The sequence below is a fragment of the Dermacentor silvarum genome, chromosome 3 (assembly GCF_013339745.2).
Source record: "Dermacentor silvarum isolate Dsil-2018 chromosome 3, BIME_Dsil_1.4, whole genome shotgun sequence".
Classification (NCBI taxonomy): domain Eukaryota; kingdom Metazoa; phylum Arthropoda; class Arachnida; order Ixodida; family Ixodidae; genus Dermacentor; species Dermacentor silvarum.
In genome coordinates this window covers 174,579,728-174,651,816 of record NC_051156.1, presented here as the reverse complement: position 1 = coordinate 174,651,816, position 72,089 = coordinate 174,579,728, and the positions used below count along the sequence as shown (strand labels likewise).

General features: G+C 47.3%; 1 protein-coding gene, 1 long non-coding RNA gene and 2 other non-coding genes across 4 annotated transcripts; 3 read left to right on the top strand and 1 right to left on the bottom strand.

The window, feature by feature from the left end:
- Positions 1 to 16,672: 16,672 nt before the first annotated feature.
- Trnae-uuc (transfer RNA glutamic acid (anticodon UUC)) lies at positions 16,673 to 16,744 on the top strand. Its single transcript has one exon. It is a non-coding gene; the product is annotated as a tRNA-Glu (tRNA).
- A 10-nt stretch (positions 16,745 to 16,754) lies between these two features.
- Positions 16,755 to 16,826, top strand: Trnaq-cug (transfer RNA glutamine (anticodon CUG)). The gene has a single exon. It is a non-coding gene; the product is annotated as a tRNA-Gln (tRNA).
- A 33,674-nt stretch (positions 16,827 to 50,500) lies between these two features.
- LOC125944569 (uncharacterized) lies at positions 50,501 to 55,043 on the top strand. The gene is made up of 2 exons (XM_049665065.1): positions 50,501 to 50,745; positions 54,530 to 55,043. The coding sequence occupies exons 1-2, from the start codon at positions 50,587 to 50,589 to the stop codon at positions 54,686 to 54,688; spliced, it is 318 nt and encodes a 105-aa protein (XP_049521022.1). The 5' UTR covers positions 50,501 to 50,586; the 3' UTR covers positions 54,689 to 55,043.
- Positions 55,044 to 56,852: 1,809 nt separating this feature from the next.
- On the bottom strand, positions 56,853 to 62,033 carry LOC119444128 (uncharacterized). Its single transcript, XR_007466112.1, has 3 exons — positions 61,224 to 62,033; positions 59,956 to 60,162; positions 56,853 to 59,574 (listed from the first exon to the last, which is right to left on the bottom strand). It is a non-coding gene; the product is annotated as an uncharacterized LOC119444128 (long non-coding RNA).
- Positions 62,034 to 72,089: the final 10,056 nt, after the last annotated feature.

Sequence of the window (72,089 nt, the reverse complement as noted above, 5' to 3'; positions counted from 1 at the left end):
ATGCGCCGAAGTCGAATGAAAGACATCGAACTTTGCAGTTCAACGCCATAGCCAATGCGCCAACACATTGGGTTGTTACATAGAAGCTACATTAAACATATAACGTTTGTTGTCCTCCTAATGCTGCAATTTATAAATATAACGCTACCAAAAAATACAGATGGTGATAAGACAGCGCCGTGCTAAGCGAACACGCAGTCAGAGCACGAGCAAACACATGAAAATGAAGCCATTTTAGCCGTAGCGTAGCAGACGACAAAGGAGGGTCCCCCTCGTCTGACGTCACCGGAGCGCCACTCACAGCGCCGCATCGGTCGCGCACGAGGCTAATATTGGAAAGTTGTCTATGCCTGTAGCAACCCCGGCTACCTATATCCTATATTATTTTTTCCCACCAATACTCTGTGCGTTCATGGGCACTTGTGAGCGTGGTTTGCCAACCGCACCGTGCACGTTTTCTCCTCATATGCACGTGCAACTTCAGTCGTTTATTAATGCGAAACCATTATATGTCTCATGAGCCAGAAAAGCCGGCGTTGTGCGCAAGGAGTGGTCACAAAATTATCATCATCATATTGACGTCATCGGCGTCTTGTAGGACGTCAGTAGTAAGACAGAAGTAAGGTGGAGTAAAGTGAATTAAGGTGAAGTAGTCAGCCGTACTACACAGTGCGTGCAGACAAAATAGGCCACTAAAGTTGCCGCAACAAGTATACAATACAGTCGGATATACCATACAGTCCCTGCAGAAAGAAAGCAGGCCATGAAGGTGGATTGAGGTTGGTACAAGCTAGAGAAAGATGGATTAAAGTGTATTGAGGTTGGTACAAACTAAAGCAAGATGGATTAAATTAGATTGAGACTGGTACAAATTAGAGCCAAATGAATTAAAGTGGATTAAGTTTGGTAAAGATTAGAGCATGGTGGATTAAATTAGATTAAGGTGGTATAAAGTAGAACAATGTTGAGGTGTATTAAGGTTCGTACAAATTAGAGCAAGGCGGATTAAGAGTGGTATAAAGGGGTTTAAGATGGATGAAGGTTGGTGCAAATTAGGGCAATGTCAATTAAAGTGGATTGAGGTTGGTACAAATCAGAGCAAGACGAATTGGGTAGATTAAGGTTGATACTGATAAGAGCATGGTGGATTAAGGTTGTATAAAGTCGACCGAAGTTGAAAAATGTGTATTAAAGTTGGTACAAATTAGAGCAAGGTGGATTAAGACTGGAATAAAGGGGATTAAGATGAATTAAGGATGGTATAAATTAGAGCAATGCGGATTAAAGTTGGTAAAAATTAGAGGTATGTGGATTAAGCTAGATAAAGGTTGGCACAAATAATAGCAAGGTCGAATAAAGTGGATTGAGGTTGGTACAAATTAGAGCAAGCTTAAAGGTTTAAGATAGCGTGGTGAAGTCATACTGCTTTCCCATTCAAATCACGTAAGGTTACTTAAGTGAATGAATTTTTTGCAACGTATCTACATTTCTCATCTCCGTAGCAACTGCTCTATGTGGCAACCGCACGTTGCCGTCACAACCGTTGTCGTTTAAGAAGAGCGTGCGCTGGGCACGGTCGAATTTTTCTGGCTTCAGTAAAACGCGTTACGCGAACCGCCTTCCTCCCTATTTCCGCCCCCGAGCTTCTGGAATGCGGAAGTCACCTATGGTCGTCTAACAGCGACATTGTGAAGTGCCCTGTTCAAGAGAAACCCATGCATTTCCGCACACCCGTTGATAGGAAAGGCAGCGAAAGAATGTAAAGCCGAAATCATCAGTTTGGCATTTCAACTTTGCTTTCTTCTCTCGCCCCGCCCTTTAGGAGGTCCTCTCCGCCTGCCTGACACTGTGTGGAACTTCTATACAGACAAGAATTGAAAGGTCCGGGCGTTAGCTAGCTACTTGGCCGCCTGTTTGGTGCTGCCAGGCGAGCATTGCAAACCAAGTAATTGTTGACCGGCTTCACCATTCCCTTTCACACTTGTTGACGAGTACTTTGTGTTTTTCCACGATCTGGCATGCTAACTTGAAAGGACAACAATAGGCGAAGTAATTCATGGACCGATAACATCCGTCAGTATTCTTCATTTCCCGAAGGGCGCGTGGCGAGACGCACCCACAGATGGGCAATACTGGGTACGTTCACCCCAGGCGTTAACCCGCCTATGTCAAGGCGCATTTCTGGAAACAGAGGTTAGGTCCTGCGAAGTTTCAACGGAATCCTTTTTCAATTTTATAAGCTACTTGGCCGCCTGTTTGGTGCTGCCAGACTAGCATTGCAAACCAAGTAAGTGTTGACCGGCTTCACCATTCCCTTTCACACTTGTTGACGAGTACTTTGTGTTTTTCCACGACCTGTCATGCTAACTTGACAGGACAACAATAGGCGAAGTAACTCATGGACCGATAACATACGTCAGTATTCTTCATTTCCCGAAGGGCGCGTGGCGAGACGCACCCACAGATGGGCAATCCTGGGTACGTTCGCCCCAGGCGTTAACCCTGGAAACAGAGGTTAGGTCCTGCGAAGTTTCAACGGAATCCTTTTTAATTTTATAAGCTACTTGGCCGCCTGTTTGGTGCTGCCAGACTAGCATTGCAAACCAAGTAAGTGTTGACCGGCTTCACCATTCCCTTTCACACTTGTTGACGAGTACTTTGTGTTTTTCCACGACCTGTCATGCTAACTTGACAGGACAACAATAGGCGAAGTAACTCATGGACCGATAACATACGTCAGTATTCTTCATTTCCCGAAGGGCGCGTGGCGAGACGCACCCACAGATGGGCAATCCTGGGTACGTTCACCCCAGGCGTTAACCCTTTCTGGAAACAGAGGTTAGGTCCTGCGAAGTTTCAAAGGAATCCTTTTTAATTTTATAAGCTACTTGGCCGCCTGTTTGGTGCTGCCAGACTAGCATTGCAAACCAAGTAAGTGTTGACCGGCTTCACCATTCCCTTTCACACTTGTTGACGAGTACTTTGTGTTTTTCCACGACCTGTCATGCTAACTTGACAGGACAACAATAGGCGAAGTAACTCATGGACCGATAACATACGTCAGTATTCTTCATTTCCCGAAGGGCGCGTGGCGAGACGCACCCACAGATGGGCAATCCTGGGTACGTTCACCCCAGGCGTTAACCCGCCTATGTCAAGGCGCATTTCTGGAAACAGGGGTTAGGTCCTGCGAAGTTTCAACGGAATCCTTTTTAATTTTATAAGCAACTGTAAGAAGTATTGCCAGGAATTACAGCGAAAATGCGACGCTTGAACTATTCCCAACCTTCTTTAACCCCTTTATCAGGCTTTATTAAGCGAATCAATGTGATTGACAGTTTTTGAACATGTTGTTAAGCATTTCCGGCGGAATTCGTTTACTAGCAATGTAATGTACCGTCTGAAAGCATGACTCATCCTCAACTATTCAGAACTTATGGAACATTAGGGAGTCTTGAAAAATGAAACTTCGACTGAAGCTACTGTCCAAAGTAACCTCCAGTGCTGCTAGCGCTGCCTCAATAAAACGACGCAAAACTTTCACTTTGGTTGAGTGCGAAACGTTATTTTTAAATGACGGCAGCAGTACAACTATAAAAATTGGGCCCCTCGGTTCCGTTTCTTCTCGTTTACAAATATTACATATAACACATATTACAGTACATTCTACCAAAGACATAAAAAAGATCACCAACCCTTCCCCTGTCGAGAAGAGGGGGGTAAGCGAAGCTTGTCGTGTGTGTATCTGACTTTCGTGGTGATTTTCTCTGTTTCTTTCTCTCTCTTTCTTTCTCTCTTGCTTTTTTGGCCCTGGTATGTGTCATTGGTCTTGCACCCTTTCTGCACTATCGCCAGGATCGGCCCACTTTTCAGCGTGCCACTATCGCCCCCACCATGGCCGCCGACACTTGTGAGCCTATAAAGCTTGGCTTAAAGATTATGCGAGTTCACACGGGATTGCGGAAAGTAGGATCAGAAAACATCCACGATACATGGCTTTTCAAAGAGAAATCATAATGCCAGTGCCTCATGACCTCCTACGCGCCGCGGTAGTTCAGTGGCTATGGCGTTCATGCTGATGGGATCGAGGTCACGTGTTCGATTCCCGACCGTACTTCAATCGAGGTGAAATGCCCCCATAGAAATTTCAGATTGCGTCCTTAAGTTTAGGGATTTTTTTTTTCATTTCTAAAGAAACATGAGATGTAAAGTCTACGCGTAAAAAACGGAAACGCGAAAAAATGAGGCTTATTGAGAACGATATTTCTACATGCAATAAAGTTCACAATAAGAATCCCTGATAGCTGAGTAGCTTGTAAATGATTATGTGGAGCACCCTGACGAAAGAAGGAAAGAGAACGCTACCACACACACATACAGTGTTGCGTTCGCTTCAATAAAGAAGCGTGGGGCTACAACACCGATGATCACTTTAAAGGGAAGCAAACATGCCGAGACTGGCGAAATAATAAATCGGAACAAATTCGTACATAGTTTGCGCACAAGCTAGCCAAGCTCTTGCTGAATGACTGGGAATTATTGCGTTTACGTTATTTTTCTCGTGCGTTCGCTCCTGCAGTAACTGAAACCCGCACGCAACAACCGCGGCTATTTTACATGCTTCACAAATCATGCTCAGAGCAGCTCTCACATCCATGCTTTTTGTTATCGTTAGTTCATTTAGTGTCTCTGTCCCTTATATATTTGAAAGAAAGCAATATTCGACGTTTTCGAACAGCGAATTCATTAATCGAATAGTAGTCAGTATTTAATTCGTATTCGACCCGCCGTGGTTGCTTAGTGACTTCGGCGTTGCGCTGCTAACCACGACTTCGCGGGATCAAATCCCGACAGCGGCGGCAGCATTTCTGTGGAGGCGAAATGCAAGAACGCCCGTGTACGGTGCATTGGGTGCACGTTAAAGAACCCCACGTGGTAAAAATTATTCCGGAATCGCCCCCTATACAACATGCTTCATATTCAGAACGTGGTTTTGGTACGCAGGACCGCAGAATTGAAATGAATGAATTGGTATTCGAAATTTATTATATAGTTGCGCACCGTCGATAATGAAGCGAGAAAAAATGAGCGCGTTGCGGCAATAAGCCGATTTTCGCAATCGTGCGCGTGTGTTTTATTTAGTTTTATATACCACGTGGTCGGACAGGTTATCAGCCCGTAACGAGGCAAAGCCAGAAACATGCTAACCACGCGGCATTTCTTTAGGCTTACTTTACGGAAAAAAAAATTTTTTTAGGTTGAACATGATGAATCCGGTTGACGTGTGCAGTGACATACGAGGACGAGAATGAACGATGGCTGCCAACAGCGAAGTTTAATTTCTGATTCGCTCAGGCATACATTACACGCCAGCGCTTATCTGTGCATCGGCAAGTCATCAATGTCTTCGTTCTTTATGGAACATAAATATTTACACATGCCTGGAAAGATGTATACGCGTTCATCACTTGAAACATATTGCTGGGCAGTCTTTGGTCTTTCCAGGTTTTTAAAAAGTGTTTTATTTTTTATTTGGTGTCATCGCTCAAGAGGTTGTATTGATTCGTGCCTTTTGTTGTTATTATTATTATTATTATTGTCACTTTGATGACTTACTTCGTTAAAGCATAGGTACAATGGATGCAAGAATTGAAGTACCTAAAATATGATATTTTACGTGCCAAAGTGACAATCTGATTATTAGGCACACCTTAGTTGGGGGACTCTGCATTATTTTTGATCATCTGGGCTTCTCTAACGGGCGCCTAAATATAAGTACCCGAGCGGTCTTGCATATCGCCATTATGGGAATGAGGGCGCCGCCACCGGTGAAAACAAAGCCGCAACATTCAACTCAGCAACGCCACGCCAGAGCCAAATGTTAGGCTACCACGGCGGGTGGACGTGAAAATGAAATTTAATCGTAACATGTAAACGCTTTGCGTGTCTCGTCCCTTATTTGTGTTTTCATGACCACGTGGTGCTCTAGACCTATACGCCAATTCGGCATTACTCAGCAAACAAACCAAATATTGCGACCTTTGTTGACCATGTCGTTGCCGACGTAACGATCGCACTCTTTCAGTAGATCAGTAGACAGCGTTTAAGCATATGTTAAGTGGGTTCAGAAATGCTACATTAGAGGCGTCGCCGTTGATGAAAGAGGGTCAGATCTCAATTAACATCTACGAAGCTGAGCGCCGCGAATTGTGTTGGGTACGGTGCCGTCACGTGCTAGGCATATACCGTTTACTATAAGGTACATTTCTCAAAACACGCTGATACACACATCGTTGGCATCCGTTGCCTTCATGATTACCGCTGCCACCAGGCCGGCATTAACGGCGGCGCAAAAATTAAGAGACGTGATCGTGCTCGTTGTACTGACACGCATGCTTCAACCTGAAGAAAAAAAAAACCGTCTCGTACTTCCTCTATGGTTCAAGGCTTTCAACACTTTGGTGGCTTTTCTTTTCTTTTCCTTTTTTTTTTCATCGCCACAGCGCGGCATCATAGCTAGTCGAGAAAAGAAGCCAGTGATTAATTTGCAGGGATCGTTCAAACTACAGTAAGTTTCTGGGGTGCTACAAGCAAAACAAGAATTCAGCGTTGATGGTCTTTTCTAAATGTAGGTAAATCGCAGCGCAATCCAGACGAGGGACGACCGCCGAATCCAAACACACACGGCGCCATCAGCTCTTCTATATTTGCGCTATCATGCCGTTTGATTGATTTGCTTGGATGTAGTTAGAAAACGTGGGCAACTATATTTCATTTCTACAGAAAGATGAGATTTCAAGGCTACGTGGAGCCTGGTTGTTAAAAAGTGAAGGACAGACAAAGAAATCAGACTTAAGGCGAACGATATTGCATACATCCAATACTGCTCAGAATTAAAAGCCCGGAGAACTGGGTAGCTTGATAATGATGAACAACCGTCTTCATTTATCTGGAGCAGCATGGTAACGACAGTAATGGAAGAAGGAAAGAGCATGCTGTGAAGAGTGTTGCGTTCGCTGCAATTAACAAGTGTGATGCTCCAACACCGATCATCCCATGGAAACATGCCGAGAGTGGCCAAATAATATACAGGAACATATTCGTACATAGTTTGCGTACAGGCTATCCATTCATGCTGATTGACTGGTAATTACTGAATGTATGGTGTTTGACCCGTGTGTTGGGTCCTGCAGGAAATGTTGCCTGCACACAGCAACAGCCTTCACATCCATGTTTCTGTTAGATCATGTAGTGCCTTTCTCCCTTATATGTTTCGAAAGAACTGAATATTCGACGTCTTCGAATAGCGAATTCTTGAATCGGAAAGAAGTAAGTATTCGATTCGTATTCGACCCGCCGTTGTTGCTTAGTGGCTATGGTGTTGCGAAGCTAAGCACGCCTTCGGGGGATCAAATCCCGACTGCGGTGGCAGCATTTCTATGCAGGCGAAATGCAAAAACACCTCTGTACGGTGCGTTGGGTGCACGTTATAGAACCCCAGGTGGTAACAATTACTCCGAAGTACCCTACTACGGCGTGCGTCATATTCAGAACGTTGTTTTGGTACGCAGGACCCCGGAATTGAAATTAATGAATTCGTATTCGAAATTTCTAGTATCTGCACACCCTGATAATGACGCGAGAAGGAACTGGCGCGTCCGAATTCAGGCGATTTTTGCAATCGTTCGTGTGTTTGTTTGATTTAGTTTTATATACCACGCGGTCGGACAGGTTAACAGCCCGTAACGAGGCAAAGCCGGAAACATGCTCACCACGTGGCTCCCACTCCTACTCAATTAGTCATGTAACAACGCGGCATTTCTTTAGGCTCATTATACGAAAAACTAAATTTTTTGAGGTTGAAGATGAGGAATCGCGTTGATGTGTGCAGCAACGTAAGGACAGAGTGAGCGATCGATGCCAACAGCAAAGTTTAATTTCTTTTTCCCTCAGGTATAAATCACACGAAAGTGCTGATGGTTGCATCGGCAAGTTGGAACATAAATACGTAAACATGCCTCAAAGCCTCAAAAGCTATACGCGTACATCACGTGAAATATGTTGCTGGGCAGTTATTGGTCTTTCCAGGTTCGTGTTTTTTCTTCTTTTATTCGGTGTCGTCGCTCAGGAGGTTGTATTGATTCCTGCCTTTTGTAATTATTGTAACTTTGACGACACACTTCTTAAAGCCATAGGTGCAATGAATGCAAGAATTTGAAGCAACTAAAATGTGATATTTTACTTGCAAAAACGACAATCTCATTATGAGGCACACCTTAGTTAGAGACTAAGGCGCGCACACACACAAAGGGGCCCATAACTCACTGCGACTCGCCCGCCAGATTGAGGACCTACTCGAGACAACCATAGCAAATCAGGGGTTCATCTTTTGTTGGTTTAGGCATGGGTACAGTGTACTAGAAGAGTTGCTCTATTCTAGTACACTGTAGGCATGGGCATCTGATAATTCCCCCTGCAGGGCGTCACATGTCAATCCTAATGACCGGTATCATACGTCAATCGTAATCCTTTTTGACACGTGGTGTGACATGTGAATCATAACACCCGTCTTTCCATGAGCGTTGCTCTCGGCACCCTTTGTTCAGCTGTCAGTTCTGGGAATGTCACACTGACACACTCGTTCATCGTATACTGTATAACTAGACTCACTATCTGCCCCTCGTCCCGCCTCCCCCGCGCATGTCTCGAGAGCTTAAAAAGGCCCGCGACAGGTTCAAAACTTTCAGATCTGTCGCCACAAGTCGTTGCAGTCGTCACGCGGCGTCCTTGTCCCCTGCTAACTATCACACCAGACTAGCGCGTCGGTGACATAGCTTTTAGTCGTCGTCTCGTCGAGCCGCCATTCCTTATTAGTAGTTCCATTAGGCGTCGTTGATACTCCTCGGGCTCCTTCGCCTGGGCGCAGCAGCATCGGTCAGTGGTCTATATAAGAAGATAGGTGGAAGCAGTCCTGCGTTTAACTCAACGGACACTGACAATCATGTTCATTCACCCAAGAGACCAGGCTCTGTCGGAGCCCATGGCTGGAGAGAATTCCCCGACCAGGAGCGGCTCACCGGCATCGCCTCTGAGATCGCCTTCTCCAACTCAGTGGGAGCTCTGGTAAGTCAACCGACGCACCTCAGTGTTCACCTTTCCTTTAGGTTTAATTTTTTTTTTTGCGCGAGTAAAACGGGCAAAAAGCGCGCCGTGTTGAAAAATAACCCACCGGAAAAACTTGTGCGGCGTAGGAATCTGCCTCTGAGACTCCTTGAGATCGGCGCGAGATTGACGTGTTATGCCATATCGTTATATTACATTGAGAGCTCGGCCACTCAAATGAATTGGTTATACGCCTAATGCGGGACCACTCGGACGTATCGCACCACGCTCAGTACAAGGTAGACTATATAAGTGGAATCATTGTGTTACTTCTAAAAATGTAATCCGCATTTCAGCCCTACCTTTACGATGATATTAACAGAATGCATCCTTCTATCACAAGTCTTACTTTCGCTACTTCGGTGGTGACACGTTGCTGTGTACGGAATAAGTTAACTAACAATGACACCAAGGACAACATGGGGAAAATTGCTTGTACTTACTCACTGAATTCATCGAGCCCCTCGGTTCCCTTTCTTCTCGTTCAATATATTCTAGTCACTTTCAAGCCGGCGTTCCCTAAGGTGTTTCGTTCTCTCGTCTTTTCCTACATAAAAGCGCCTCTCGCGATTGTATGTTATCTCGAGTCAAATCGGACAAGAGAGAGAGACATAGTCACAATTCTTCTCGCGTATGCGTGCGTGGCCGTCGGCTCATAGCGCCATTCTTACTTTTTTTTTTTTTGCCTCGCAGGTACGCCGAAAGCGATCCAAACATGGAATCGACACCGGGCGAGGTAACGTGGGTTCACTCCAGATGTGTGGGAACGCCTCCGTTGGACTTATCGGCTAAAATACCTCCAGGCTCGTGTACGAGGTTGTGGCCCGCCGAAGATTCTACCCCACGACTAATGGAACCTCATCCATGGGCCTATCTCGCGCACGTACGTCGAGCCCTGCTACCGCTCTTCGGAGAGCCGCAGCCACCGACTTGCAGGCCATGGGCAGACTGGCTGGAACCTTCCGTGTGTGTGCCTTTGCCCTGTGCTCATCCGCCATACTATATGCCATCGGGCGATGCGCCTGCTGACATGGCGGTGCACGAAGAGGTTCCACACCAGGAACGTGCATGCATTGGACTTCAAGACTCGATACTTCTTAGTCCGAGGGGGAGCCACGTGGATTCGGAGACCAACACCGCTGACAATGAGAGAAGGGAGCCGGAGTCAGTGGAGCCTCTCGATTTGAGGGTGCTCCCACGTGGAAATCTTTGACGAATAAAAGTCTGTTTGAAAGAAACTTGAGTATTTTTTGTAAGGACTCTTTATGACCATTTCCATAATTCCGGTAGTCGGCTTCCCTGCCGTGCTCTTTCCCTTTTCTCCGTGGTCTAGATCCATGCTAGAATAGTATGACGGAAAAATCCTGAACAGGCGGAATCCACGGACAGAAGTAGGGAGCCTAGACCGAAGGACACACCAGCGCTGCTTGTGTCCTTTCGCAGCGGCCAAGGGAAGGTCCGTCTCGGGCGGAATGTCAAACGCGGCCACTGAGGAACGCGAAAAGCGCCGAATGGTTACAAAATAGAAGCTCTGATTTATATTTGTACACCAAGCGGGTGACCGCGCCACGAGAATAGTGGCAGTGAGAACGCCCTGCAAAAGTTAACCGAAATTCTAGAGCATCATAGTGTTAAGGAGCTGAGTTTTCTTCCAGAGTGAACCAAAATTTGGTCCCCTGTGTGCGACATGTGCCGTTTTTGGAACAACTGGCGTGCATGCTCGAAGTAGGGTGCCTCGATGCCAGCGTCGCAGTTGACGTGGCATTGAGGCACACGAAAACTCGGAGTGCTGAGTCAGCCAGCCTTACTTTCTGAAGGGTTCTTCGGCCTAAACTGCACGTCAATTTTCAACACTGCATAACTCGTCAAAATTGCTTGGATATTGCAATCTTGAAGATTTGAAGGGGTATATTGCTCTTGTAGTGCAAAGGTGCGCCGTCTCTGCCCATAGTATTACGGCAAAAAGGATCCTTGCAAATTTAATCATTGAAAGTGCAATCGTCTAACCATTGAAAGTATCCACATTGAAAAGTTCGGCGATACTTGTGTTAGCAAATCGTCTCTGTCACTATCCAAGAAGGAGTTGGAATTCCTGCGCGTGCGTTAAACATAATAGTTTTCTCTGCCTAGTCTGCAAGTGTCATTATATCAGTTTACCATGTGCTTTGTTGTCTTGCCTTAGTCTGCAAGTATATTAGAATAGTTGCCTATCATGTACCGTTTCGAATGACTCGGACACGTGCTTGTGAAGCGAGTGAAGAAAAAAAAAAACTGAGGGTATAAAAGTGGCGTCCGTCCCGGAAATAAATCGTTGTTGGAAGTTAGCGTCTGTGTGTGTCTCCGTTCTTCTTCTACGTCCGTGTTTTTTCGCGCTACAAGAAGAAATCTGCAAACTTGCAAATTTAACATGCAGAACATTGTAAGATGATTCGCTACAAGCACATTTTTTCATTTATTACAAAGTTATGGCTGACGCTGTATTTTATACAGAAATGCAATCTCGGCATTTTGCTGTGAACAATGCAAATCCGTATAAAAACGGATACTGCCTGCAAAGCCTATATGAAGCTTCTTATTGTTCTTGTGAGTGTTCCAGTCAAATGTAGGCAATATAATAATGCCCAAAACAAAGAGCTAGGTGCGCATTTTGTATGAATGAATTTGTTACCACTTTCACATTTCTTCGGAGCAGGAACTAAGGGAAAGCGCTGCACATGGCTTTTAGCACGGTTGCACGTCATATATAGTAAACACTTCGCAAGTTCCTTGAACAGCAATCGCTGAAACAAAATTTCGTGATTAAGATCAAGACGCAAGTCTTTAAGTGTGACGGAACATTTCATAATGACCTCGCATCAGCCTTCATTCGACGATATGGAAACACCCGTTTCTCAACGGAACCTGGCCGACTCGCTATGGCGAGGCACCAGAGCGCAGCTTATGCTGCTTTAATGAGGAAATCTAAAGTATCTTGTGCAGCACGATGAATCGAACCTGCGTGGATTAAGCGCAGACTCGGAAACATTCGCGTCCATCTGTGCATCAAGCACTGTGTCCTACACCCAACGCATAAGGCCCCATAAGCCTCCCATGGATTCATTTCTTTCTAATCTCCTTCAGTGAATGATGATATATTTAATGTGTCGCAGACTATAGTGATGAATGCTGCTTCGGCCTCTTGCGGGCTGCAGCAATACACGTGGCAAGCAGCTGTGTCAGTTTTTGCAAAACAGACCCCTGATAACTGTTCCGTAAGCAACAAATACATGTAAATCTCAGAACTGTTTTGAGCGTGTATAGGTAGCACGGCAAAAAATTCGTTGGCCCTTCCACTCCGTGAAGATGGTCAACCAGCGAAGCTGAAACGTACGGCCCCGTTGTTTATCATTAGAGTATTTCTTAATTATGAGGTTACACACACGTTCGGCTGCGACGGAGAGAACGACGTCACTGGCGGTGTGCCCACAGTCCGCGGTTGTCGCTTACGTTCGATGTCTCAAGTTTGCTCCGTGGCGTAGTGAGCAGCATTCGCCCGCCATTGCCGCTTGCGATTCTTCGAAATTAAATTTATTCAAAATGAAATCTGTCCATTACGTAAGGCAATGAATGACTCATGCCCCCTTAAGCAATAGCTCATACCCCGTAAACGCGGCCTCCCCATTACGGCGACAGAAGAGAAGTAACGCGGGAGCAGAGGCACGAGCGTGTGCCCTCGGAGCGGGCGTCGGAATGGCGGACGCCGTAGCAGACGACGCGGTTGTCTCCACCCTGATCGGAGCGGGTGGTGACACGTCGGCTTGCGCCGCGATATTGCGCTTCTCGCGCTTGCGTACCAGGTACTCGAAGTCGTCCTCGAATCGTGGAGGTATCCCTTGCCATACCATGAGGCAGCGTGGTTGCGGGGCGGCCACAACGCAGGGACCCTGGTGGGAGTCCACCGAGCGGCCAAAGAAGAAGCGGCGCCGGTTGAACAGGAGGCCGGCCAGCACGGCCTCTGCTGGGAACACCACTTCGTCCCGTATGGGCAGCAACCCGGCCCCCGAACTTGCCTTGCCCGCTTCATGGCTGGGGCGGCCCGCGCTTCTGTTACCTTTCGTGGAGTTGGCCGACTGCAATTTTGCCCGGGCTTTGCGTGCAAGGAAGGAGAGCGCGAGCTCAGGTGAAAGACAATAGGCAGTTTTATATTAGGGGATGCGAGAGGCTTGCATTACACTTTCGCATTTACAGAGGTCAACACGCATCTCTAGAAAGCGCGAACCACGTTCGCAGGACTTCGCTGGCGAATCTGATGACGACATGTGGCACAAAAGCGGCTGTATGTGAGCTTGCGTGACTGAATTCACATTCATGGTTTTAGAAGGGCGCAACAAGGAAGACGACAGACGAAAGAACACACGTACACAAGCGCCGTGTACGTGTGTTCTTTCGTCTGTCGTCTTCCTTGTTGCGCCCTTCTAAAACCATGCATCCGTACCAACTCGCCCAATTGTCAGTGCTACTCAACGTGAATTCACATTCACACTTTCCATTGATTTCTCTCGACCTGGTGGTCAGCTTAAGCTTTCGTGGCTGCTTTGACCCTCGTGAGTGTGTTCTAGACAAGTGTTGACCTCTGCACCTCTCTAATAGACAGTGGAGAGTTATAGCTTGTCCCTAAAGGTATCGCCGTTTACGGAATACTGGATCACCAGAGCCATGGGCGGCAGTAGTAAAACCTTGTGACGCTTTATCCAGCTACAACGCGTATGAACGCTTTTAACGGGAAGCTTTCCTCGTCTAACTTTGTTTTCTTTCTGTGCTTTACAATATAAGTTAGGCGGAATATTGTCGGTGACTGATGTAATAGCACTGTGCTCTCTGAGTGGTTAAAGTGTGCAGCACAAAATGGCGCCACCAACGCAGCGTGGGTGCTTCGGTAACCTGGTTCTGTAGATAGTTACACGTTTACGGAAAACCTGAAACTCTCAAGTGTGAAGAGAACATTCGACACTTTGTGTGCGCTAATTACAAGTACATTGCGAGACGTCGCGGTGCGAGTCTTTTGCAGGCTTTTGGTTTAACATGTACCAACGCAAACAAAAAGCTAGCGCACAGGGCGCTATCTGGCGCCGCGTTTCAAACCGGTCCAAGTGGAGACAATCCATCGCCAAACGATATCAGATATCTGACACCTTAGCTGCTCATATCTTTCAGTTAGGTGGGTTAGAGGGATAAAGCTTACAATTAATTAGTGCGATAAATAATGTGAGAGGGCATCCATAGGAGCGATTAATTATATTGGAATACTAGTTTACTCCAACATTTACAAACATTCCAGGGCCCCTAAGTGGGAGCTAGCTTTAAGGTGAGTGGGCGCAAGTAAAGTCCCTATATAAGAAAAGTACCGCCATCTACTCTTTCCTCCGCCGCCTCCTCTCTAAAGCGCTTGCTTTTTTCTTTACTTTTTGCTTGCGAAAGCCAAGTCGACGGTGGCGCACCTAGAAAGTCCACGTTGAAGCTTTCAGGCCGGGCGCGCGCCGCCGCCGCCGCCGGCGACTGCGGCTGCGCAGAGGACTTTCAACATGGCTCTGAGGGGGAAAAAAAGAAAATATGAAGTAGTGAAAAGCGCGCGCTATCATCGTCCAATCGGAGATACGGGAGAGAGAGAAGCGGCGTTTATCAAATGATGGCGGTACTTTTCTTATATAGGGACTTTAGGCGCAAGTGCCTTAACATGTACGCAAGAAACAGCGCCTGACGCAGTGCGCAAGCGCAGAACGAAGGACCATCAACCAAGTTGATGGTCCTTAAAGGATAAATGAACAAAAATTAGGACTATTTATTTATTTATTCACAGTACCTTACGGGCTCCTCATCGGAGCATAGTGTAAGGTGGTAAGAAGCATAGTTTAGGATTGTGTAGATATAAGAGCCGCCGAGCAAAATTTCGCGTGTGACATTCGAACGACAGGGTCGCAGAAAGCGTGCAAAAATAACCGTTTTGCACGCCGACAAGGTTTGAGACCGGGCTAGTTGGTCTTCCATGTTACTGTGACATCAGCACTTGTCTTCATCGTTTCCTGTCCTTGTCCCGGTGTGCGCTATGAGCCACACTTTTATACCGAAACAAAACAAAACAAAAAAATGCGACCATTACCGCTCGCCAGAAGTGTCATATAACCTAGAATGAGTGCCTTCTCTGTACTCCTCAATATGACCTCAGAGATATGGTGGCACCAGGGGTGCGCTGAAAAATCTCGGAGGCGGCATGGTGTGACTTACGTACGTCATAACGACACAACACACCAGGTGCACGCGTCGTCTGTTAAGTGCTGTTTAAACGCCGCAACAAGAAAACTACAATTATCAGAACTGTGGCTTTGACGAGATGCTTCAGTGTTATATAGCCTACTCATTTACGCCAAATTGAGCCAAAGTCAAATTTCGTTGCAGTTAGCAATAGCTTCTTTCGTTTGCTTAGGTCATCTTGGATTACAGGATTGAGAGACTCCATTATTGCGTATGCTATACTTGGAAATGATATTGAAAGAGCTCGCGCAGCTAATTTAGCTGACGCTACTGGTCCAGAGAAAAAGAAATAGGAAGGAATAGTATGAAAAAAGGTATGTCGCACGATGGTGGCAATACGCATGAAGACACCAAAGAAAATTCGAGTTCGGCACACGCCAAGTGCTGCTAACGCTATTTCCTGATGGATATTCGCCAAGGCCGTTCGCGTCCGCTAATTTCAAACCTATCTCATTTATTATTTTATATTGTGAGAGAACACAAACAAACGAAGAACATACATGGACCTACACTATTCCTAGTGATGTTCTTAAGCCCCAAATACATTCGGCCTCTCTGGAACAGTGCAAGTCCTTCAGGTTCAACGTGGTTCTTGAAACGCGCCAATAGTTCCAACCTCATGACGCCCACGGTTGACGGGACGTCTCACGCGTCGCCACAGAGATGACTAGCACCTTTAGGCACAGCTTTAGGCACCGCCAAGGTATAAATTCATGTCGCTCATTTAGTGACTTGAGAACGCCAGGTAGATGCGCGGGCGAAAGCCCACGAGTATATATTATGCGTGCTTTTCAGGAGAAATTCACAAGGCTGAAAAAAATTATTCAGCAGGGACGTTTTGGTATGCACCCGAACTACGATTTTTTCACAGAAAGCAAGTTTTTGTTTACTTAGAAGCTTAATTCTTCGACCTTCTTTCTTTATTATTTATTGTCAAGCAATGTTGACGTGGATATGCTTCCGCGCCAACTTACCTGTCGTAAACGTACCTGAACATCGAGAATGTCTGCCATGCTCATTTAATGATTTTAAAAATGATGTATTAGAACAAGCCTCGGCAAGTACAGCGAACGAAGCCCCATTCTGCTCAGCGATACGACGAACAATGTAATCGGGCGCAAGCGGCCGCTGCGATTACTGCGTCAGCAGTGACCGCATTGAGGACGCCACGTGGTTGCCGCAGACAGCAACCGGTTGGAAATTTCGTTCGCTGGCCGCTATCTCCGGCGTGGTCTAGTGGCTAGGATATCTGGCTTTCACCCAGAAGGCCCGGGTTCGATTCCCGGCGTCGGAAAATGTTTGATGGTCTCATGGTGTAACGGTTAGCACTCTGGACTCTGAATCCAGCGATCCGAGTTCAAATCTCGGTGAGACCTGCACTTTTTTTTCTTTTGAATGTATCTATTTGTTGCACCGCCGCTGCGCAGAGACGAATATTTTCTCCATGTTCGTAATCGGAAGGCCACTTTCGTTCTCTCCGGTTTTTTTTTTTTTTTTAAACAGAGAACGGCTATCGAAGGATATACTTTTTTTTTAAGTTTGCTGTAGTGCAAGGTATACAATACTAGTCTTCTTGTGCTACATTCTGTTGCAGTTATCTATTCACTCATTTGTTTTTTCTGTGCGGTATTTTGTTGCAGTTATTTTTCGTTCCTTTGTTCTTCCTATGCTTCATTATTTTGTGCTGCATTCTGTTGCGGTTATACTTTGATTCCATTTTCATTTTTCAACGGCATGTTCAAATTGCTTTTTGCTGCTTAAGCCACAAAATTGACCAAAATAATTGTTAATTAAGCCAATACATATAACTTGCGAACAAGGCAGAAGCTGCTATTTCATGGAACATTCTCGAAGGAAATCTTATCAACTCACCTCTATAGTGACAAAGCTCAAACATTCGCGCTAGAACATTGTAGTGTGCACGTAGCAAAAATGGATAATTGTTGCTGCTGGTCGCCTGAGAAAAACGTAAAATTTTACGCTGTTCTAGCAGCTGTGTCCGCAGATAAGTATTTATGTCAGACGCCTTTCCTAGCTTATTAAACTCACCAAAATGGTACGCACGCACGCACGCACACGCACACGCGCACACACACATACACACACGCGCACGCGCACGCGCACGCACGCGCACACACACACACACACACACACACACACACACACACACACACACACACCACACACACACGCACGCACACACACCACACACACACACGCACGCACGCACGCACACACACGCACGCACACACACACACACACGCACACGCACACACGCACACACGCAAACACACACACACACACGCACACACGTGCGACCAGAGCGCCACAGTCAGTGCCGACCCCCCGAGGAGCTGGTTGCGCGCTGGACGGTTTTTAATGACGACTACTTCCGACGACGACTATGCAATGGCTTTCCAGCATCAGCGCGCCTTCACAACCGCCAGGGCTATTTTCAGCAGCGTGGCCGAGTGTAATGAAGATGAAGAGATGCACTTGGGCTCGGGCGCTATAGACACCGGGTTTGTTGCTTAACAAAACTTGCTTGACAAAACGTCGTTTTATGCATTGAAGCACAAAAGTAACCGTAACGCCAATGCATTTCTCCGCAAAGTTCGGGAATTAATATCTCGAAAGTGGTGTCATCATGAGAATTTGTTCCAAGTAGATCCGCCTTGCGAACTCCATGGCTAGAATTTGTAAATTGCAATATGGACCATCAGGTAGTTGGTTCAAAACTTAATTAGTGAATTTTTGTTTTTTAGTCGATTATGCATATCAATTTCTTCTGCAAGTAATGTCCGCCTCTTCGAGTAGACCACCTCATTAACCAGAATTGTGCTATATGCCACAGGCAAGCTTTAAAAAATTTTGAAAGTGTTCGCTGAAACACCCTGTATATGAACGTAGTACATGTAGCACATGGACGTAGCCAATATATTTTCTTCTACCGTGCAAATTTACGTGCAAATAGGGTACCTTCACTTATGCTTTTCGTGGCTCCATTGTCTATTGCCTCGGTTCCCCAAATTCTCGCTCATTTTCTCTTATGAGTATTTTTCTACATCTAAAGACACAAAATTGTTTTCTGTTCTATTCGCCTGTCGAAGCAAGTTTTTCTCGAATACTCGTATATACGAATAGAAAATTTCGGCTGCGGGAAACTCCTAGTACAGATACCAAGAAAAATAGAAAGCTTACACTTTGAAATTATCGTGTCAGCAGTGAGGCAGTTTTACTATATTGACGAGCGCCATAATTAGTCCTTGCGAGCTCTACGTAGCACAGGTCCTTGAAATGCACATAGAAATTATCCCGCCTACTGCACCTTACTGACGACGTTTGGAAACGTCTAGACTCTCGAAAGTTCAAAACCCCTTTAATTTACCGTGTTCGACGCCCAAGCCAACGCGTGCTAACCAGTACAATTTTGCTCCCACTGAGATGGTGCGTTCTTAGGGTGTGGAAGTAGCACAGCATCCACCGGGCATGTTTCGTCAGCCTGTCTGTGTATCTGTCCAGAGGTAAATGAGTACCTCGTTATCATGCCCAAGGTCTTAAGTAGTGTAACTAGGAAGACATTAATCTACAATGGAAGGGTAGTAAGACATGGCTTCAGTAAAGAAAATTACTTCAAGAATAAACGATTTGTTAACAGGAACCACGACTAGTATGGGCCAAAAAGAAACAAGAAGACCATAAGAACGCAAGAAATAACGACCGCTGTGACGCCATTCACTATCCCCTTTCAAATAAGATACTCTTAAAACTCATTCGTGCATCTCGAATATTTGCAATGGAAGTAGCGAGCTCCTACCTCGTTGTTGACGTGCCCTTTCCAGCGAGTACTTCTGGTACTCGATGGCGAACAGCACGATGAGGGCCAGGATGACGGGGGCCGCACACACTCCGGCGCTTACATTGCAGGCCTTGTTCATCCGCCGGTTCCTGCACGAGCAAGAAAGTATGCACGAGCACGAAAGCTTGACACAAAGTGTGCGCGAGCAAAAACGCACGCGCTTGAAACAGACTCGCAATGTCCTTCATGAAAGGTGCGGAATCGATCAGTCAACCGCTCTGCATGATTCATGCATGATTCATGAAGTCTAGGATTTGACGAAAACTAGTCTGGCGAGGAAAGAACATGGCTGAATAAACGTACACTCGCCAACTGAAGAACACAAGACATCAGATTGAGCCCTCCCTGCCCCCTCCCAGAGTTGTACGCAAGCGCATTACGTCTTCCGACGCATATATAATAAAGACAATCATGCATTCATTCATTGTGAACAAGGCACCCGTACTGGGCGCCGAAACTGTAAATCTGTTGTTTCGTGTTCTTCAGTTGCCGATTGTGCGTTTATTAAGCCATGCATGATTCATGCAGGATTCAATCTTTATTATGAGAGGTAGAGCGAGCTCTTCACTGATTATGGAGAGGAACAGGCAAAATGCGCGTCGACGGACGCGCTATCTGGTGGCAGATTTGCGAGGTGCGCTCAGAAAAGGCGGCAGCCATAGTCCGCAGTTTTCTGCATCGATGCTCGTGACTCTTTTATACTACGAAGCTGTGTATGCTAGGCGGAAACACTCGTGGTCCGATCACAGAAACTCTCCGGGGGAAATAAACCTGTCGAAAACTTGCGTCTCGTTCACTTCGTATATACCAAAATTGGTATGGAAGGGTGCGAATGCATGACTAACCTGACTGATAGGTCATGACATCAATAACATCACATGCTCGTCAGTTACGTCAAGATTAACGATACTAAAATCACGTGTGGCGCATACCCGTATTGGATATGCGGGTATGAGCCAGGGACAAGAAAGACAGAAAGGAAGAAAGGAAAGATAAATAAATAAATAAATAAATAAATAAATAAATAAATAAATAAATAAATAAATAAATAAATAAATAAATCACGTGTTGCTCATACCGAGGCCGCACATTTCAGCCTCGCTGGTTCACCATCTGTACGGGATGCATGGGCGGTGAATTTTTATTGCGATAGCAATTATATGGACACGCCAAAGCAGATTTCTGCCGTCGGCGTCGCCGTCATCGTCGCCGTGAGGTTCCGTATGACGTCAATAGAGATGAAATCGTCGCCGCGCGCCACCGAACGCTGTATGTGCGAGTGAAAGGGCGCGAGGGACGCGCGCTTTCACGGCGGAGAACAAATGCGCGTTCTGCGCCGTGCTCCCTTAAGGGCTGCAGAAGTAGGCGTCTCTTTCCTCTTTTAGCAGAAGTAGGCGTCTCTTTCCGAAGCTGCCTGGAAGAGGCAGCCGAAGCTGCACTCTAGTGCCTCGAGTATGTTATAGCCATTCCAATTGGCGCTGTAAAAGACTCTTTCATGGTTTCAATTCGAGTTGCAGTGAACGGAAGGGTTTCGCGAACAATGCGCGCCTTGTCATAACGTCATAATGATTGTCAGTTGCTTCCATAGCGGGAAGTACGTGTCTACCATATTGTCCATAAAGACCACTTTAGGCCACTATGAAACATTGCATGGCATGTAATTGCTTGGCTCTTGATCTTAACCACGAACCTTATCGTTCAGGTGATTGCTATACATACAGGAAGCGCAGTCGTGTTAACAGCCATGTAGATTGCTTTTTCTGGGTGGCTGTTTCGGAGAAAGGTGAAAGTAGTAGCAATTTTTTTTTGTGGAGCATGCGCGCTTAACTTTTTTTTTTAGACATTACTGCAGTACTCAAAGTGGGTACTTTGAGTAGAACAACTCTACAGAGCAACAAGAAGCTTGACGAAAGCTTCGCAGGCAGTATCCTATTCTAACATACTGATTTATATATAATGTTGGCACCAAATACCAATATTGTTGTTCTGTGTAAAACAAAATGGCCGCCGTAACTAAGTACCAAAGAAATGTTAAGTTTGGAGCGAAGTGCGGTACAATTAAAATTTTCTATACTGAATTTACAGACATTGTTTTTACACAATATTTATGAACAGACACGGGCACCTTTCCAAAAGCAGTAACCCCTGCAACTCTATATAGCTTTGATATCCAAGCAGCAAATTTTCACGATTAACGCAGTTTCGAAAAAAGAGACTGCACTTTAGGCGTTACAGCAGAAAGCAGTCAAAGCATGCTTCACGAAGTACAGCTGGCGCACCCCATAAATCGAGCATGCACGAAGCGAACGAGCGCGCGCGGCAGGCGAGCGAGTCGGAGTGAACGGCGTCCTGGCGGTGACGTCACTCGGGAGAGGGCGCCACTCCAACTTCTCGCCACTAATAGGGGCTTTCGGCCTAACTAAACTCCCTACACAAGAATGGTACCGCCATCCTTTGATCAACGCCGCTTCTCTCTCTCTCCTGTATCTCCGATTGGACGATGATCGCGTGCTTTCACTTCTTTATATTTCGTTTTTTTTTTCGCCTCAGAGCCATGTTGAAAGTCACACTTCCGCCCGGCCTGAAAGCTTCAACGTGGAATTTCTAGGAGCGCCACCATCGACTTGCTTGCGCAAGCAAAAAGTAAAGAAAAAAACAAGCGCTTTAGGAGAGGAGACGGCGGAGGAAAGAGTAGATGGCGGTACTTTTACTATATAGGGACTTTAGGCCTAACTAGGGTGCCTCGATGCCAGCGCCGCCGTTCAGGGTGGTGCCATCCTTTTACCGCTCCCGCGCCGCCGATTTCTCGCTGCGACGCCATCTTGAATCACAGCGAGCGGTTGCGACTGCTTGGTGCCGGTGCTTAGTTCGAGACACAGTGCGCGCGGATGCTTCGCTGACGCTTCAATTGCTGGACAGAGTTAAGCCGCATGAATGACAAGCTTGTCAAGTGCATCGAGTCGACATGACGGGCTGTTGTGTTCCCAAGTGCACCGTATCGACGCTTCGTTGTTTAAGCTTCCCCCGGGACCCAGAGCGAAGGAAGAGATGGGAAGCCCAAGTAAAGCGGTATCACTCGAAGGCAACGGATAGCTCCTACACTTGCGAGGCAAGTGTCAAGAAAGTTTAGACTATCGCACCATGCTTTTCATTTAAATAAGAAAGTATTCTCTGATCCTCGCTCACGTACCTACGTTCGCTCACGAACTCACTGCACCGATGCTGTCTGAGTAGCCTATGGTTTGCGAGCGCGCGTCGCATAGGCTTTTGCCGTTTTGATCGGCGCAGTCTATGCGAGTACCCTTATTTTAAGGACTGACGAAAATGCTTCGCCGCGAAATAGTCTTACATTAGCTACAAATCGTCATGTAAACCACCTATTTTACTTTTTCACGGGAAGCACACATCGTGTGTCTGTTGTTTCTCTCTTTTTTTTTTTCCTTAGTTTTTTTTTCGCTACTGGTTATTTGCGACTAAAGAACGCAGTACTTCTTCTGGGGAGAGCGGCTGTTGTGTACGTGGCAAGCGAAGCATTGTAATTTTCTCTGATTTCTCAGCAGATATCTTGCGGATCTCAGGTTGTTACGTTATATAGCTGATTTTTTAGACGAATATATTTGTAGCGTGGTGCTCGTAAGCCGATGGTCATTCGTGCTCATTCCCGATCGTAGTGCTAGTGGGTACTGTGACGGTCTTTAAATGCCTGTACACGGTATGCCCAGATGTAGTAGAGTTAAGGGGGAATTATGGGACCAAAATGTTTCGGCGCTTTCTGGCATGGTGTCTGTTGTAGCCAGTGCATTTCTTCGAAACGTGTGAAGCGAGGTAATACAGCATTACTTCTGCGAAAATTTATTTTTAAGGACTGTAATGGGTTCTCTGTATTTACAAGGCAACTTTTCATATCAATAATCACTTGTTTTACTTGTACTTAGAAACACTTTGAAGAGGACCAGTACGAGGGAAATCGACAGTATGGGCGCCGTCTGTTAAAGTCAACAGCCCTACATCATCATGTGCTATATTTTCGAAGTCAAAAACATTGCTAATCTGTATTTGACTTAGTTTCATTTACAGTTTTTGTACGCGATATGTATGCAGTGTTGTTTATTTCTTCAATGTAGTTATCAGTGTTCTAATGGTTATTTATAAAATGTTATGTACTCGCCATCGATGTGTTTGGCTGATGCGACGTATTCGATGGTAGCTGATGTATTCTGGCTGGATATCTTGATTAATATTACCCGCGGTTGCGTTTTCTTGTTTGTATTCTTGTTTTCGATTTATATTGTGTGTAATAAGGTTGATGTACTCACTTGAAGCCCCCCCCTCCCCATGTAATGAATAAATTTAAAAAAAAAACTCTCCCTATCCCGAATTGTGTGTGTCGAGCCTACCTTGCGAATTTTTTTTATCTCGGCTTTCAACATAACCTTGAGGCGCCACACAGTGCATATAATTTTTCATGTACATATCTCTTTCATGATTGACTGTACTAGACATTACTAAGTAAATCTATTTTGTGCATCGTTTGGTTTCTTGTGTACTACGCAAGATTGACACAGACAAGTTACGTTACATTTTTCTCTGCAGCACTAACTAAACCTTATTTTCACATCGCAGTTATTTTTACACCAGCTTAATCCTGTCAGCACACAGTTTTGTGGGCAAAAAAAGCAAAATTTGGCGTAGATATTGTCAAATAATTGCAACGAACGCGAAGAGCACGCGCAACGCAAGGGAAACTAACCGCCGTGCGCGAGTGGCTGGCTATATACGGTAAAGGAGGCGTGACGTGCAAACCAAAATACAACAGCGAAAAAGAAAAACTTCCACACACAGGGGGTCGCAAACCTTATATACCAAGCATCGAAGCGCAAAAAAATAATAAAAAATAGTGCGTATTTCAAACATACACACGGCATAATAAATGTGATTGAATTAGGCAACTTGGGGCATGTTCCCGGCGCCATACATTTACGTCTTCGACCTTCGACGAGTTAACGGCTATTGGTTATAAAGATGTGCAGATGCGATACCGATAAAACAATCCTCATCAAGGCAAAGCACTTAGAAGTGCGCCGCGAGTAACACTATTTGTGAACGCGAGCGTAGCTGAGTCTGAGCTCATGTGATTCAATATGGTGGCGCCAGCGGGGTTGTCTCCACCCTGAACGGCGGCGCTGTCATCGAGGCATCCTAGGCCTAACTGCATTGACGCGCCATCTTCTGGCATGGCGCTGCGCTCGAGACTAGGACTCGAACGACGGTGCGTATGTGCGCGCAATCATACCTGCTGGCATGCCATGTTGCCTTTATTAACGAGGTACGCTGCTTGTAGACTAAACGTTCAACGGGCCGCCACTAGTGCCGCTTCCGCTGCTCCATCACATCAGCGCCGCTGTTACATTGACTGAGTGCGGCGAAACTGGCTCGCATGTGCGTCGAACATCTCGTTTTATTGGTTATCGTGTGGCCGACTGCCTCTTCTAGCGGCATTTGGCGACTCAAGCTGAATACCTTGCTTCTTACTGCGGCCTTGTGTTTCCGGAAGCGCTTCCAATATTAGCTGCCGCTTATTAAAGCCCGGTTTTCGAATCGCTGTCTTTTGGCGCGCAGAAAGATCGCAACCGTTATCGACACTTTATTCTTCGAAAGGAGCAGTGTACGTTGACATCAAATATTGGAAGCGCTTGCGATAACATAACGTTACAGTCAGAAGCAAGGCATTCAGGGCCGCAATTTTGTAGCGATTCCGTTTTCGCACTTTTCGCGCTTTGTCAGTGGTCAGAGCTGTCAGAGCTAACACCGTGGTCAGAGCGACGTCCCGCCCGCGTTATCAAAGCGATCAGCCGGCCGGGAACGGTGGATGATAAGAGTGGCATATAATCGAGCGGAAGGCATCGCGACCGTGGCCGAATCATCAAAAGGCGCGAGAGAAGGGAGTAGGCCGCACAATAACCGAATAAATTACAATGCACGGCGGAAGCGCGATCTAGCTTTGGCGCACGGGTCAACTCAATGGGCGCGTTAAGTTAAGGCGCTCGAACGCGCTCTAGCAAGCAGAGTGTGCTCTTTTAAACTTAACGGTTAAAAAGCGACATCCGGTGCGTGATTTTAGAGCGCACTCTACGCGCTCCACCCTGAGCCGCTTTTCTGGACATTCCGCCATTTTCTTCGAGGCGTGACGTAGGCTCGACGCTTACAAAATGGCGCTGATGGCCCCGTTTTGCTTTCGTAACGTGATGCAAATTTGACGTTTCGCCTAAGAAACTGTAATCTAGGCATTGAACCTAGCGTTCTTGATAAAGCAAAACAGTTTTCCTCCCCAGCAAAAATAAAGCAGCTGGCTCAAAGCGTACGATTATTCCATCAAAATTGTTTCTCGCTTCCGTCGTCTGCTTCATTAGCTAGGATGCGTGTCCTTGGCAAACGCAATGAGTCATCGTATACTGGCGCCCACGCGCTTGCTTTCTAGCTTGAGACAACATACGCGACCTACCAGTGATGATGAGCGCACGCTCTAGGCCGCGTTATCGCTATCTCGTGAAACGCAAGTGACTCGTCAGGCTGAGTCACTTGCGGCCGAATTTCATCGATAGCGTTGTGCGCGCCACAGGTACCCGCTTGCGCGACGCAAGCGCCGGCACTGCCATCTCTTGTTCACTTCGCTGCTTACTCGCACCGCGAGAGGAAACTTCAAGACGCCGCCTTGCATACATTTATTTTTATAAATTAAAAAGTTGCCGTTGTCATAGCCTTTGATGACACGAAAAGACATTAATATTGATTACAATACAAACGCAGTAGCGAAAAGTGCAAAGGGTCGCGAGAAGTTTGTTAGTATTATTTCAAATAAACGTGTTTTTAATAGAAATGATGGTTCAAAACACAAATGCCAACACCACCCGAGAACGATGCAAACGCTATGAGCACGCGTTGTGAACAAAAGATTTTTATGGCCCCAAATGACAGGGAAAATGCAGCGATACGCATGCCTCTCCAGTGCCATTGCATATGGCCGCTCATTACCATAATTCGCGCGGCTCGTGACACCACAAATTATGTCGGAAAACCTCTGCAATGGCAGCCCAGCGCAACGTCACGCAACGTCAAATTGACGTTTACGAAACGGCCCTTCCTGTGACGCTCTTCACGGGATATTCCTTCAGCCAATCAACAAACTGACATGCCGGCTATCTAGGAACGCCACCACATATTCGCAAAATTTAAGATGCATTGCACGGGTTTCTGCACGCAACCGTCCACTTTTTAAAGCGCTAAAGCCGCAATATAGGTGCCAAGTACCACAAAAAGTATTAGTCGATAAAATTTGCAGCTCTACGTCACGTTTCGTCATTCTGATGAAAACGCAAAATTGCATTTTGCAAAACTTCCGTTTCCCGGCACAAATTTCAAAACACGTGACCTCTCGACAGCCAATGAGAGAGCCAACATGGCGGATAATGGCGGCCGTGCAGCCGCCATGCATGTCGAGAATGCCTCTGGAAACGGTGCGCGAGAGCGCGCGCCTGCTACGGCTTCCGGAAAAATGAGTTAAGCTCCGAAGGCGTCGCACTCGAGCGCACTCGAGCGTGCTCCTTTGGAGTTCGGAGCCCGCTAACTTAACTCACCCAATGGAACGGCAGCGCAGATATGACGGAGCAGAGGAAGCGGGAAAGGCGACTGCCCGTTAAACGTTTAGTCGTCAAGGTACAGTAGTCAAGGAAAGCAACATGACACGCCGTAAGATACGATGGGATGCGCATGCGCATCGGCGCTCGAGTGCCACTCTCGACAGCAAGCGCCGCGCCGGAAGGTGGCGCATCGGTGTAGTTTGGCATAAAATCCCTATATAAGAAAAGTACCGCCATCCTTTGATAAACGCCGCTTCTCTCTCTCTGTATCTCCGATTGGACGATGATAGCGCACGCTTTTCACTTCTTTATATTTTCTTTTTTTCCGCCTCAGAGCCATGTTGAAAGTCCTCTGCGCAGCCGCACTCGCCGGCGGCGGCGGCGGCGCGCGCCCGGCCTGAAAGCTTCAACGTGGACTTTCTAGGTGCGCCACCGTCGACTTGGCTTTCGCAAGCAAAAAGTAAAGAAAAAAGCAACCGCTTTAGGAGAGGAGGCGGCGGAGGAAAGAGTAGATGGCGGTACTTTTCTTATATAGGGATTTTAGTTTGGCATAAAACCCCTCAATGTAAAAGTAGCGACACGCTTTGAAGAATGCCGCCTCTTCCTCGCACGCCCTGTCCGAGGCCGACGCCGCGTCGTCATTGGCCTAATGGCATCACGTGCGCCATCGCGCCGCCGGGCACTGGCTGCGTTTGTTTACGATCGCGCTCCATCGCCACTTTCGCCTGATAAGCGTCTACCGACTGGCGAGGAGCACGTGTTGGCGCCGTTGCTCGTCCGTGTTGCTTTGGTTTGCGAACGCCTGGAACTATGTTTTGCGGCAAGTGCGACGCCGCTTCACGGCAATTTCCATCACCATGACCTGCTGCACCTTCGGATGCCAAATTTGTTTCAGCAAAGGCTACTATAGAAGCTTAATCGTTCTGTACGCCAACAGGCTTCAATTCGCGGGCACGCGAAACTGCGTGTGGAAACGTGATTACGAAACTTTTACGATTCAGCTCGATCCTTGTGACATTTGAGGCTCGAGCATGAAAACTCATCTTAGGAAAGCAACTCTGCCTTTTGTTGTTAATTATTAGCTTTCTTTAGAGCGAATAGCTTTGTTTGCCGCTTTTGTTCTTGTTCGTCGTTGGCGGCCGCCCGGTGGATTTGCGATACAAAGGCACCGATGAAAAGCGTGTGTGCTCTCCCGAAACCGAGTTATGGGGTGCGTTCGTCGCCGAACGACAGCATCATAGGTCTTTCAGAAGTAATTCGCGTGAGCTTTTAAGTGTGAGAAGGTTACGATGCGGGGATGGAGCACTCGCAAAGAAAACATGTGGTCGCCCGCTCGTTCACTGGCTGGTTTAGTCGTCGTTAATTCAGTCGTTTGCTCGTTCGTTTAGTCATTCGCTTACCTTTTCGTTCAACTATTAGTTCGTCCGGCCACTATGTCTCTGAGACGCACTTGCTACATGTAGGACACTAAGGCTGGTGCGTCCGTGCCCTCCGCCAGCCTTTGAGCGTCATATATAGCTTATGCGCGCCGCGAATTCAAGCGGCAATGACGGAGCGGATTATTTAGCTTACTGGGGGTTTGCTGGAGGCCAGAATGTTGGCATTCAATCGTAAACGTATTATTTACAACCATTCGCAACACGATCTTGCGACACGCCCTCAACAAATGTAGTGCACGCGATACATTCGGAATCATCATGGTACGGCGTTAGCGCTCGTTTAGATATTTATAAGAATAGTTATCAAAACAGAAAAACGAATCGGCCGTCACTGAATTTGTATATATTGTCACGTAGCAGTTTCGGTGAAGAAAACAGTCACAGAACTGTGAATGACGAAACGGACTTTTTATTGGGCGAACCTGTGCCCACAAAAGCAAGTTGCACAACGATAGCGGCGAACACATTCGGCGATCGTCGAATTCTGATCAGCGGCGAAACGCGTCGGTTTTTCTACATTAGTCATCGAAGGTTCCAGAGTAATCCCTGGTGCCCTCGTGTTTTCCAGAAAGTACTAGACAGTTCGCGTCGATCATACAATCAGATTACATAAGCGTCGGTAACAACAGACAACGTATATAAGCATCGACAATGTCCGAGAAACTTCCAATACGTGCAGGCGCGTCCTGCGCCGAGCGATAATGTTTAACTTTGTTAGCCGGTGAAAAGCGCTCACCGGTGAAAGATACAAAAGTGCACGTGTCAATATACAGGGTGTCCCAGCTATCACGCAGCACGATTTAAAAAAAAAAAAAAAAAGAGGAACGGCGTTACGCGTAGCAAACCTAGTCCGTATTGTTTCAAGTTCAGTGGAGTAGCCACCAGTATTTTTTTTCGTTACTTAGATTTAATTAATTAATTGTAATTATTATCTAACTCGAGAAGTACTGTCCTAATTGTCAAAGGCTCAATGAGAAAGTTGTAGAGCAACATGACAAACTCCCGATACAGCTTTCTGTTGCTCAATACAGGCTACATAAAAGTGTTTTTCCAAGCATGAAACGAGCCCGCGAATACACGCAAAAGTGCCTCGAGCGGCCAGTCGTGCGGCAATTCTGCGTGTATGCGCGGGCTTCTTCCACACTCGGAAAAACACATTTATGTACACTCTAAGAAGAAAAGGAGGAAATGGGGTATTGAGGTTACTCCTTTAGGGGAGGAACTGATCTGCCACAACCATTCCTCCCTTTAGGGGGTAAGTGAGAGGGGATGAACTGTTACTCCCCATGCGGAGGACTAACAGTTGCTCTTTTCCGATGCTCCTCAAGGGAGTAACGGTTATTCTTTGCGATGCTCCTCGAAGATGGAATTAATTAAATTAGCCATTTATTCGCTAATAAAAAAAATTACTGGGCGAAAAAAAAACACACCGGCAAGTAGGATTCGAACTCACGTCCTCTCGCTTACAAGTCGGGTACCCTAACCACTTCACCATGGCAGCTCGGTTAACAAGAGAGGTTACCGAGTCGAGGTTAACCAGCTTAACGCAGGTGCGGCAATAACAGAAGAGACTCGGCATTTGGTGTATGCTATGCCGGGAGAGTCTAACGTTGCGCATACTTACAAATCTAAGCGACTACATAAAGAAAGCTGCCCGATTATTCTTAAGGTGATTTAAACTGAGACATTACGTGATATTCGTGTAGCGAGTGCAAACGGGGCACGCACGACGACAGAGAAGGACAACTTCTCTATCGCTTATCGTGCCCCTTTTGAGCTACACATCGCTTCAGTTAAGTTTGTAATCTCCTTGGAACGAAAGGAACTCCTTAGGTACTAGTGGCCAAGAAAATATGGCAATCCATTTATGACTTGCACGCTTAATGCGTATCGTTCACTTATATGGTGTGCACGCACACGAAGTGCACGGCTCTTCAGATTCCACATTTTAAATTTCAGGCAATTTTCTCACGAAGATGCAAAATGCTGCTTTACATCTAGTTCAGATAGACAGTACACGAACTTCCAACTATTCATGATATATAGACAATACCGCGTTCGCCGCATCACTCCACGAGACGGACGAAAACAGCAAAGTGCATGGGGAGTAACTTGCAGTTCGTCCTCGCCGTTGCTCTCTTTCGGACCAGTGATCGTACACTTACTCTCCAAAATTTGCACACGCCACGCACACTCCTGCAGTTACTCCCTTGAGGGACGAAAGTGCCGTTTTTTGGACTAACTGTGCAGTTACTCCCGTTTTCCCCGGAATACTTCTTAGAGTGTAGCACATATTCAGCAACAGAAAGCTGTATCGGGACTTTTTCATGTTGCTCTACAACTTTCTCATTGACACTTTGATAATTAGGGCAGTACTTCTCGAGTTAGATAATTAATTACAATTATTTAATTAAATCTCAGTAACGAAAAAATTACTGGCGGCTACTCCACTGTACTGGAAACAATATGCACTAGGTTGGCTTCGCGTAAAGCCGTTCCTCTTTTTTTAAATCGTGCTGCGTGATAGCTGGGAAACCATGTAAATAACCCTCCGCATAGAAATCCTATGCTATACACGAGGTTACTCGGAGCTAGAACGCCAACGCGAACGCTTAAAGCGCACGGCATGGCTATGCCTGCATTCACTCTGCGAAAGGTCGTCTGTTACGCTCAAGCGGTGTAGGCGGCGCCAAGGTCGAGGAAGGAGTGCGATAGAGAGGAGAAACGAGGAGGAGGGAAGACGGAGTATAGGAGAGTGTCACTACGTTACGAAGTTTAAGGGGCTTTAGTTTGGCACGCTCTCCCGTGGTCCGTATGCGTTTGCTCACGGGTAAACATTGCATACTTCAGCGGCAAACACATGAATGATTACATCATATACATCTATATGCATCTGGAATAATTCCGCTGAACTGGAAGTGCTACTGGAGCCAAACTGTGTACCCCAATGCCTCACGCTTGCTATTCCACTCAACTTGCAAACATTTGCTGGACGGTAATGCTGATGTTGCCGAAATATTGTTCTTTCTCACTTCTTGGAAGTTTAGAGGAGAAAAGCGCTCAGTCCCATTTCAAACGCAGCACGTTGCTTTTAACTAACTAATGGTATAGAAAAAGAACCGGCAAGAACTCAGAATCAGGATTTTTGTCTTATACAGTGGTACGGAGGAACACATAAATTAAAGAATGGTAGCACACACGATGACATCTTTTTAATGGGCACTGCGGTCTCGAACATATTGTTACGCGAACGAAGGATTAAGTACAGGAGACTATTTACAAGTATATTTACAAATGATAGCTGCAGCGCTGGTCAGATCAGCCGATAGCTCGAGAGCCCAGAGCAGTTCGTCTTCTTCGTCTAGGCGCCCGCGTGCCTCGTTCAAACAACCAAATACCACACGCGTGTAGCATAATCCCCCGGCGGCAGAAGCGACGTCCCGGAGCGTCTAAAGGTCATCACTGGGAGGGTGATACTGCTTCAGTCGTGTAACGTGCACGATATCACTGGACTGGGAAGGAGATGGGGCGTCAGGGGCGATCTCGTAGGTGACGAGAGTCACGGCACGAATCACTCGGTAGGGGCCTGTGTAACGAGACAGCAGTTTTTCTGACAGGCCGACCTGACGCGACGGAGACCATAGGAGCACCAAAGAACCAGGTGGGAAGTGCAGGTCGGGGTGTCGCTGGTCGTACAAACGCCGTTGACTCTCTTGGGAGTGCAGAAGGCGGCCACGGGCAATTTCCCTTGCGTGGGCAGCGCGGGCGACGGCGTCAAGTGCATATTCACTGGTGGGTGCTGCGTGAACAGGGAGGCTTGTGTCGAGGGGCAGTGCTGGTTCTCGGCCGAACAGAAGGAAAAATGGCGAATAACCGGCTGTGTCGTGGCGCGAGGAATTATACGCAAAGGTGACAAACGGTAGAGCGAGGTCCCAGTCAGTGTGGTCGGAAGACACATACTTCGCGAGCATGTCTGTGAGAGTGCGATTAAGACGCTCCGTGAGGCCATTCGTTTGCGGACGGTATGACGTGGATAGCTTGTGCCTCGTGGCACAGGACTGCAGGATGTCCGCGATAACTTTCGACAGGAATGTCCGGCCACGGTCTGTGAGAAGTTGTCGCGGAGCTCCATGTAATAAAATCACGTCGCGTAGAAGAAAATCGGCAACATCTGTGGCGCAGCTTGTAGGGAGCGCTCGGGTGATGGCGTAGCGCGTGGCGTAATCTGTGGCCACAGCGATACACCTGTTCCCAGAGGTAGAAAGAGGAAAAGGACCAAGTAAATCGAAACCAACCCTAAAGAATGGTTCCGCGGGAATGTCAATTGGTTGAAGGTACCCAGCAGGGAGCGTCGACGGTGTCTTGCGTCGCTGGCATTTCTCACACGCAGCTACGTATCTTCGAACGGAGCGAGCAAGCCCTGGCCAAAAGAAGCGTCGGCGAATCCGGTCGTAGGTACGTGACACACCGAGGTGACCGGCAGTGGGGAGGTCGTGAAGCTCGTGGAGAACAGCCGAGCGAAGGTGTTTAGGGATCACAAGGAGTAATGCTGGGCCGTCGGGGTGAACGTTGTGGCGGTAGAGTACGCCATCTTGAAGTGTGAATAAGTGAAGGGAGCTGTCGGCAAGTGATGATTCCAGGCGGTCAATGATGACACGCAAGGACGGGTCACGGCGCTGCTCGTCGGCGACATGGACCAGTGGAAAAACAGAGAGAACGCAGGCGTCGGTGTCAGTATCAGACGTAGAGGTCGGGTCTTGGACTGGGTAGCGAGAGAGGCAATCTGCGTCCTGGTGTTCGCGTCCCGACTTGTACGTCACTGTGTAGGGATATTCTTATAGTCGGAGAGCCCAACGACCGAGCCGGCCAGTAGGATCCTTGAGCGACGAAAGCCAACACAGCGCATGATGGTCTGTGATTACTGAGAAGGGCTTGCCATATAAATATGGGCGGAACTTTGAAACAGCCCAGACGAGAGCAAGACATTCGCGCTCGGTGATCGAATAGTTGCGCTCTGCAGTTGTCAGGAGCCGGCTAGCGTAGGCGATAACGCGGTCGTGTCCGTGTTGTCGTTGCGCTAAGACTGCGCCGATCCCATAACAACTGGCATCGGTTCGGACCTCTGTAGGTGCGGACGGGTCAAAGTGGGCCAAGATCGGTGGATTGGTCAGAATCGTGATAAGGCGTGAAAATGCGGCAGCCTGAGGGGAACCCCACGTAAAAGGCACGTCTTTCTTCAGAAGTTCAGTGAGTGGTCGAGCGATTGCTGCGAAATCTTTCACAAACCGTCTGAAATAAGAGCAGAGCCCCACAAAACTCCGGACGTCTTTGACAGACTGAGGTACAGGAAAAGCTGTTACTGCTCGAACCTTCTCCGGGTCGGGTTGTATTCCGGAAGCATCGACGAGATGGCCGAGCACTGTAATCTGTCGGCGCCCGAAGTGGCACTTCGATGAGTTTAATTGGAGCCCAGCCTTGCGGAAGACGTCAAGTATAGCTGCGACGCGCTCAAGGTGCGTCTCAAACGTAGGAGAAAACACAAGGACGTCGTCGAGGTAACAAAGGCAAGTTGACCATTTGAAACCTTGAAGCAGAGAGTCCATCATCCGTTCGAACATGGCGGGGGCATTGCATAAACCAAACGGCATAACCTTTAATTGGTAGAGGCCATCTGGAGTGACGAAAGCGGTCTTTTCTTGGTCTTGCTCATCGACGGAAATCTGCCAATAACCAGATAGAAGGTCAATGGACGAAAAGTATTTGGCACCGTGAAGACAATCAAGAGCGTCGTCAATTCGTGGTAACGGGTAAACGTCCTTTTTAGTGATTCGGTTTAGGTGGCGGTAATCAACACAGAAACGCCACGTGCCATCTTTCTTTTTGACGAGCACCACCGGCGACGCCCAAGGGCTCGACGAGGGCTCAACAATGCCTTTGGCGAGCATCTTGTTGACTTACTGCTGAATAACTTGCCGCTCTGCCGTGGACACGCGATACGGTCGGCGATGAATGAGAACAGCGTCACCAGTGTTTATCCGATGCTTAACAAGGGACGTCTGACCAAGTGGGCGATTGTCAGTGTCAAATATGTCGCGATAGGAGAGCAAAAGGCGATACAGGGTGGCTGCTTGGCCAGGGGCGAGGTCCGGAGCGACCATGGGACGTAATGGGCCGTCGAGGTTCAAGGCATCCGGCGGGTAATCAGGAGGATCTGGAGACGCGTCGGCTGCAAAAGCAGTGACGTGGTCGTCTGTCACTGACCGGAGCGTGGCCACCGCTATGCCTTCAGGTAACGCTTGCTTCGTCAAGTCAAAATTGACAACGGGGAGACACATCCGATTAGCGGCAAGGGTAACGACGGAGTGTGGCACAGAGATGTCGCGCGCCAGGAGGACATCACGAATAGGGGCGACGACATAGTCGCCATCAGGCACGGTTGCCGTCGAGGCCAATTCGACGAAGGTTAGGGCTTTTGGAGGTAACCGAACAAACGCTGTAGTGCATAGGCTGTGCGGTTGTTCGGGGCGAACGTCGGAAACAAGAGGAAGCTCGAGGCACAGCGTACCGGTGGAACAGTCGATGAGGGCAGAATGCGCCGTCAGAAAGTCGAGCCCGAAGATTAGGTCATGAGGGCAACTGATCAGCACGGAGAACAGGACGGGAACTTGGCGGCCAGCAATTCCTACGCGAGCAGTGCACATACCACAGACGGCAACAGTGGCGCCATTGGCGACGCGTACGGCTCGAGTGACGGCAGGCGTAAGAACTTTTTTGAGGCGACGACATAGGTTAGCGCTCATTATAGACACTTGGGCTCCAGTATCAATCAATGCCGTCAACGGGACACCATCTACATCTACTTCAATTAGGTTCGTGTTCGTGAGGAGCGTCAACGGAGGATTTGGACAGGACGAACGTGATGCAGCACTACCTCCAAGAGCTGCATGGCCTAGTTTTCCGTCCGGGAGGGTCCATAATGGGTCGGCGACGAATAGCGGCGTGGCTGGGGCGACGGGGACCGACGGCGCTGAGGTGACGGCGAGCGAGTGGGACGACTGTCATCGACGGATACGTGAGAGCTTGAAGGCATACGGCGAGGCGAGTAGCGGCGAGGGTCGGCATATGGGCGAGGAGACGGCGAAAAGTAGCTCGAATATGGCGATGACCAGGAGGTGCGGCAGTGGCGAGCGACGTGGCCAATGCGGCGGCAACGAAAGCAAATGGGCTTGTCGTCCGGAGTTCTCCATTCTGTAGGGTTGCGGTATCCGGAATGCAGATCGCTGCGAGGCGCAGCTGTCGGCACCAGGCGGGCGTCAGGTCGGGAGATGGAGCAGGCAGCAGGAAAACCGAGGTTGGCAAACTCTTGCCGCACAACCTCCTGAATGAGGGAGATCGCTGGGGCTGGTTGGTCAATGGTGGGGTCAAGTGGGCGCGGATGGAACGTGGCAGGACTGGCAGCCTCGATCTCACGGCGAACAATACGCGTGACGGTCTTATTGGAGGGGGGCGAAGCGGTAAGGGCGACGCAGGACGACGTCGCAGCTGTGTTAGGGAGCCGGGAGAATTGTGGAATGACGCGGCGGCTTTTGGCGAGCTCAAAGCGGCGGCATTCCTTGACAATGACGTCGATGGTAGACACATTGTTGAAGATCAACAAGTTGAACGCATCGTCCGCGATCCCCTTGAGAACGTGGCTAACCTTGTCAACTTCGACCATGTTCTCGTCGACTTTCCGGCAAAGAGCTAGGACGTCTTGTATGTACGAGACATACGATTCAGTGGAAGACTGCACTCGAGTAGCAAGCTCTTTCCTCGCAGCCTGCTGCCGACCGGTCGGATTTCCAAAGAGGTCGCGGAGCTTCTCCTTGAAAGCGTCCCAGCTAGAGATCTCCTCCTCGTGTGTCTGGAACCAGACACGAGGCGTTCCGCCCAAGTAGAAGAGGACATTAGCTAGCATTATGGTAGGGTCCCAGTGGTTGTTGCGGCTAACAAGCTCATACATGCGTAGCCAGTCATCAACGTCGACATTATCTTGGCCGGAGAATATGCCAGGATCGCGGGGAGTGGCTACCGTGACGTACGTTGTGGTTGGAGTTGGAGTAGCAGCAGCAGACGAGGTGTCACCGGGAGCCATGGCGGAAAGCTGGACGGTGCGGCCGCTGCGGAGCTCCGTGGCGAGGACGGGGAACGGCACGCTCCACCAAAATGTTACGCGATCGAAGGATTAAGTACAGGAGACTATTTACAAGTATATTTACAAATGATAGCTGCAGCGCTGGCCAGATCAGCCGATAGCTCGAGAGCCCAGAGCAGTTCGTCTTCTTCGTCTAGGCGCCCGCGTGCCTCGTTCAAACAACCAAATACTACACGCGTGTAGCAATATTAACGCGACAGCGTTAAGCGTCCCGTGTCGCAGAAAATTCGGCGTCGGCGTGCGATGTCGGCGGCTGGCGGAGAAAATCATCCCCAACCACCCACACCACCCCGACCGCGCAGGCCCTCCACGTGGTGCAAGGTTTTGGTGAACAAAAATTGAATTTCTCACAGTGAAATCCGTCAGAAAAATGGTAAAGTACGATTTTACCATACGGCGTCGGATTCACCGTCGGATTGTTTACCAATCGGCGTCGGATTGTAATTTGAATTTACGAGAAAACCTCATTCTGCTACGAGGAAACTCAAACACAACCCCCCTTTCCAGCATTTCTACCAGACCTACAACCGCGGGTTCGGGTACTTGCAAAAATGATATCCAGGTGGCGCTTGCATCCTAAGCAGGTTAGGGAGCCTACATGCAAACGGCGCTTGCATGTAGGCTCCCTAAGGCAGGTTAGAGTTACTGTACGAGTATATGCTCCGTCCGGGTTAGGGAGCATATACAGTAACTCTAAGGCAGGTCAAATTGGGACTTCGCCTGCTAATTCGTTTTGGACACGCGCGCGCGTCGGGGCAATAGCAAACAATTAATAAAATAATAAAAAAGGTGCTAGGGCATTCACATTTTAATATACGACCACTTATATTGCCCCTGGAAAATGTCTTTCCAGCAATGCATTTCTGTTTAAAAGTAAAGCCGATTTTAGGGGATCGGTGCAAGCTTGGTCTTTGTATGCTAGCTCTCCCACGTTCATTGCAGTAAATGAAACCTACTTGCCAGATGCGAACGATGCGATGCGAACGAGTCCCGATAACGCTATCGCGTTCTACCAGTTCTACTCTTAAAGGCGAAGCTTAAGCGTCCTCCAATTTTTGCATGCGTTCAGTATTTTTTAAGACGATAGTATTTCCTGGGCTACCTAAACGCGAAAAACTTTGTCACTCGATTTCAACCGCCCGGCCAAAACCAACCAAGCTACTAGCACTGGTGGCACAGGGTCATACACGTCAACATTATACAGCGCAGAGGAAACCTCAGGCCTGTTTGAGGCAAAATATATACATAACCATGATCTGCAGCATCATTTTAATTAAGAATACACATAGGACTGGATTTTAAGTTAGTAAATCAACGCGTTAGAAATGGTGTCGAAGAGAAGCTACGCGTTAAAAACAATCCGACTGTAGCCACGGCTCTGTAGCCGGCTTTAAGCCAACAGTAATAAAAGGTCCCAACAGATGGCGCGAGAGCAGGGAGTACGCGGGAAACTTGAGTTGCATCCAGCAAAACCTCCATTGCATCCATCGTGGGAGGAGTGAGAGGGGAGGGGAAGAGCATGAGGGATGGGATGAGGGAGAAGAGAGGGTGTTACGTATCAGGGGCGGGAGAAGACTATCGTCTTTAGACGTTATTTGCAGCGAAGCAAGCAGATATGCGGCCAATTTTTTAAATTCATGTTTTCGGATCAAAATAGGCAACACCCGTCGCATGTGCAGGCTGGCCAAAGCCTCCAAGGCATGTTGAACAATTGTTGCGCAATCGGGGGCTCAAATATCTCCAAATAACTTGCCGGCGACACGGTTTTAATCATTCCTGCGAGGCCACACTGAGCAGGAGCAACGACATCAATGGATCGTTGCCGTTCGGCGCCAAAATTCTTGCTCTCATTCTTTCTTTTGCCATTCCTTCTACTTTTTTTCGTGACTGCTTTTTCTGTTCCCTATTCCTTCCGCCTTTTATTTCCCCTTCCCCCAGTGCAGGGTAGCAAACCAGAATCTTTTCGGGTTAACCTCCCTGCCTTTCCCACCACGTTTCTCTCTCTCTGTCTCTCGGTGTTTGCTGCACTCGATCATGTTTACAGGTGTAAGCGACGAAGTTGATTACGGCCTACCCATGTTTCGATTCGGTTTGTTCGCCGTGCTGCATGATGGGTAACGACATTTGGTTGAGGTTCTGACTGCCGCTCGCCGCTTCTGCCGTTTGCCGCTTCCTTATCGTGTTGCTCTATAAAATCAGGATCGCCAATGCAGTCTCCGCAAAGTTCGGGAATTAATATCTGGAAACTGGTGTCATCCTGACAATTCGTTCCAAGTGGGTCCGCCTTGCGAACTCCACTGCAAGAACGTGCAAATAAAATATGTACCATAAGGTAGTTAAAAACATATTAGCGAATTTTCTTAATTATTCGTTTATGCACTTCATTTTTTTTTGCGCGAGTAATGTCTGCCTCTTCTAGTAGACCGACTCATGAACTATAATTGTGCTATCTGCCGCAGGCAACCTTTAAAAATTTTTGAAAGTGTTCGCTGAAACACCCTGTATGTACTGGTTACGATGTTCGGGTCGAGGGGGCAAGGGAGCCCCCATTCCGGTTCTGGATCATCCAATGCTATGGAGTTCTGCTGCATAGCGCGAAGTCGCGGGTTCAAATGGCTGCATTCCCAAAGGTGGATTTCAGAACCCAGCCGGTCCAAAGTAATCCGTGTGTAGCACCATTCATCGCGGAGTCGCTCATTTTCGACAGTGCTGCTTGGGGACGTTACCCCGACTGTTAGTATTACCACAGCACACACACACACACGAACCCGCACGCCCTGTAGGGTCACTTGCCTGTCATACTCGGAGCCCGAGTGGCCGCGCAGCGGCCGGTTGTTGGGCCGCGTGGCCCGGATGCTGACGATACTGTAGCTGTCGTCTCCCATTCTTCTTGTTCCAAAGCAATGGCGCTTACCCACTGCCGAGGATTGGCCAGGAAGTTGGCGGTTTCGAAATATTTTTTTATTTAATCATATCGTAATCTTAAATTACGATATGATTACGAAATTACGTAATCCTATACTTTAATAAAGTATAGGATCGCACGGTTGCTATTTGGACATTAAAAGTAATTCAGGCATTTGAAAGCACTTAGTAATAGGTTCAAGAAGGTTCAAGAATAATAGGTTCAAGAAGAAGAAGAAGAAAGGTCTGTTTTAGATGAGGAGTAGGAGGAGGAATAAACATTTATTTCGGAACCAGCACTTTAAGATGGCCGGGCCTAAGCCTCCCATGAGGGGACGTCGAGGGCTTGCCTCGCCGCCGCCTCACGGGCGTGCTGGGTCGCCCAGGTTTGGTCGTCGAGGGCGGAGCTCCGCAGAGCCTCACGCAACCTCGACGAGAGGGTCGTGGTGTTAATTTGTGTGTACTGTGCTGGGCACTCCCACAGCATATACGGAAGCGTAGCCGGGTGAGTGCCACAGCACCGGCAGTTGGGTGTATTGTAAACTTCAGGGAATATAAGGTGGAGGCGGGCGGGTGAAGGGTACGTATTTGTTTGTAGCAGACGCAGGGTGGTAGCCTGCGTCCGGCTGAACTTGGGGTGAGGTGGGGGGAAGGTTCGGCGACTAAGGTAAAATGCCTTAACGAGATCGCTATAAGTAGTCAGACTGTCCCTGGTGTCCAACTCGTCTCCACTGTCTCCGGCGCGGTTGACTATTCCTCGCGCAATGGAGTGGGTGACCTTGTTGAGGTTGGAGAGGTGTGGGTGGACAGTGCCCGCGTGGGCCGGGATCCATGTCAGGGAGATCATGCTTTCTTTAGAGTGTGGTGCCTGGCGGAGGATACGAAGAGCTTGAGGAGAAATGCGGCCTTTGCTGAAGTTAGTGACGGCTGAGCGAGAGTCACACACGATGGTGTGACAGGTGGTTTTAGATGATCTGCATAAATTTATTGAAACATGCTGAAGGTTGTGCTGCTACTATAGGATTGCCGACCATACTGAACTACCCACCCCCCTCCTTTGTTTTTCTTCTGCATAAGCCTTATAAATATTTTATTATGCTTCAGTTGCACAATGTATGTCTTTTATTGCTTTTTTTTTCCTTTTGCATTTTGTTGTGTGCACAATTCTCATATACCTCCAGTGTATATGAGCCATGTGTGGAGACCACAGCAGCAACAACGAAAGAATCATGGGACACTTTCAGATATTTTAACACGGTAGTCATTCGTTCAATCGCTTCGTTCTTCCATGCATCAAGAAATAGGTGCGGATTTTCGCGGAATTGGTAGCCTACGGCGCGGAATTGTTTGTCTTTGGAAAACCACGGTAAAACCACATACGAGGCAGTGCAGGGTGACATGTGTTGGGCTTCTTTTGAAGTCATAGAAGCGCAGAGCAAAATTAGTTGTGAAGAAACTTAGGGGAAGTTTCCCAGTCTCGTGAAACTGAACTTCTACAACACACGGTACATCACAACGAAGCATTGTCAAAGGACATTTATTTCTTAATTTTTGGTATAGGTGTAGGAAAAGAAGAAGGTGGGCCTCTTTAGCACCCACAATCAAGAGATTCTTAATACACTATATTCAGCAAGGGGGCGGATAAACTTTATTATATATAGAGGGGAGGGGAAATGTAGCCCAGGCGAGAAGAACGAATAAACGCCAAGGAGCGCCGTGGTTCCTGTTATTGTTGTCGTTGTTGTTGTTGTAGTTTATCTTCCCTTAATACACGACCAATGTCTACGAGGAGAATTTCACTCATGAGGGAACACCTTCACACAGGAAGAAAGAATCTGAAAAAAAAAAAGAAGCATAGGCATAGGATCAGAGTAGAATCAGAGGGAACAAAGAAAAAGAGCATCAATTTCGGCCTCCCTAGCAGCGCAATCTTCCGCACGCAGGCAGGAACTTGTGGAGAGCAGACATAATGGCCCCGGGGGTGGTACGTTACGTAAACGCACCGAATGACAAGGGCTTGGACGGCGGCCAATTCAAACTTATCAGTAGCTACGTGTGCATGAACTCGACGCCAGCGGTGCAAATCAGATGTCGGATTGAACAAGGCGAAATCGAGTGCGTTTGAATGCAATTTTCCCTAGCGCGTGAGGAGGCTGAACCCTACATTTACAAGTGAGCTGACCCAAACCGTCCCTGTACGCTACCACCTCGCGACCCTGTGACGCTTACGTGAACTTCCGATGACCGGATATAATGTCCCACAAAACTACTCAATTTGACTTTGTTGCCGTGCTCATGCAAACGCAGCTATCCCATGTTAAACGCATAGGGAAGGCTCCTCCCAAAAAAGGCGCGATGCCCATTCCCTTCGTCCTCCCTTGCATCAAGAAATAGGTGCGAAATCTGACGGTATTGGGAGCCAACGGCGCGGAATTTGTTTGTCTTTAGAAGCCCACCGTAAGACCACATACGAGGCAGTTTTCGAGAAAGACTCAGGGACGTGGATAAAAGTACGCTGGAGCTTCGCCCTTAAGAGTGGAACGCGATAGCATTATTGGACGCGGTTGATGGTGACACCGACACCGTGTTTTCTGCGACACGAGGCCCGATCAAAACGAATTAGCAAGCCAAATCCCAATTTGACCTGCGTAGGATGCGAGCGCCATCTTAATATCATTTTCGCAAGTACCCGAACGCGCGGATGGAGGTCTGTTAGAAATGCTGGAAAACTGTTTGTGTTTGAGTTTCCTCGTAGCAGAATTAGGTTTTCTCGTACATTCAAATTACAATCCGATGCCGACTGGTAAAAAAATCCGACGGTGAATCCGACGCCGAATGGTAAAGTCAAACTTTACCATTTTTCTGACGGATTACACTGTGAGAAATTCAATTTTCGTTCACCAAAACCTTACACCACGTGGAGGGCCTGCATGGTCGAGGTGGTTCGGGATGGTTTTCTCTGCCACCCACCGTCATTGCACGCCGACGCCGGTTGCCGACGCCGGATTTTCTGATACACGGGGCCCTTAACGATATCGCGTTAAAAATACATGGTCCGCTAAAGTGCACAAGTATCTGTACCTGAAAAGCATGGACACGGAATAGAGGAGAAGGGCAAGAAAGTTTGCAACCAAGTTCAGGGTCATTGAAAGTGTAAATACACAACCAGTAGTCAATAAAAATAAAGTGAGAGATACAGCTACAGACAGTGAATTGGATGGAAAATTTTGAGCAAAAGAGACCATGGAGTTTTACAAGAATTCGAGAAAGAAGATCGGAAGGCAAAAACTGTACGGTAACACAAAAGGCGGCGCCTCGTTATTTGAGGCTCGAGATGGTTGCCTAAGGACAAGAACATACGGGAGCGAATATTCGCAACAAGTTGAAGCATATGTATGCAGCAAAAATCCGGAGACAACTCAGTTCATATTCTAATGGAATGCGAAGGGATTCGCCCAGTGAGACCCGTATGCAAGGTACAGCTTCCAGAAGCGCTTGCATTTAAAATGGACTGAAGCGTCAACCGGTCAGCAGTCGAGTTAAGCAAGAGACATTTGGTGTATTGGTGGAAAAAAAAAGCAGGGAAGATATTGATACGACCGGATCCGTTACATGCATAGGTAGCGGTAGATAGAGAGTGGTAGATATAGAAGTAGATAGAGAAGTTTCGAGGAATAGAAAAAAGAATAAAGAAATATATGCATGCTAGATTGGAAAGCATGTATAACATACCTCAAGCAGGCTAGGTGACTATTTTTTCACCGCCCCATTTCAAAGGGGTTGCCAAAAAATCATCTCATCATGTAGGGATCAGTGGTTTTTGACAGTGTTAATTTTGCACATCCGACGCCATTTGTTTCGGCTTGTTCCGAGAGTGCTACTGATCTGGCTTGATCTGGCAGCCTCGCTGAATAAATAGCACTGCTCGTGGAAAAACGTACACACGCTGCTGCAGAAAAAGAGCATATTCTTGGCATGCGCAAGGAAACGTCATCATGCATACAGCCGATCGAATGTGGAGCACATACTCGACGAAAGCAAGACGGAGTAAATGAGTTGGATGAATGAATGCGAGAAAAGTCCCCAAGGGTTGCGAGAGCGCTTCTCTGCGCAACGCGTACGATTGTGGGATCGAATCCCATAGCCACGGATTCTTATTAGGCTTCAATCGCCGCGCTTTCAAATCGAGATTTCGGCCAGTGCAGACGAAATTCCTCGCCACAATCATTGGTGGGCGCAAAGACAGCGTAGTGCCACTTGCAGGATAATTTCTTGTGCCGTGTTATGTGTCAGCCCGTGCAGCACGGATGATGCAAATAAACATGAAGGGAGGAAATAAATTATAGGAGAGAACATCACGTCGCGCAACCGGCCTTCGCAAGCCAACTGTCCGTGAAGCCTTCCCCCTTTGCCTTTCACTCTCAAAGAGTCTTTCCAACACGTGGCCCTGGCTCGGCGGGCTCGGCCCACTGTGCTTTATTAAGGGTTGGATTTTTATCGACGCAAACTTGTTCGCGCGCCTCACCAACCGCTTTGTGCAGGTTTTTTTCTGCCGATATGTTCGCGCAGCTTGACTTGTTTGAAGGGCATACTACACTTATCGTAGACGTCGCGACGTGCGAGGTCGTGCAGCCGCAGGTTGCTGCCGCACCCGTTGCCTATCCGGAAGAGCGTGCTCTGAGCCTGGCTACAGATTCACTAAAAGGTAGCTACGTACTTGGGCCTGTTGGTGTATGCCACAAGTGTGTACAATGTTTTCGCCTTGTGTGCCCCATCGTTCTTTCTTGTGTCCGTGTCCTTTATGCGTAAGATTGTACTTTTAGAGCTCCTACCTCGCCGCTCAGCTACGGGCCGTTCAGAGGGCCCGCGACGCGGTGGTCATGCAAGGCCTCCCCGACCCGAGGTTGGAGCGATCCGAGGCGGCTCCGGGGGTCTCGGAGTCGCTCCTCAGGACATGAATAAAGTTCACTGTCTGTCTGTCTGTTTCGCTATACTTTTTCACTTGGAATTATACCATATTAAAGCTAGATCTATAGTTAAAACGTTGGCCTTTTGGTATACATTCATTTCCACTTGGGATGACAGCATTTTAAAGCTTGATCTCTAGATAAAACGTTGACCTCTTGGTACGTTTGAGATTTATTTACGAGCGCATGATAGCATTTATTCTTTCAACCATGCAAATATGTCGCTATTTTCTTGCGTTGTCGTGTTCATGAGGTTGCTCCACGCCGCGACGCGACAGTGCGACAGGGTGTGCCTGTGGCGTCGCCGCTTGTCGCTGTCGCTTGAATATCGCGCGCGTGTGGTTGCCGCTTAATTCTTACGCGGGTGGCCGTGGCCGAGACGGAGCAGACTATAGTCGGCTTCTTACGGAAGTTGGTAACAATTATCAAAATTTGAAAGCAGATTTTCGCTTACTTCAGCTGGTTTCTAAAAATGCGCCAATAAATATACACAGTAACAGTATATTATAAGAAGCGCACTGATCCAAACAGACCCAAACACCCTTCTTGATTGATGTCAGCTATTGGTCAATAGCAGCCGCGTATTTTTTTTTTTTTTGAAGCTTTATGACGAAATAAAGCATCCAGAAAAGAGTGAGGAACATTGCTTCTGTTGAAAAGAGAGCGTATGAGAGAAAGGTGACTTCGCGCTCCGCTTGCGAGGTTCACGCGCCGTGCACGACTGCAAAACTTGACTGATATTCACAGCAGCCTATGCTATCCACGGACTATGTTTTTCGCCAAGCCAGAGGGTTGGTTCAGAACTCCTTTAACGCTATTGCGCTAAAATATTACCGCCCACTACAACTTCTACAACTTCTACAGTTCAGGATATCAAACGAGAACTGAACCGAAATCGAGAAATGGCATTATTTCGCTCAAGCCCAGCTAAATGAGAACGTTAAAATTTTTACTCAAAAAAAAAAAAACATATCGAAGGAAACCGGAAAGAAACATAAAAGAAGAAATAATGGATTTCGGTTCACGCTGGTAACTGTCTGTGGAACGTTTCGCTCATTCATATCGCGCCTTTGTAGCCCAACCGTGCAACATCACTTGTAAATGTACATGAGCTTACTGTAATTTTACAAGTGACGGCACCATTGTTGCGGTTTTCGACGCGCTGCGTCTGGAGGCAGGCATATTAGTGATACACACGTGAGCGTTTGAACTTGGTGAGCGTTAAATAGTGATCCGGTGGTGGAAGACCCATACAGGGTGCCTCAGCTATCACACAGCAAGGTTTAAAAAAATGTCGCAGTTTCACCCGAAAGGCGAAGTACCAATTTACGATAGCAACTTAGTAGAGGATACGGAGTAAGCAGGATAGTAGGTTTATCAGCTGTATAAACTTGGACATGCAGCAGCACCAGCAACGCGCAGAACTGGTGTCGAAGCCGTCACGTTTTGCCCGCGTTCGCACCGAACGCGCGCGGCGTTGGTGACTGTTGCCAGGGCGTCTGGGGGCGGCTCGGAGGTTTTCGACGAGATCAGAACGGGAAACTCGTCGAGCAGCGTCGGAAGTCTTTACCACCTTATCGCCTCGCAACGTTTTTATATAAATACGCATTTGGTGCCGCGGCTAAACGCGCCTCCCCTTTCTCCCTCCCTCCCGTCCCCCCACGGCCCTTCGCGCGACGGAGGAAGCCGCGTTTGCTCTATATATAGGGTGATTGTATAGGAGGAAAGAGACGCCTAATTCTGCAGCCCTTCAGGGAGCACGGCGCAGAACGTGCGTTTGTTCTCCGCCGTGCGTTCACTCCCCGTGGAAACCTCGCGCCCTTTCACTAGCACATAAAGTGTCCGGCGCGCGGCGACGATTTCATCGCCGTTGATGTCATACGGAACCTCACGGCGACGACCACGGCGACGCCGACGGCAGAAGTCCTCTTTGAATGTCCATATAATTGCTATCGCAATAAAATAAATAAATAAAGACGGATTATTGTACCCAAATTAGACAGTGCCTGTTGTTTGGAGTGTTATTAAGAACCGTCGGTACATTTACAGCGAAGCTGTGAAGGGCCCACTCTTCGATGGTCGCGTCCGGCAATATAAATAGTCACAGGCCTGCTCTGCACACGCAGCACAGTCACAGCGTAAGCTGGTTGAGCGGCGCAAGAGTAGCTCCAATTTCGGCACCACGCACAGCAAGGTCTTCGCGGGCGAAGTGTCTTCGCATCGATTATGACGAGAACAATCTGAACTGTCCGCCCGGCGTCGGCGTCGACGGCGAGCTGCGGCTCTCTGCACAGCAGTCTGCTCAGCCCGATGATTCCTGGTTGTAGCCGCGCTCCTTCAGCAGCGGTTCGTACCTTGCGAGGAGACGCCATAACGTGTACGAACAGGTACCCATAATACGTGGCGCACATCTAACATCGAGATAGCGTTGATTGCGTTGATTGCGTGCCTCGTCTGAATCGCATCGCGTCTGAATCGCATCTCGTCGCACGCGGCGGTTCCAGGCACGTTAACTAGATGGCGCCACCATACTGGCGGAGGCTGCGCGCCTGCCTATAACGGGAATTTTTCTTCTGTCTGATAGCAAGCGCTTACATGGCTCAGTGGTGAAGTGTCCGACTCCCACGCAGCGGGCCTGTGCTCGATCCCGGCGGAGAGCGGGTACTTTTTTTCGCATTTCCGGCGATAGCGGTTACGCGCGGGGGGGCGGCGGCGGCATCATCGCAACCAGAAACGGCTATTGGAATGAGCCCATAACAGCTAATACGCTGTCAAAAAAACTCTCATTGGCCGTATGCTGTATGTGCGAGTGAAAGCGCGCGAGGGCGAGGGACGCGCGCCTTCACGGGGAGAGAACGCACGGCGGAGAGCAAATGCGACTTATGCGCGAGTGAAAGCACGCGAGGGCGAGGGACGCGCGCTTTCACAGGGAGTTAACGCACGGCGGAGAGCAAATGTGACTTCCCAGTGGAAGGGGAGTGGTGGGCGAGGAGAGCATTGAGGAACCCTAGACCACGTAAGAACCGTGCCCTAGACTGTGCGTGCGCGTGCCCGCTCTCCCACTGCGGCGCATGCGCGCAGCCCTGCCGTCCTCGGCCGCCTGTGCTACCTGTGCCGCCGACTCTCTCTGGGCTTTCGCCCGCCTCTCCCCTAACAGCGTCGACAACGGCGTTTAGCCGTTCCGTCACGTAGTCAGCGTTTTGACAGCGGTCGTGTGCGGTCACACAAACAACGCGCACAACTGTTGTCGACGGCAGCACATGCCCCGGTGCGAATGCGGGCAACGGGGAAACGCGGGCGGCGTCGGCAGCAGCTCTGCGCGTTGCCTCTTTGGTGCTGCAACAATTTCTTTCTCTCTCTATCTCGCTCTCATTTTCTCTTTCCCTCTCTTGAACATTGCGCGCGCTGCGCGCATGCTCTCCTTCTCTCTCCTTAACGTCCCATGTCAAGGCAACCTGTGCATGGCACGGAGAGGGGGGGAGGCACATGCCGCTCCGCGAGGTGGTTGCTAGGCAACGCAGTGACGTGATTTTGCGGCAGCAGGCAGCACTTTTTCCGGTTAGCTAGAACAGCTTCGCTCTTGTAAACTTGTAATACAATTAAAGCTTGATATAACTTGTCAAAACTTAGGAAAGACTATTGAAAAGTTAGCTAAATCTTAGCAAAGGCCAGGACCACCTAGATGCTCATCAGCTCCCCTGTCTTGCATTGCGCGCCTAGTGCTAGCTTCTCCAATTTCTTACTCCCTCATGACCCCTTTGTTGTGAATTAGTAATTAGCAAAGTTTTAATTGATTTAATTGTAAATATATCAATGAGTAGGTTAGAATCGTAACAGACGTCAAACTGAGCTGTTTCCATAGCGTGCTTGGTTTTACTGGCGAAAAGCGAAAGCCCACTGAATATGAAAATGCTTGGAGGCGATTCAGCCTCTATAGATGACGTCGATGAAGGACAACGTCTTCCTGTGCAAGTTGGGTGTGATGATGGGGCGAAATCACTGCGCGCAACATTCTATCACGCCATCCTTCGCGGGAGGGAAGTAGGAGGAGCGTCTGAGCGAATATGCATTTGACTGCACTATGCTTCGGGATCGGCCCAAGTTTTTAGACTGCAAATACACACGGGAACTGCTTTCGACTGGACTACCTTCAGGATGGGTTAATATGTTTAGAGTGCACATTCTCAGGGATCGGCGTACGAAATAGGCTTGTAATATACATACGTACCCGATAAGAGAAGTGGCGTTAACTTGCCCATGAAGACATTGTCATCAAAAGAGCATGGGAGTGCTCACCCTTGCGCACGAGACAGCTGCACCATCAGACAGTCTCAGAGGTAGAGCAAGCAGATCATTTCAGGCTCGCCGTTGAGGGCATTACGTTTCCTCGATGTTGACACACAAAATCGGCGATAGCTGTTGGAGCTTCGCGGAACGAACACGGGTGCTGCTGTCGCCGCTCGGCCACGTATATAACATGTAAGGTGACGTAGCAGCAAGCTTCCAACACCATGTGCAATCTGCTCGGCACAGGATGACGACCAACATGCGATTTCGGGTACTGCACCGAGTGACTCCTTGTCTAGCACGAAAATCTAGCACGAAAAAACACCAGCAGTCGGAGACAAGCATAATAACCGAGTCTCGGTTCACTGCAAACCGCTGCAGACAGGTATCCGCATAAGTGGGGCAGGAACTGTGGTTGCTGTAATGTCAACGTGAACTGAAATCTCGTTAAATACGGTTGCGCTCTTCGTGGTTTGCGCCGGCCTCCTGAGAGTGAAGAAAAGAAGAAAGAAAAAACGTCTGGCGTGATTGTGTGATCCAACAAGTATATATCGGCAATAAACTTCAAGACGCTTTTCATTCTGGTCAAATACATGTTAGACTGCTTGTTCAATGATTATTGAAGGATAACGGCGAGACGAATGGACGCATTCCAGCAATAAAACAGCTTTTACGAAAGTGCGTGTGTCCTTTTATTTCAATTTTTTTTTTTGCGGTGTAGTCGAATCGGGTACAAACGAGAATGTCGTTAGCAGTTAACATTCCAAAAGGAGGCAAAGCCAGAAACTGCTATGCAACGTGGCTCTGACGTCTAGCCGAATATTCATCAATCTCGTGAGCAAGACGACCAACACATGCAAATATATTACTAAATAAACAGGAAATAGTTGAATTTATTCACTGTGATTGATAAATTAGCCACATGAATTGTTAGAGAAAACATATTAGAAATAAATACTGGCTTTCATGAGTATCCGAGAGTGCTAGATTGTCTGACGGTGTGGCGTCTTCTCCAAATACATAATTATAGCTTGCACCGATGGTAATCTGCAAGTTGAACGAGTTTATCGTCGCTTACTTCAGACATCACTGATAGAACCAATAGATAGCCAAATCGAGTAGTGTTGCCCACAGAAAGTGCTGCAGACACTACCAAGTCATCTCCAGCATTTCTCGGGATTTATTGATTATTTGTCGATTATCGATTAGCTCTTGATTCGCTATCGATTGGCTATCACTTGGTACTGGCCACGTATTTGGGCTAGGCTAAGCACTACCAAGTCATTCCCAGCACTTTCCAGAATTTTCCGGAATAGCTAACCAATCGATTATTGGTTAGCTATTGATTGGCTATCGATGACTGGTAAGCGCCTAAGTAGTCCCAACCATGCTTATCTAGACTTAGCCAACCTCAGCTTCGCTAGTTGAGAGAGGTGTGTGTCATTGCACTTGGACCCTTATTGCACGGCCACCAGGATCGGCCCACATTTTCTGTTTACGCGTCACGCGCTTACGACCGGCTTAAGCAGCTCCGCTGTTAAAAGGAGACGTGCCATTTCATTTTTCGTTGGGCTCAGTCATCAGTATGGCGACACCGCTGAAACGGTAATCGTCGCGCAGTGGTCTACTTCAAGATGACAAAGTTAACCCCAGGAGCTGCGGCACAAGTGCAGATGGTTATCAATTTGTACTGCCGGGCGCATTATCAGCGCGGAAAGCGACACCTTGCGCGAAATCCTGCGCTTCCTTTCCGGCGAGCGCGATCAAATTTTGTACACAATACTATAAGTGCACCACTGTCGGGAAGAGATATTCAAAAGCGTGGCCAAGAAAAATACGGTTGGTCGCGATGTCTGACACCAGAAATGGAAGCGATGGCTCTGTTCCAGCAACTTCGTCTGCCGCTACAGTATCCAATGAAAGTGGAACTCTGCAGCCATGTCGCGATTTACCCCAATTGTCGGATGTAATGTTCGAGACCACGACCGGCAATTCAACTCTTCCAAAGGTATGTCCCTCATAGTTATCTGCTTCTTCTGAAGTTAATGGCGCTGCGGACTGATTGTAGTGTGCGCCAAGGGGCCATGCTGCAGTTCCTGCGAAGTACTGTATAGCACGCCTGTAACATATGGCAGGCCAGTAACTGTCCTATTAACGCAGTCCATAGAAGGGGAGCTGTGCAGGGGTACGGTGCTTTGAACACCATGACTTGCGATTTAACTTGTTCAGCAATTGCAGCGGCGCATGCAGTGTACATCTAACTACCAGGCAGCGTTTCCTATGCAAATCATTGCACAACATGACGAAGTACCTGTTTCTATGCAGCAGAGTTAAGCCTCTTCCTGCTGCGTCGCAATACAATAACCTTCCGAAGTTGATGACTCATTCACGCGCCATTGTGCTGAGCTATCTCTGTGTATTTGGTGCTGTGTTTGTTGCATAATGCTTTGGAAAATGAGCGGTTGGAATGGTGCCGGGTTGCCAGATAACTGACACGGACCGTATGGGTGCGGAGATTTCTCATTTGCGGCTTTTTGGGGGTTTAAAGAGCAGTAAAAATAATAAAATAAATTCGCAATTGAAAACGAGAACAAACTAGTCCTCGTCCACCGCTCGCACGAGCGACTTTGTTATATCTTCCATGGTTATGAAATAGACCTCAGAAACGCTATCTACTTCATCAATAACATGATGTAGGGTTCGTTGACCCGACATTATAATCGCACAGTGCCGGCTTGTAAGGTTTGCCGCCATATCAATACATTGACACGGCCAGAAAGAGGGAGGAATCTTCGAAGCCGTTAAATGGACATCAAAAGGACTACAAGTGCTCAACATGCAGTTTTGGCACGTGAAACTGCGAATTATTTTTAGTTTTGTTCTTGTGCTGCCATAAGCACATGTCATGAAAATGTTCGGGTGGTTGTAGTCTCATCTCACAGGTCCTTTTATGGTGTATAGTAGTTATACAGAACTGGCTCAAGCATAGCTTATGGCAATGCGTTCGCTTCCCGCCAGCGGCCTCATTCTGATGTGTACCGTGCACTGGGTGCTCATTAAAGAACCTCGGCTGGCCTGTTTTCATTACGGAACCCTCCACCAAAGCGTAACGTGTTGTGCAGTTCCGTGACTTCAAACTCCACAAATAAAGAAGTATAACTAAATTATACGGACACTTGAGACGCGTTTCTATATCATTGGCGCCGCCATGCTCTCGGGAGTCGGACAGCGCATGCGCGACACGCCGTGCGTGAAGTAGTGTGACCTGCCGCAGGCGGCCAGTGAACACGAGCAAGCGTGAACCGAAGTTCCGAAAAGTGTGGTGCCTTGATGCGCGTTGTTTTCCCGCGCACCTGCAGCGTTTCCGGTCACGTATGCTAACTTTCGTAGGCGCGCTACAGGTGAAATTAAGGGAGCGGCACAATACAAGATTCAACCTGGGGGACTTGCGCACGTTACGGAAAAAAAAGTAACCAATTGCAATTACATATACTGCCTTCAAAAATGTGATTACAGTGACCAATTACTGCCTCACGCAAGTGACAGATATAATGTTCTTAAAGTAAAGTAATCGATTACTTTTACGTGGCTTTCCTGCGCACGTGTATTGACATATCACCAAATAGGGTAAGAAAAAAACGTACAGCTACCCGGGCTCTTTCAGTGCGTCCTTTGCAGTTTTTCACGCGTAGTTTATGATCACTAACGATCGCTTTCGAAAATTGTATCGTTCATACTCTAGTTTTATTGCGTAGACATCATCAGCGACAATGTAAACTTTCTGGATGGGCGCGCAGCAGTGATTGGTGGTTTAATGTACGAACACATTTACTCATAATATTGCGTTTACTTCGGCGCCGCGACGACGCGTCCGCTATGAAGCGCAGTATTAACGCGACAGCGTTAAGGGCCCCGTGTCGCAGAAAATCCGGCGTCGGCGTGCGATGTCATGTGTATGCGAGGTACATGTGTATGCCACGCCTTCTTATATGACATGTGGTATATGCGGGTTACATTGCTACGCCATTCTATCATTAATGTTGCTCATACCTTGTCTTGCATTCTTGGCAAAGCTATTCCTCGGAATTTTGAGAATGACCATCCACAAACAAATGTCGTGAAACAAAACACCCACAGCGCATGCCTTTTATGTTAAATCTTCTCAGACTGAAATATTAAAAGTACGAAACAAAAACGGAAATCTGAAAATTATGCAATTTTTTTTTTGGCGCGGCTGTGCAATATCTCCGGGATCGCCCCACGCAAGAGGCCGCGTTTCAACCAGAAAGCTCACCTTCGTGCATGGCATTCGCCGCCAGTGTTTCCCGGTAACCATTACGGTTGCTTAAGCTGCAGTTGTCGGGAAGCGTGAGAAGCAGTCAGGCATCTTCGAATGCTATCGCGTTCCACTATCAAAAGCGAAGCTTAAGATTCCTCCAGTTTTTTTTTTCTATGTTGCTGAGGCTAAAAAAAAAAAAAAGCGCTCAAGGTAGTTCGAAAGAAAACTTGAAACAATCCTCCCTAGGCAATTTCCTGACATTAACGACCTGAGGGGCCATCGCTTTCAGACAATACCAGCGCCCGTTCCATTCCAACATCTGGTGGAGCACCTTGATGCCTTCTTGAGGCATTTAGACCTAAACCGAGGAATTGTAAGGGACGCAAGACGACATACACGTTCCTTGGAAATAAACGTAACTAATTACAGGCCGGAGTCATGAGGATGGATAACCGGTGGACCATTAGGGTTACAGAATGAATACCAAGAGAAGGGAAGCGCAGTCGAGGTCGGCAGAAAACCAGATGGGATGATGAAGTTAGGAAATTTGCAGGCGCAAGTTGGAATCAGCTAGCGCAAGACAGGGGTATTTGGAGATCGCAGGGAAAGGCCGTCGTCCTGCAGTATACATTAAATATAGGCTGATGATGATGATGATGAATCACAGGTAACTGGCTTTAGAAAAAAAGTAATTACAGTGAGCGTTACCAAGTAAAAAAAAACGTAATCGATCAACTACAAAACTATAGGAAAAAGTTCACCGACGATTACGATACTATCTAATGCGAAATTTGAGCGTATGTATTTACGTGTTTTCATTTCATGATATAATGAGGTGAAAAAAAATGAGAGAGACATGTAGTGAGTCGGAAATCATCGAACATCTGACCTGCGGGTCAAGTTTTTGTACATAGCTCGTCGAAGGCTCCCCTGTAATCGCTGGTGCCGTTTGGCTTCCAGAAAGTACTACACAATTCGCGTCGCGCTTACAAACAGATTACAAAACAATCGCAAACCATGACAATCTAAAGCGTGAGCGAGCTGACGAGAGCGGATGAGTCAAGTGTATGATGCCCTGTATCTGCCTGTTGAACGTTGCTGTTGCAAATGACAAATAAAACTTCATCGTACAAGAAGTTACAGCTTGAGTGATATTGTGAGGAAACATTAGGAAGAACTCGGAAGCAGTATTTTTTTTTTTTTTTGCAACTTGTTTGGGCAGTACCTAGCGTATGTAATGCGGTCTTATACAAAGGGGCCAGAGACCGCATTTTCTTCAACTTTTGTCTGGTTGTCGGTTGATCTCGTTTTGTTCTCGCAACGATGCCCGGGTGTTCTCGTTTCAGTGCCCGGATAAGGGCTCTGGCTTTTGGCTCAAGGTCACTTGAAGCTCGCCGACAACCGGAGCTACAAGCATTTCATGCTTAAAATGTGACTGGGGTATTACGACCAAATAATTACATTGTCTTTGGGTATGTAAACTTCCGCGTTGCCAATTTTTGACTGCATACAGGTGTCCGACGCAGACATCGGTTTCGAATACCTGGACGAGATGTTGAAGGAAGACTTGGATGATCGGCTTCGCTCCTTCCACAGACCATCTGCTACGAAGGAGGAGAGGTTGTCCGACTTCTACAGGATCCGGCGCCTAAAGATGATCATGGCCATGTGACGCTACGAAAGGGGAATGACTCGAGTCTGCTATCGCGTACGTGTTTATTGACAAGGCCTCCGGCAAGCAACAACTGTTGTTGCTATATGAAATGCGCGCTCTGCCCGATCAACTCGGCCACGGAACTTCTTTTATTATAATGATTTTAATGAGTCACGTGTTTCCAAAAATCACGTTCTGCCTGTCTAGTGCCTGCGAAGTTTTCAATATTCCTTTATATTTGTTTCAGAAAGAACTGGCGGTATTTTATTAGTCATTACAATGAGGCGTTTGGTGCACACTGCACGTGGCTCATTTGAATTGTCGCATGATACATGGGCCAGTGTACCTTACCAAATTGTTTTTAATAAAACCTTCATCCTCATCAACCCATGTCATATTCCTCGCCGGCGCTGCCACATTACTATGACAAGCACCCGACACTGCCCTGTGCCGCTGTATAGAACCCGCCACACTCGTAGATCGTGTGGGCTCCTGAGCTTTCTTCAATCTCCTGTGTTCGTGTTTCTAATGGAGCGGCATACGTTAAGGCCAAACTACACGTTGTTGTGCTGCTAAGCACGAGGTCGTGGGATCGTATCCCGGCCACGGCGGCCGCATTTCGATGGGGGCGAAATGCGAAAACACCCGTGTACTTAGATTTAGGTGCACGCGTTAAAGAACCCCAGGTGGTCCAAATTTCCGGAGTCCCCCACTACGGCGTGCCTCATAATCAGATCGTGGTTTTGGCACGTAAAACCCCATAATTTCATTCTTTTTAAACTACACGTGCACTTACCTGCGCGAAAGCTCGCGCCCGCGCGCGCCCATACGCATGCGCAGATGGAGCGGTACACATCGTATACGCATCGAAGCGCGGCGAGTGCACAAATATCTTATCCAGGCAAACATTGGCGCTCTGGTTGTCTCGCAAAAAAAAAAATTCTACGAAGGCGAAAATAGTGAGCTATGTGAGCGCGCTTTGACGCCCCTCTTGCAGGTTGAAACCGCCATTTCTCGCGAGGCGCGGCAAATGCAAGGAACGCCCGCCGGCAAGCGCACGAGCACTTAGGCCTTTACGCCTTCGCAAGAGGAGTTCGATATCTCTGTCTCGCTGCCCGTGCCCCTTCGTGCACTTGTGGTCCGGACCGTACGTGTCGAACGCAGGGTCCACAGGTGAGCGAGCGTGAGATTTCTGCAACAATGCGCACACTTGTAAGCCTCGTAATAAGCTCCTGATGAGCAACAGTTTGAGTTTGATAATGTGTACTTACTAAGACATAGTGAGCTGACTCAAACGCCACCATTCCTAGTCGGATCGACAAATGTACTGCCGAGTTGTATACGGCTCTCCGAACACAGCGCGCGAGGCTTAATTTTGCGCCAATGGCGTCATGCGTGGCGCGACGGTGCCGCCATCTGCGCCTGCGACGCATGCATTATCGTGTAATGACTTCCATCCTCTGCACAATGATACCAAAGTAATGCGTATGGGCAGTACGATGGCAAAGACATCAACGTTGAGTAGCATGTTTTCGTTACGTGCCGTTTTAGCAAGACCGGTTTTATAGGCTTTTCACGTCAATAAAGAAAGGAAAGAACTAGGAAGGAAAATTGCGCAACGCAATTGAAGTCAAACGAGTCGCTCTAACGCGTGATCGTCAGGTAAGGGTGTGCGGTAAGTTTTACTGCTCCCACGTGGACGCAAAGCCATCATCGAGCAGCGGATCAAGTGCGCACATAAAAAAAAATGCCGGCTCTCCTATAATCGAGAGGCGATGTAAGCATGAAATGGCTACCGGCAAAGCAGATTGATGCCGCGACGCAGGCCTAAAAGCTTACTGAGCCGAAATGAACCTGATTTGAACTGAACCTCGTTGCAAGTCTCGTCTAGATCAAACAAACATACGCGGCGCGCCGGACTCTGCCGGTTTGGTCACGCAGCATGGCGCCATCTCTCGAAGGAGGCGGCGCAAAACCCGTGCAGCGGAACTCACGGACCGCTGACGTTGAAGAGAGCCCATGCGTCAAAAGATGGCCACTAGGTGAATGGTGCACTGTATCTGCCTTTTGAACGTTGGTATTGGATGGCAAATTAAACTTGAGCATACTAGAAAAGTTACAGCTTGAGTGATATTGTGAACAAACATTAGGAAGAAATCGGAAGCAATATTTTTTGTGACTACCCAGGTAGCACAAACCCATCTAGAAGACGTCTACATTTGGGCTTGTTCAAGCCAAGAGGTTGTCTACTATCCGGCTTCTACAAGCCGAGTAGTAGCCTTAGAACTCCACAAGCACTCCTGAAGCCAAGCTAATGCTCCCTCCGTATTCGTCTTGGGGAAGTCTTGGCAAGCTGTTCGTTAGACTATCTGTAGAACTTTCGTATAAAGGATTAATTTGCTTGCCGGAGAAATTATGCAATCCACCTTGCAAAAAAAAGGTTAAATAATGCATATGTTAACCATGCACTAATGCAGATCGCTGGTCCTGATATGCTTTTCTTCTAACCAGTCTTGTGATTCAGGATTTCTAACCAATGTAGATATATTGAATGTGACTGGCTTTAACTTCAAAACTAAAACACACCAAAGCTACTAAGCTGAAAAAGTTCAGTATAATGGTCTAAATGCATGCTTTTGCAAAGGCATAAATATTAAAAGGAGCCACATAGATTTCACAGTTTGTAATAAAATCTGTGAAGATATAATGTTGAGAGGCCGTGTGCGACATGCAATTTCTACAGTGCTGTTCACTTGCAAAGTGTATTAATGTTCTTGCGAGTCTATTCACTTCGGAAGAATGTTATTTCAGTGCATAAATGACATTGTTGGCATATGTATGTATACATGTTTGCATGTCACAGATGGGCTCTCACTATTATACCTTGACAGATTTCATTACCAAACTATGGAATCTATGCAGCCTTTAATATTTATGCCTTTGGAAAAGCATGCATTTAGCACATAATACTGATTTTTTTTCAGCTTAGTAGCTTTGCGTGTTTTTATTTTGAAGTTAAAGCCAGTCGCATTCAATATATGTACATTTCCTAGAAATCCTGAATCGCACCACTGGTTCCAAGAAAACAATAGCAGTACCAGTGATCTGCATTAGCGCACAATTAATTTGGGTATACTGCTAACACAAGCAAAATTCATGCAGCACACAAAGGTTTTGAATGAGGCACATTGAAAAGACATCTTGTAAAATGCCTCTTCTGTAGCCAGCATTTCATAACAATGTTTAAGAGGCAGCAAAATTAGCAAAAAACAAAATTTTATTCTTGCAAATTATGTACATGTGCTTGTCCTGCTTTGATTCTGACTAAATATATACATAGGAAATGAATGGCATGTAATGTCGTGCACTGATTGACTAGACTGCATATATTATGGATTGCATGTCTAGAAAAACTGAACCCATATCTTAACAGAACTAAGGAGGAAGAAAGACATGTCAGCTGGCGGCAGGCCCAGTATCCTTTGATGCATCTGCGCCAGTCGAAAAAAGGGAAAAAAGACCACTCACTTATAGTAAGGCCAGTAAAAGCCAAATGCTTAGCATAAACATGACTAAGAAATAATCTCTACATATTAGAAAAATTAGCGAATACACTTTGTTTTCTCTCGGTGACTACTGTTAAGGGCATGTAATGCGCACACCACTTTCAAACATTATAGAACTGATTCACTCATGATGCATAGTTATACTTGTTTTAAGCCTGGCCTTTCAGTGGCTGTCCCCACAAGACTGAACAATGGCATAAAAGAAACAAATACAACACATAAAAAACTGCTTAAAATCTGCAGGCATAAGCATAGTGCCAGAAGACAGGTATAATTCATTCTATAATTTAAAATGCCTTTTCACGTTCACCTAAAGCATCTCCCATGTCCTTTTGCTGCCTGGAAGTAAATATTTATATCTTTCTTTTACACTGCTTCATGTAAGCAAGTGGCCCTGAACGCCAACTCTACTTAGGGTTCCCAGAATTTATTGCCTAAAGTAAAATTCTTCAGAATGTATACAAGTTTCCCTATGGCCACACTAAAGCATGATGTCACAACATCATGCATAGATGGTCATTGGAAGTTATCTGGCGATTGAGAACAGACTGATATAAGTAGAGTTTAGAACGCCAAGACAAAATGTTAATCCCATACCATGCACTTCTGATCTAGAACCAACAGTCGATTTTAATGAGATGTAAACATGCTACATGATGCTGACTCAGTTAAAAACGTAAGTATATCTTAAATTTCTATATGAAATTACCTGAACACTAAGCTTAACGTAACGTGCTGGCTTTTTATCCGCTCGCAAACTGCAATTCTTCAACCAGGCAGTTGCTGCTTGGCGAATGGCATCGGTCATCACATTTTCCCACGTGGTATTGCTATGAATAGCTTCTGGAATACCAAACCATCTAGTCAAACAGTGCAAGTAGCACGTGTACACGGTATCAGCAGTTGTGGCTGATATCCGAACCATTGCTGCATACGAACAGATTTGCAACTCGTAAATAAAATTTGTGGAACATCAGTTCTATGGAACTGCAAGGGGGAGGAAGGCTTATAAAAGAAAAAAATGTCCACCCGACTTAGCTACACTGGATGGATATTTTTTTTCAAATGTGTTCATGTTTTTATTAATTTTTTTCATTCAAAATAGCACGTATTTTGTGAGTAAGAGTCACTGCACTTTATCTCTAGGCCCAGTCAAACAGCAGCCCTCTAATCTTACCTTCCATGACACTGTAGACATGCACGTCCCTGAAGCTCTTTTTCCGCCGCTGGCCTAGAGTCTAGCTTAAGTTTCCACCAAAACAGTCTGAAAATAGTGGGCAGGATGCCCACAGTAAAGCTTCTTAAGTACCAGCTCCCCATAACAGAGAGCCGTTGTGTCTGAAAAAAAAATTTGGAAGAGAACAAAAGGGATTCAAAGCCGAAAACACCAAATATACACACTGTGGATATTACAGTGGCTGCATGAAGGCGGGTATTAAATCCGCAGAAAAGGTAAGGCAGATGACACTAGATGATTATGCATTCCAGAGAAATTACTGCAGCAATATTTACACACAAAAACTGCCAAGATGTAAACAGCCATAGTATAAAAAAGTATTAACTGAAACTACTGCATATACAACTCAAAAACATGAAGCCACACAATTTCAATAAAACAATGAAGTCAATTTAACATGTATATAAAAGGCATTAGTTACACCTGGCACGAGTTATTATAAAAATGTGCTCATGTAGTCAATTAATAAAGCTTTTACTTACAAGGTGTCATCAGAATGCAGGATTGGAGCTCTGCTCGGATTCTAATGTGGTCACGTTTTTTTTTTTTGTTCACCAAAGGCAGCTTGTAATCAGCCACTGCCATTCTGCCAGTTTCGTTGGGAACACTGAGAGCTGCTAGGAGCCTTTCATCTTGACGTTTTATAGTCTTCCCATGTCTGTGATTAGTACGTGAATGTCTGAAAGCACCTAGAAAAGATAGACAAGAGCCATGCACCCTTTGACAGCTTGGACGGTAGCTAATAACATGTTGCACGACGCAACTTCTACATGCATGAGTATACTCCTATATAGCTGCACATGTTCGATCCTGCTCTGCTCGTTGTAAGTACTTCAAGTCCCATCCAAGCTTTTGGGAACTAGTGCCATCATTCCCTATCTGAGGTGCAACCTGGCTCAAGATTATGTCACAATGGTTGGTATTCTTCGCTGAAATCATGGCCTCACTGCACTACGGGTAGCATTCATCCATAGAAGTGCTTGCATTGGGCAGGCTGTCATACTTTTGCTGTTCAAGGCCTTGGGTACTACAAAAAATGAATCAAAGCGTATCTTATACAACGGGCAACAAGGGAGTTCGCACAAAGTCTCATTTTGTTTTTGTGCGCCGCTTTGCTTTTGGATAACGTAGGTACAGCGCAACAATTTTTGGAAGGAAACAATTAGACAGGAAAACGCTGGTACAGCGTATCCGTTTACTTACAAAAGTTGTTGCGCTGTACCTACGTTATTCAGTATGTACCAACTCGCCCAAATCAAGCTGTTGTTGCTTTGCATTTGTTCTTCACAAACTGAATGCAGCGGACGTATATAAAACGCACGTGCTTACGTCTCGATGCAATCAGTCGGGGACGCAGATATATTATTTGCATAATGATGCAGTTCTAAGTCCATCAACGAAGTAATATAAGTCAATAAGCGGCATAGCTCGCGTTTATATAATTACAGCACCAGCTTAAAACATTCGCAACTTTCGACCACGAGGAAACTAGGCGGCGATTCCGCGAGAAGTGGTTCCCGATGTAACAATTTTAGCACGGTCAGTCGATGCTAACGTCAGTGAATGATCCCACACCAACCAAAATGTAATCCCAACCTGACGAGCTTATATATAGTGTCCGTGACATCGGACGTGCCGCGAGGAAATTCGAAACAACAGCCGTTGCATGAGAAACAATCAACCAAGAGGGTCATGGTACTACAATCGTGTGACAGAGCTTTCTAAAGAGAGAAAAACTTTAACCACTTACCAAAACGAAGCTGAGCCCTCAACGCAGGAACACACAGAGAATGCGATGTGCGCACGAAAGCGACCCGTTGAATCCTTTGCAAAGTGCGGGCGCGCGGCCATGCGCGACACTGCAAGCGCGAACGGAGACAATGCACGGCAACGGCAGCATGGCAGGCGCGGGAGCTAGCGTTGGAAGCGGCCAAGCCATAGTAGCGCACCAACTGTTGTGCCGCACCATGTTATACTAGCCTGTGAAACTTCGTTCAAAATGTTTTATTAAAGCTTTTACGAATTGTGTAATAACGGCACACATTTTATTGAAAGGTTTTGTTGTATTGCCATCACGGGCACACGAAACTATGGCGCGGCTTTTCAGTTTGAGCTGACGCGGTAGGTTTGAATTGGCCATGGAGGAAGGTACCTTCCTCAATGGCTGATACTTGGTACGCGCGCTGTAACCGTCTAACTAGCGGCCTATGCGAAATCGACTCGAGCATAAACCTTGCAGTACGCTGGTAATACACTGTTTTGTGCGGAAAGCTGTTATATGACGATACCATAACGATGTAATCATTCCACTGATGGTGCTGTCGAAGGAATCGTTGCAAGCTGGTAGTAAAATGTGCGCAAGTTTTGCTTGCAAGACTTGGAGATTGACTTTAAAAACGTGTACCAGAGCCTGTACGTCTCCACCAGGTCTTACAGCAGAAGTCTTCAAGACTAGACATATAAGCTATACAGAAGACGTCTAATTTGGAGCTTAACTTAGCACTAGCCTTGTCAAGCTGGGTCAAGCCGAGTCAGGAAGGCTTGTAGCCGACTTTTGCTTCCTGGGTAGTTTGGGCAGTAACAAACGTATGTAGCGATCCTGTACAAGGGTTTGGGGGCCAGAGACCGTATTTTAATGCGATAGCGTTACGGCCCCTGTTTGGCATAAAATCCAGCGTTGGCGTCCAGCGAGCGAAAATATTCTATTTGGCACTAAATACGTCTTGTACCACTAAAGTTGCTCACACTTTGTCTTAGATTCTTTACAAAGTTATTCATCGGAATCTTGAGAATGACAGCCCACAAACAAATGTCGCAGAAAAAAACACTGACAGAGCCTGCTTTTTATGTTAAATCTCAAACTGAAATATTAAAAGCGCAAAACAAAAACAGCAGATCGGCCCACGCAGGCGCCGTGCTTCTACCAGAAAGCTTGCCTTCATGCATAGCGTTCGCCGTCAGCGTTTCCCGGTAAACATTACGGTTACATAAACTGCAGTTGCCGGGAAGCGTGAGAAACGGTTAGATATTGTTACGCGAAGAACGAGTCAGTAAGACTGACGGCAACAGTGGCGCCATTGGCGGCGCGTACGGCCCGAGTGATGGCAGGCGTAAGAACTTTCTTGGAAGTGCATACAGGAAGTGCTCGGCTTTCCGGCAAAGCGCGAGCACTTCCTGTATGTAGGCGACATACGATTCTGTCGACGACTGGACAAGGGTAGCAAGCTCTTTTCGCGCAGCCTGTTGGCGACCTGACGGGTTGCCAAAGAGGTCGCGAAGCCTCTCTTTGAAGGTGTCCCAGCTGGATATCTCAACCTCATGGGTGCGAAACCAGACAAGCGGTGTCCCGTCCAGATAATATATCACATTGGCAAGCATGATGGTAGGGTCCCAATGGTGGCTTCGGCTAACACGCTCATACATGCTGAGCCAGTCGTCGACGTCAACGCCATTTTGGGCGGAGAATGTCCCAGGATCACGGAGACTAGGAACCGTAACGTACGTTGTGGTAGGCGCCGCAGGTGTAGGTGGCGACGGGGTGTTTCCATCGGAAGCCATGGCTGAGAAGACGACGGTGCGGCCGCTTCGGAGCTCCGTGGCGAGTACGGGGAACGTTCCACCTCCACCACGATGTTACGCGAAGAACGAGTCAGTAAGACGGGCAACTATTTACAAGATGTATTTACAACAGCTGTTGCAGCGCTGACCGGTTAGGTTCACAGCGCGAGCCCAGCTCGTTCTTCCTCTTCTTTTCTCGAGTGCTGGCGCCCGCGCGCCTCGGTCAAACAATCAAATACCACACGCGTGTAGCAATATTTTCGAATTCTATCGCGTTCCACACTTAAAGGCGAAGCTTAAGCGTCCTCCACAGCGCTTGCATGTAGGCTCCCTAGTCCTCCAAATTTTCTTAAGTTTTGACTGGTTGCCTGGATGATCTCGATTGCTCTCGCAACGATGTCCGAATTTTCTCGCCCCATTCACGTATTCAGTGCCCAGATAACGACTCCGGATTTTGGCTCAAGGTCTCGTCAAGGTCGCGGACAACGGGAGCTAAAATCATTTCATGCTTAAAACTGCCAGGAACCAAACATCTTCGGCCAAAACGATCTCTCGGAGGACGCGTGTTCGCTCGACTTCATGCATGTAAAAAAGTGATGCAATGGTTGCACGGTGAGTCGGCTTAACGGCCAAAGGTGGCTCCGTGATGTCATGAGACTTACTTGTTATTTTATTTCCTTGCGTCATGTTCGCTCGAGGGAAGTTTAGGTAGCGTGCGGCAACGTCAGAGCGCTTTAATATTATTACTACCATTTAAATATTCTGTACACCGCTTCGGTGAGGACCCAACTGCTCATGCGCGAGCATTCTACATCTTATAGCTACTGCGGTGCCACCGCTCGCACCTGCTTCCTTGGCTGATCGCGGAAGCGGTGTATATAGTAGCGGATGGCGCAACACGGGGGCAAAACAAGGAGAACGGGGAGGTATAGAGTGATAGCATTACCAGTTGTTAGCCACTTGACAAACGCAGCTCTCTCAACAGTCGGAGAGTAGCTTATTTCCTTATGAATGGGGAAAGTCTTGCTGGAGGCTCACACAGGAAGTGGGTACAGTGCAGGCAAGTGCGGAAACGCGCAAGCAACCACGTGGTTAGCTTAAGAAGGCAGTAGCCGGAAGTCCCAAACACTGAGCTGTTTCGCTAAACGCCGACTTCCTCCTATGAAAAAAAAGATATGGAGAAGGAGTTGAAAACCGAAGAGAGTGTGCAGCCATATGCACAAGCACCAATATTTAATACCAGCAACGTTTGCCAGACGAATATTTCAACTATATTGTTAGTTCCGCTGCCTGGGCACACGCTTAATAAGATGCCAATGGGTACAGGCACCCACTATCACTGACCATGTTTCCTTGATAAGTGCGGGAAGATTGTGAAAAGGTACTTCGGATCAGTCCTAAACTATCCATGTAAAAAAACGGCAAGGAGCCCGCAATACATCTGTTAACGAGCTCATTTTATTCCACGAGTAGTCGTCTTCCAACGGAGCGACGCACGCAGCGGCATGGAAATAAAATGGCCACCTACGCGCCGACGCGTAGCTCCGCCAGTATCGCTACTCTGAAAAAATTTCAGTGCATCCAGGTTCATAAGCACCGGCGCGCCACTGATGCAATCGCAGGAGGCCACGCGATCTCTCAGGCCATGCAAAGGACTTCGCGGCGGCGCCACTAGATAGCGCGGCGTGTCCATAGATAGAAAATATCTCACACGTCTGACTTCAAATGAGCGTCTCTGACTTCAACTGAGCTTTTAAAGTTGGAGAAGCGCAGAGCAAAATTAATTTTGGAGAAAGACTCAGGAACATGGATGAAAATTAATGGGCATCTAAACTGCAAAAGTATCTGTACCTGAAAAGCGTGGACACAGAATGTAGTAAGAGGCCAAGAATGTTGGCAACCATCTACAGGGTAATTGAAAGTGTAAATAGACAACCAGGAGTCATCAGAAAGAAAGCGAGAGAAACAGAGACACTGAAAATGATTGAAAGAATGAAAACAAGAAAGGACCATGGAGATTTACAAGGGTGAGAAGAAAGAAATTGGAATGGAAAATCTGTACAATAACACGAAGGGAATTGCCTTGCTATTTGAGGCTCGAGCCGGTTGCCTAGCGACCAAAACATACCGGAACAAATATTCGCAACTAGATGAGGCATGCGTATGCTGCAGCAAAAATTGGTGTGGTTTAGCTTTGGTTAACCCTGGTTGATAGCGAAAGCTTCACTGCCCTGGCTAGGCCCATTGTCGAGCTGTGGCCGAGGTGTGGTTTCGCAATGGTATACAGGAATGTTTGCAATGAATACAGTGTTTATTCCTCATTTTTATGCTTATACAGACACTGCAGTGACCAGTAAAGTAGTGAGACTTGGTTGCAATTCGCAGCCGGGCCCAACTCTACTCGGGCAACGGCGGCAATGTCTCCTTTCAGGGCTCCGTAAAGTCCACAATATAGTCCTACGTAGCGTGAACGCGCGCACACGTTATTTCAAGTTGGCGAGAACAACAGCGGCTATAGTTCAACCGATGGTTCTACGTGCTGGCCCCGCCAACGTAACCGGACGCGCGGCCAATGCGCTCCGACGCACCCGACGTCTGATGACGCTTGCTCGCGTGCCGATAACGTCGGACTATAAACGCGCCTTAATGCTCTCTTGTGATTTGACCTCTAGTTCTCAAGGTGAAAACTGCTGAGTCGCCGACGGCTGCCCGAGGTAGCGTAATGAAGCTTTCGCTTCAAAATCCGGAGACCCCTCAGCACAACCTAATGGAATGCGAAGGGATTCACCCAATGAGACGCATAGGTGGCGTACACCTTCCAGAAGCGCTTGGATTTAAAGCGGACGAGAAAATTTACCAGTCAACGCTCGAGATGATCAAGATAAGTTTAGAGTATTGGTGGGAAAAAAAGCAGGGAAGAAACTGATACGACCGGCATCCTTTACAGGCATAGGTAGTGATACAAGGTAGATAGAAAAGCTTTGAGCAAAATAAATATTATGTAGATGTATACAAAAATGCCTGAATGAAGAAAGATGCACAGTATGCCTGATTAAATCAAGCATGCTAGGAGACTATTTGTCACCGCCCTGTTTCAAACGGGATGCCAATATATCCCCATAATTTTCATCGAAGCGCGAAAGAGGAGTTCGACTACAGTACACGCCTCGGGCATGACGCGTTTCGGCAATTCGTAAATGAAGGTGTTGCTACCGACATCGACGTGGAAAGTACAAGAACCTATACCCGTAGACCTACCGCCGCCTCTGGACCAAGCGTCTCTCTCGCAATCTAGAGGAGCAGCTTCCCCTCTTATACGTCTTGATGTTTCGGCGAGCAAGCTGACGGACCTACGCGCAACTCTGCTCTTATGCGGGGATCACATACAGGTAAACTAAGCAGGAAAAGCGCTAAATTACAGACAAAGTGAAGGCCCATATAAAACGGCACGTACTCGCTGGTTGTCAGCAATACCGCTTAACAAGAGGCTCGTTATGACGGACCTATACACGTAAGTCTGCTCCTCTGCGGGGAGCGCATACAGGTTCACTAAGCGGGAAAAGCGTTAAGGACACCGGTAAAGTGAAGGTGCATAGAAAATTACACGTCTTTATGAACATTAACTTTGTGCGTGTCCTATATGCGCTGGTGCCATCGGAATATGACAAAGTAGATTTTCGCGTTAGCGTAAGGGGGGCACACACATTCTGCCACAGAAGTAGACGCAGCAGTCGCTAGGTGTCGCTTGTGGACCGATCCCGAAGGTGGTGCACTGTCACATAGCGCCTCATAGAAAAGATGTGGAAAACTAGCTCGCTCTCACTTTTATTGCAAATAAGGACAAAAAATGAAAAACAAAAAACAAAAGCAATACCTGTCAATAACAGAACGAATGCTCTACGCGCTTTATACGGCGTCTGGCGATAGGGAGAACATCAGTATTGAGTAAAAATCTGCTAATTTAGTATTTAATCCAAAACGTTAACCTTTCTCCGCCATCCCACTAAAATATCCCCCATTTCTTCCAAACGTGCTCTGGAACTCATACCCACGTCGTAGTCCCAGGACCATGGGAAATATTGCGAATAATGAACATATAACGCTTTCAAGCGCTTGCCTAGAATTTATTTCAGAGCCCGTAATTAACTGACGCCATTGAAACTGGGCGTGCATCCTACATGATAAGATGCACAGAAATGTGATTTCTGTGGCACGTTCAGTTTCTTTTTTCGGGCCCTAGGCATACTTCGTATGTGGTTAATAAGAAACGCCTTTAGCGCTTTGGAACGTCGAACCCGTGTGCAAGTAATTTTCAGCAATGGCTGCAATCAACACACGTAGTTTAAACTATGATTGTACATTACCTACAACATGAACGCCTTTCATTCCCTATGCCTATGTAAATTTAATCTCAGTACCACGTTTACGTCTCCCAGGACACCGAGCAAAGTACGCACACACATTCCTTTGTGTACACATACACAAAGGAACGCAGCAGTGTCACAGTCGATCAAACGGGTCGCTTCAGCCCTTCAGCAGCCCTTCGAAAGAAAGCGACCGGTCGTCGAGACGTGCCAACGCCGCCACACGTGCGACTGTCTCTGGGAGCTGTAGCGGGGGCAATGACACAGGATACGTTTCATTATTTCCTCGCTGCCCCAACTATCACAGGCATCACTGTCAGCCATTCTGATGCGGCAAGCAAATGCATTCGTGAAAGATTCTCCAAGCCACTGTCGGCAGAGAACAGTTGTCTCTATTCGGGATAGTCCAGATGGAATGCGTACTCGAAGGGATGGATCCAGGCGGTGCAGTCACGTATGCCGGCAACCTGGAGCGTTCTACATGCATCACGCGCGAGTATTCGAAGCTTAGCTGCTGGATCGATTTGTGATAGCGGGATGGGTTCCTATATGTCATTTTCGTGAGCCCTCCTAGCAGCTTCATCGGCAGGTCAAAACACGCAGGCAATTCAAATGTTTTAGGTGCAACCGCTTCCACGAACGAGGGAAATGTCCAGGATTCGACAAAATGTATTTTATATGCCGCCGAACTAGCAATTTTTCGGCTTGTTGCAAGAAAGGGCTTCAAGTAAACGAAGTACGCGACTGGCAAGCTAGCTTCGAAAACCTCGACGTCAACGTCGTTGCCATCAAGATAGACTGGGTTACCAACGCGGGAGTGGCTTCCAAACTCGTGTCCCTGAAGATAGACACTGGCTCACAAGTGAATTTGTTGCCTTACAAAGTATTTTAGAGGTTCAACGCGAATTCAGGTTTAAGGACAAGTCCCTCGGTTCAGCGCTCGTATCTACGGCGACGTGATCAAGCCCATCAGCGTCGCTACGCTACAAGTGGTTTTGAATGACCGGAACGGTTACTTTGACTTCTTAATCGTTAAAAACGGCAACCAGGCCATCCTGGGACTAGCAGCGAGCGAAGCGTTAGGATCACCTTCCGTGAACGTTGTAAACACTAACAGCACTGAACAAGTGGTGAAGGAATTTCTTGAGTTGTTTCAGGGCATTGGCTGCTTAGCACGCGAGTACCACGGAGTACTGCGTGAGGAGATGTTTAGATGGCCTCCTCTGCACCAGGAAAATTGGCCAAGATGTGCCCCAAGGTCAGCAGTGGCGGTCTTGCGACTTCCGGCTGTGGAATGAGCCGCACAAAGCCGTACGTACGGTGTGCCACGGGTGTGGTCTATGAGATCCCCCTTTCATTTGGCAAAGCCTATTTCGGTCAAACTGGGGGCTGTGTCAACGAACGCGCCAGGGAACATGAACTATCATTAGGAGATGTTACGGCCTCATTCCAGAATCTACCCGCCCATTGCCGCTCGTGGAAGCGATCAAAACTGTGAGGCACAACTTGATAAAATCAAAATTCTAACTAGAAGTAAGGGAAGATTATCGCGCTACCTATCGGAAGCCTTTTTTCTTATCATGCAGAGAGGCGACACGTGCGTTAGCACCACATCACTCTCACTACGTGCTAGTTAACTCAGGTAATTAAATAAAGCGAGATAATTTGCAGTCTGCTCACCCTAATCTAACGTTTTTTTTGTATGTATGGGTGTTTACTGAAGTCATTAATGCGCATGCGCTCAGTGTCTTCATTCTTCATGAATGTTGCGTGTGTGTCTTTCAATAAACATAGTTGGAGTCAGCGCCCATCCTGTCATGTTTTTCTGCGTCGTCGTCTTGAAAAAGTAGCGCTGGAATAATTTCGTTAGAAAGAAAAAAAAATAAGCACAGAGTGAGCCGAGTTATAAAGTAGACAATGAACGAGTGTGCCAGTGTGGCCTTCCCGGAAATGAACACCTGAACAAAGGGTGCCGAGAGAAATTCTCACGGAAAGGAGGACCAGACATGTGGGAGCGGTGAAGCGCCCCGTAAGGTGTTGGCCGTCATTGTCAAACCACCTAGTTGCATACCGATACCTCGATCGAGTGTAGTGGGTGGCATGGAACAGATTAACAAAGGTTAATGCCAGACAGTTTATGAAAGAGATACAGTTCTTGTGTGGAAGTGGAGAAGGTTTGTGTGCTTTCGCCCGTGATTTGCCAGAATACTTCACTCTATCAGTGCTTTGTTACCGGCTTTTCAACTCTCTTGCTGATCCGCCTATTGCAACTCGAAAAATGAGTTCCTAGAGCTCCATTTTGCTACCTGAAAATTTTAACAGTGTGATTTTACAAAAAAAATACGTGAGGAAAAAAAAGAAGTATACATTGGAAGAGAACGGCGCAGAGGGGGGCCTAGGCGACGCGTTCTTTCCCAGTTCTTCATTACATTTTTTTTTTCGTTTAAGTCAGTCTAAACTTTCGAGTATGCAGTAATATGAAATTAAATCTGGGGTTTTACGTGCCAACCCCACGATCTGATTATGAGGCACGCTGTAGTGGGAGTCTCCGGGTTAATGTTGACCACCTGGAGTTATTTAACATGCACCCTACACGGGTGTTACCCGCGGTGGCGGCGTAGTGGATTTCGAGTTGCCCTGCTAAGCCCGAATGCGCTAGATCGAATCCCGGCACCGGTGGCCGCATTTCAATGGATGCGAAATGCAAGAACTCCCGTGCACCATGCATTGGGCGCACATTAAATAACCACAGGAGGTCAAAATTATTCCGCAGTCCACGGAATGAAAGGGCCAACAATTTTTTTTACCCGAACACTTTCTTTTAAGCCCACACAAGTTACTCGAGTCACGTCACTACAGACGGACATCACCAATTTCACTGTTCGAAACCTTACGGCAGATGTTAATATTGAAAAGTTGAACAACATGATTATACAAGTCTAAGTTTTATTGCGATAGCAATTATATGGACACTCAAAAGCAGATTTCTGCCGTCGGCGTCGCCGTCGCCGTGAGGTTCCGTATGACGTCAATGGAGATGAAATCGTCGCCGCGCGCCGCCGAACGCTGTATCTGCGAGTGAAAGGGCGCAAGGGACGCGCGCTTTCACGAGAGTGAACGCACGGTGGAGAACAAACGCGCGTTCTGCGCTGTGCTCCCTTAAGGGCTGCAGAAGTAGGCGTCTCTTTCCTCCTCTACATTCACCATATATGTAGAGTAAACGTACCTTCTTCCGACGCGCGAAAGGCTGTGGGGGAGGGGGGGGAGGGGCAGGGAAGGGAGGCGACGTTTAGCTGCGGCACCAAGTGCCTATTTATATCAGAGGCTCCCGCAACAGTCACCAACGCCACACGCACTTTGAGCGAACGCGGGCAAAACGCCGGTGGCGTCGACAACAGTTCTGCGTGTTGCCGGTGCTGCGGCATGTCCAAGTTTATACAGCTGATAAAGCTGCTATCATTACTCCGTATAGCTCTCTTCCAATTTGCTATCGCAATTGATGCTTCGCCTTTCAGGTGAAACTGCGACAACTTTTTGTTTGTACATTTCAAAACGGCCATTCAAACTGAAATAAATGTTTGTTGAACATTTATTTGTTTGTTGAACATAATTGCGCATGCAGTGCTGTAAGCACAGCTCGCGGTGCAACACTCTTTTATCGTAAGCGGGCGGCGTAAAATGAACGGTGCCTTATAGCAATAAGCTCGCGAGAAGTGACGGCAGTTTCATTTTACGCCGCCAGGCTATCTATCTATCTATCTATCTATCTATCTATCTATCTATCTATCTATCTATCTATCTATCTATCTATCTATCTATCTATCTATCTATCTATCTGTCATATAAAGCCATCAGGCAATGAAACCAAGGAAAGCAATGGGAATATCAACTGTGGTTCAAAACTGTGATATATATATATATATATATATATATATATATATATATATATATATATATATATATGACCACCTTCCTACTCTTCACACAAATGTGTTCGAAGTAAAAAAAAAACACACCTATAACAAACAATGGGCTCCAATACTTTACCAGCCGTAGACCTTTCCTTTCAAGCGAAGCTCTGTGTACACGATATTAACAGTTTTCATAAACACGCGCTAAGGACGAAGAGGAGAAATGAACCAACTCGCCCAAACCAACGTATTGTTCCAGGATATTAAGATACGGCGGCATGTTTTACTCCCTCATGAAAAATAATAGATTTTGCCATGATTCGACCATGCAGGAATTTTTATTCATTCTATTCGGACCGGAAGTGTTTCAGTGCTGTTCTTCCCAGTATCGCTAAAATTGTGATGCTGCATATTGGCGCTGGTCTGGTAAACAGCGAAGAATAGAGGCGCATGGTGCAGCAGTAGTAAGCAATTTCCTGTTGTCATAGATGCCCCCCACACGGCCACAGAGATGCAATGTATTGTTGCCATTCAGTAGCCTCTACCACTACCGTTCCCTTGCAGAATTAAGCTTGTCTACAGGGTTCGGTGACCGTAAACAGGAAGCTTTTGAGTGGGAAAAATACTTCGGTCTACCGCACTTTGAACAGATGTATTTTGGTTAGGCAATACCTACCTATTGCATTCAGGAGCCACATTTTAGCAAGTTGTCGCTTTTGAGAAATTAAGAACATGATTATGCTGTAACTGGGTCAAGGGGCCATTGCTTTCGCGAACGCTAAG

Bases quoted from the DNA above. Each gene is read 5' to 3' on its own strand.
- LOC125944569 (XM_049665065.1), top strand. From the start codon at position 50,587: ATGTCTGACACCAGAAATGGAAGCGATGGCTCTGTTCCAGCAACTTCG. The intron at 50,746-54,529 runs GTATGTCCCTCA...GACTGCATACAG, and splicing joins GCAATTCAACTCTTCCAAAG to GTGTCCGACGCAGACATCGG.